The sequence below is a fragment of the Cryptomeria japonica genome, chromosome 7 (genome assembly GCF_030272615.1).
Source record: "Cryptomeria japonica chromosome 7, Sugi_1.0, whole genome shotgun sequence".
NCBI classification, from domain to species: domain Eukaryota; kingdom Viridiplantae; phylum Streptophyta; class Pinopsida; order Cupressales; family Cupressaceae; genus Cryptomeria; species Cryptomeria japonica.
Genome location: NC_081411.1, coordinates 761703106 through 761775194, shown reverse-complemented (window position 1 = coordinate 761775194; position 72089 = coordinate 761703106).

The window sequence follows — 72089 nt, the reverse complement described above, 5'->3', positions numbered from 1 at the left end:
TATTTGGGGATTCCTTTCTTCTTAAGGAAAGCCAAAAAGGACTTCTGGCTCAAAGTATCGTCTATAATTTCTCACAAAATCAACTTTTGGAAAGGTAAATGGATAACCATGGAAGGTAAACTCACTCTCTTGAAATCATTTTTGAATGCTATTCAAATATAATGATGTCAATGCTAAGAATTTCAAAAAATGTCTTATTCAAATGATATGCACAAAGTTTTTAAATATTTCATATGGTTAGGTAATCTCCATAACAAGAATAAACTTCCACTTATTTCTTGGGAGAATATTTGTCAAATTAAGGCTCAAGATGTTGTATGTATTCAAAATTTGGAAGCAATTTTTTTTACTTTAGGTGTCAAAGTAGTATGGAGAACATATAAAAAGCCAGACAACAAACGGTGTAAATTAAACAGAGAAAAATACCTTGATTTCGAGGACTCAAAGAGAATTTTCACTATAGCAAACCCTCCAAGAGGCTCTAAAATGCGGAATTTCCTAATTTCATCCAAAGATCTTATTTTCCCGCACCTAACATGAATAATCTATGATGGAAGAAAAAACCTTGTTATGGGAGGAATCTTGGAATGGTTTTGAACCTTTACAAAACTTTTTGGATCTTCTAAATATTAAAGCAATCTTAATCGAAGTTTGGGGAGTTAAAGTAGCTGATTGATTTAGCATTGACAATACACATAATATGCATAAAGTTGTATGGAAATAAATTGATGCTTTTGAATTCCCCCAAGATCAAAAGGACAGGTTTCTCTTTGAATTATCAAAAAGATGGATCAAATACTTGGACTCTTCTAATATGTTGTTACAAATTACCTCTAAATCTAGAGAATATAATGTTAATGACAAGTACAAAATCCTTACTACTAGTCACAATAAAGATACATGGCATCCTTGTTTGTGTTGGGATTTGGCTTGCCTCCCAAAAGCTAGTGCCTTCTCCTAGTTGGCTTTAAATTACAAGATTGTTATTGCTTTCAAACTAGACATGTTAGGAAACACTCTCCCGTTCTATTGTGTCCTATGTGGTGAGGCCTATGAAGATACATATTATTTGTTGGTAACTTGCAAATTGCCTTACTCTACTAGAAATGGTTGTAGGAAAGATTGAGGTTGTATGGTCTCCTCCCTTTTAAGATCTCTCAACTATTTTCTTATTGGCCTCTTATGTTTCAAAACTCAACCTATGTCATGTAATGGGAAATCCACCCTTTAATCTTAATCTAGAATATATGACCTTAGAAAGGAACAATAAAATCTTTAGAAAAATGTTTTGTAATCCAAAAGCAGTCTTCTACAAGATAGAAAGCTCCATATTAGAAAATGTCATGAATCATCTCCTCAATTATATGCCTCGCCACCAATCCTTTACCTGTTGGGATGATATTATTCTCAAATCTTGGCACCAGATCAAATCTTTGCCTTCTCACAGTGCATATTCTCATATCCCAAAGATTAATAGAAAGCTTATTGCAATTAATAAATTTAAAATAAATCTTGATGGGGCCTGGAAAGGTGATTGGGCAGTCCTATTTCAAAAATTAATATAGTTGAAACAAACAGTTTGCTTCCAAGACTAGAACTAGTGTCTAAAAAAATATTTATGATTTAGAAATTGAAGGGGATCTTATGCTTCTAATTAATCTTAGATCAAGAAAATGCTTAGCCAATTAGAAAATCAAATATTTATCATCATCCATTTTCTAATATCTCATTAATCTCAATAGTTATGAAGTAATGCTAAGAGAAGAAAATTAATTTGCAGATAGCCTAGCTAATTTGGCTACTAGATATAAACAACAATATTTTGAGGTCAATGATAAAATCTCAATAGTTATGAAGTAATGCTAAGAGAAGAAAATTAATTTGCAGATAGCCTAGCTAATTTGGCTACTAGATATAAACAACAATATTTTCAGGTTAATGATAAGTTTCTCAACAACTCCTTCTCAAGAAAAGAGTAGTCTCTCTTCTTTGGTGGATGACATGTTGGGGCTTATGAAAGACACTCTTTGGAGTTTTTACTACCTCTGTGTTTCTATCTTGATCAATGATGGAAGTATTCAATCTTTTGAGGCTTGTGTCAGGATGCCACGTCTCCTCAACATTACACAAAAGAAATCCAACCTCATGTTGGTTAGAGATTTCCTGCCACTGTGAAACATGCTACTCGTCCAATTTCTTAGAATTTTTTCTCAAGAAAATAGTAGTCACTTCTATCACTCTGGCAGTTGATGAGAAGGGGCTTTTTGAAAGATGCCCTTTGAATTTTTTTTTATTTTTTATGAATAGACCTTCTATATTAATTTAAAATATTAAAGTACATATTCACAAAAAAAAGCCAAAGGATACAAGAACACCCCACGAGAGTCACACTTTCTTCGATACCACTTTCTTCATTTGTGTTGAATGCTTTCAATTTATTGGGGCTTCCAACTAGATACCATGTGTGCCTTTTGCGCAACACAAAAAAAATCCAAACTCCCCTTGATTTGAGATTGCCCACCCTCGTGAATGTGTCCCTCTCTTTCTGTTAAATTGGTATTCATTATCATGCTATGTGACTCAATGGCGCAATGCAAAAGAAATCAAATCTCCTTTTGACTATATTTTGTGTGCAAATGTGACATGCATCCCACTCCCGCCACCAATTTAGAGTTGATATCTTTTCAATCATCTGTATGAGCATTGATCTATCTATATTGGAAGATCCTTATTTTTCTCTCTTATTAATTATTGTGCGCAGGATTTATATAGTTGTTCTCTGCTGTGATGATTGCCTACTCATCTTCACTCATGTTTTCAATACTTCCTACTGTACTAGCATGCTATCCTTGGTGGAAAATTGGCAGCAAATCTCCCAATTTATTGCAAGATTTAATCACCAAACGTGTGTCATCAAGTTCATGATTAAATCATCTGGCTATTTAATCTATAATCTTAGTTCTCTACCATGCTTTTTTCTATTGGTTACTTCTTCACTCCCATCTTTCTTCTACTTGCGGGTGTCCAGTGCCTTCTTAAAAAATGATCAACTATAGGCCTCACCTTTTGGGGAACAATGGTGACAAGGCCCACCATTGTATCTCCTCCATTCTCTGCATTGAAGTTGCACCACTTTGTTGATATGTGCGGGGTCCATAATAATGCCCTTGTTGCCGCTACTTCTCCAGACCTCTCTTCTTCTTTAGCTGACAATGGCCAAGACAACAAATAATATGCTTTTTCCAGCTTTGTGGGCCTTGCACCGTTTTATCGTCTCCCTTTCTATGCAATTTTTTGTTCTTTTGGATCTTTTGCCAGCAAAATAGCACTGTATTATCATGGCTGGTTGGGACATTGGGACCTTTTTTTCTATAGTTTCCAGTATTTCAATGCAAAGGAATCGATGCAAAGAAAAACTACGATATAAACACTCCTAACATAACCCAAATTCAATGTAAAGGCATGAATTTGTTTTACCCCAAGTGACTATTTCAGATAATATAATGACTATTTTAACTTGCAAATTTAGTGTTCTTTTTCATTCATAATTAAATTGTCAATTTGTTAAGTATAAATTTCTTTTTTGAGATGTTCATGTAAGAAAGTAGTTTTAACATCCATTTGTTATATTTCAAAATAAAAAATAGCATCAATACATAATAGAAACACAATAGAATTCAACTTAACAACGGGAGAAAAAACTTTACTGAAAGCAACTCCCTCTCTCAAGGAGTAGCCCCTTGCCACCAATCTTCCTTATATTGCTCTAACCAACCATTTGCACCAAATTTATTCATAAATACCCACTTGCAATTAATGGGCTTTCTTACACTAGTACATTTGGGTCAAAATTTTGACGGCAAATCGTCATAATTCCGACACAATTTCATCGCACTACCGACAACAAAAGCCATCGAAAACTTTGTGTCGGAAGTTCCAACTATCCTTGTGGTCGTCGCAATTTCAACATCACCTCCAACCTTTCCGATGGCCGCCATGGATGCTCATACCCCGAAAGAATACCGTCGCAATCTCGGCCTATCGTCGGAATTCCGACTCCAAAGGATAAAATTTTGACAGAGGAGTGTCGTCGGATGCACAACATCCTCGTCGGAACTCTCCTAGAGGCCGTCGTAACCGTCGGATGCACAGCATCCTCGTCGGAACTCTCCTGGAGGCTATCGTAAGAGAGTTCCGACGAGGATGCTATGCATCCAACGACACTCCTCTGTCGGAATTTTATCCTTTGGACTCGGAATTCCGACGATAGGCCGATTTTTCGGAAATTTTTTTTTTATAGAAAAAGATTGACATTGGTATCTCTCTTCTATCTCTCTTCTCTATCCCTCTCTACTATCTCTCTTCTCTCTCCCCTCTCTAGGTCTCTTTCTCCATCCCTCTCTTCTTCTCTCCCTCTCTACTTCTCTTTCTCTACCCTCTCCAGGTCATTATCTCTTCCTCCCACCCTCTCTCTCTCTCTCACCTCTATAGCTCTCACCTTCCATTCCTCCATCATTACCCATGTTGTCAAGTTGCAAGATATTTCCCAAAGTACTTGGTTGCTAGGGTTGATTTGTTTAAGTGTTGGAGTCGGAGTTAGATGAGACCTGCATGATTAAGCTGTATTAAGTGATCAAGTCACCAAGATCTCAATTGTAAACATGACTAGGTTCTAGGGTTTTAGGGTATAGCATAGGTCAAGATTGAGGTATGGTGGTCAAGAATTACCTTCCAATGACAAAAGACATCCAAATGATGAAGAATGAAGGCGATGAACTCATAGAAGTTTGGAGGAGATAATTTGACTAAGTTAAAATTTTGTTTAAGTCATGGTCATGATACTAGCTTTCTCATCAAGAGCAATTTGTGCGAATGAACCCTAGAAATGTGCCCATGCTAGAGAAGCAAGAATTCCAATAAAACCTAAGGCAATGCTACTAAGGGGTCAAAATTAAAGAATTAGGGTACAAAAAACAAAATTTGGCTAAGTTGAGATGTTGCTCAAGGATGACCTAAATCATGGAGTGTAAATCAATCATGAAACATGAGAATGGATAGGTCTTGACCCAAGCAACATAAGTCCCCCTTGTGATTCCAGCAGATATCACATCACAATCATTGAGTCTATCTGCAATATAAAGTCAAGACCTGACTATTGGAATCTTGGAGTCATCCCATTTGATCACGTAGTTTAGCACTTGGGAGGATTTTGTTCAAGAGAGGATAGAATACTTAGTATTTTATTTTGTGTTGCATAGTGCATAAAAAACACATCAACAAAAACCATTGAAAGGTTTGGTTAAAGCCTTCGAATCACAATCTCTACGAGAAGCTATCAAGACTGCCCAGAATTTGGAAACTTTAGTATCCAAGATCATAATTCATAAGGCACCACTTTTAGAGCAACCAAAGAAGCCTATCAATGTAATATTTTATTTACCTTGGATATGTTTTATCCTAAGTGTCATATTCCACTATTAAAAAGCTTAATTAGGTAATATTTTTACTTAGGTAGAATAAGATAATGAGTTGCACATTCTCCTTCTTTGATTGAGATTCTACTTTTTCCTTGTCACAAATTTGGAAACTTGGATAAGCAATTTCTTTTTTTGGTTTTCTACCTCTTCATGATCCTCATGGATTTTGAATCTTGGAAGCTATATATTGTAGGTTTTTCCTCGATTAACATATCAAATGAAACTATTGTGAGCTTTCATATCTTAACATACCAAGAGCTTAAGTTTGGGGATGACAGGGGGATGACGAAGGGGGCGGGGTGGGATGCAAATAAATATACAACTTTAAAAATTAATTATAAAAGGATGTGTATAGAATAAGTATAACAACTGTAAATAAAACTTTTCCACACTATGTAAATTTTACAATAAACATTAAAAATATGTCAATGATTGCAGAAAGAAGGTTTTGTAGAAAAGTGGCTAATAATTAAAGCCTGATGAAAGCATAAATCCATTATTGTACATTATGAAATGTCATCATGCAAACAAACTGTTATTTGATCTGAGACAACGAGTTAATTTTGCATATAGTGTATATGATAGAAAGAAAGCTAATACAAGTGCAATGCTTATGCTGTACAAAAACCAGTTGAAGAAATTTGATATCAGCTTTCTCTCTTTTCCATCATTCTCATCGAATTGTTCTACCCCATGAATAGGCAAAGAGCCCTTAATGCCTCCAACACCAAGAGCCATGACATACAAACCAATGTAGAGTATTATAGTTTGTCCACCTTCCATCTGCTTGCAAATCCCAGCTTTGTATGCACTTCCCATGTCACATGCCGGAGGCTTTAGTGAAGGAAAATGTGCTTGTACTGTTAATAACACCCAACCCTACATATTTCATGAACATCAGAATCTAAACAAGTCAGGAAGAATTTTTGTAAACTTTGGAAATAACGGTATTGCAAGTTGAATTCCACTGTCATTTCTGAGCATAAAACAATAGGTTCTATGTTATCACATTCTTTTATTTGTTCAGGGCTGATTAATTACAACAAAAACATAGGTTCTATATGATCCTAGTTTTCTATTGTACATAACAGATTGCTTATAGTTGTTTATTTTCCTAGTCCTTAGAGCTTAGCTTACATATTTGCATGCTAGCGGGAAAGGTTTAAACATGAGATGTCAAACGGCTGTTCGCTCAAATTATTGAAATTATTCATCTTATAAGTGAAATCCAGTGTTTGCTTTTGGATAGTTCTGTAATGACGTTATTAAATTATTTGATTTCTTTGAAGGGTTCCTCTGGAGACGAGGAGTTCCGCTGGTTTGTTTGCCAACTTTGCCTATTCATAACAATGTGCAAAAGTTATGTCTGTGCTTAGCACTGATACTATTCTAATATTATATAACCTCCTGCTGGTCACTCCCTTCTTTTGCATTCCTTTGATCACAAGGAGTGGGCGTTCTTCTATCTCTAGTCCCCTAATGCCAAAGTGGAGGGTTAAAGCTTAATAATGCGAAGGGCTTTACATTCACTATCCATAATGAGTCCTCCACTTCCTGCAATACCTGGGTTGTCCTTTGGAGAAATCTCAAAATTGAATTTGAATCTACCTTTCTGTTGTGGAACACATTTTCTATAGGCTTCTACCATGGATCCATTTATTAGGGGAATTAATGATCTCGGGATTTGAATGTCTATCCTATGATTTGGACAGGATTTAAAACTTTTAACTATCGAATGCTTGGCAAGAGGTCAAGGCATTTTAGTTACAGTGTTTCTCATGCTTCTCTGCAGAGAGTTTTACCTTACATGTTTGTGTGCTTTTGTTAAGATATCAGTGGTAGTAAGTAGCGTAGTATAAGAATTTGTAGGTCAATGAGGTTTCTTGAGATAAGAAAGAATTGACCTCGTAAGAACACACTAACATAGAAGGACAAGCAAATGTCTACATCTAATCTTTGTTATTAAAAAGGCATAATAGAAACTATCATTAAACTTGACTAAAAGATTGAATCAAACTAAAATGAATTAAAATGGAAAAGGTGGGGTAAGATAATAATCTGAAGAGAACAGTATGCATAGTTAAGGCTTTGACCATGTCAATGTTAAAAAAAAAATTCATAAAATTCATAATAATGGTTTCAACTAAAAAAACAACCATGAACCATAATCATCTTCAGTATGTCTCTGTTTTTTGTTGACAATCAGACATAACAGACAAAGTCACAAAAGTAAAACCGAGCTTCTTCTATTTGCAAGGAACTTCGTTGTCTGCAACCATTCTTTATTTAAAGAACATTAAAAGGTAAGTATAATAACACACAGTACTAAAAATAAGTTTTTGAGTCTATTTTGAAGATGTCAACCAAATTGAGAAACATGTAAATTATAGATCACAAATTCAATGTTTTTCTGAATGCTTACAGAGAACAAAAGCTGCAGCAAGGATTCCGCCATGTTTGGATTTATCCACAGGTTTCTTTCTTCAATCCACATATTCCTCTAGCTGGTGTGCTTCACCTCGTTCAGATTTTTATCAATAAAACATTTTCATCAAGATAAAACCTGCAATCATGTTAAACAAGTATTGAAAGTATAATTCATAGAGCAACCATTTCAACTAGGTTTAGATAGCATATATTCATAACTATTTCAATTTTATGTGAACTACATAATATCTATAATGCATAATTGGAGTTAAACCATAATAGGGCTTGGATGAGAAACATGATAGGGCACCCGAAGCTATCCACATGCTAAGCCCAAGAGCGGATATACCATCCCTCTTGGCCTCATGTGGCAGTCCGCCATCCATATGAGCTGGTGTGCTTAGTGGGTAAACTTGTACCTACCCTCCCTATCCATGCTACCTTATCCACCCTTCTATGATTGAGACCCCTTTAATCACAATGGTAGAGGTTGAAGGGGAAACCACAATAGGGTGTCCTAAGCATCCCTCCCTTCTAAGCCCAAGGGCAGGATACAAATTTTTCCCCCTTGGCCCACAAGTGGCAGACACATCAGTCATCCACCATGGGGTAGTGTACTTAGAAGAGGACCTCGTCACAGTTTCCCCTCCTTCTATTCCCCTATTAACCTCCTCATGATTGATTGCAGCAATTTAAGAATCAGATATTCAATATTATTTCTCATATCCAATGTAGGGGAGGTTATGTATCAAGTATAATATTGCATTGCATATTATTATCTATGTCTATATGAGAATAATTAATCATAAGAGTACTATTATGCTGCATACCACAAATGGAGTAAGATTACTATTGCCTGTAGTAAACAATAATTTCATATCTGATCTGTTTGCCTGATTGCTGATATATATATATATATATATATATATATATATATATATATATATATATATATATATATATATATATATATATATATATATATATATATATATATATATATATATATATATATATTAGGAGTTGATCTGCTCTTATGAGTGCTGATGCTGATTGAACTACTTTCCTTGATGCAGATGTAATTATCCTTGATGTCCTGTCTATTAATGCATGATAGCTTCGGTAAGATAAAACTTATTATAAGAAAGAATAGATAATCAACTTATTGATAAGAAAGAATAAGTGAGTCAACCTCAGCACTATGAAGTTTATTTCCGTGACATGTTATGAATATATAAACATTTCCAGTACCTTGCCTGAAGTCTGTACAATGTAAACTTTTATGAGCATCAATCTTGTGCAATCATGTTGCACAGTAGTGCTTTAAATACAAAATTTAATCTCAGAAATTAAGAAACAAAACATCAAAGTTTAAAAAAGTGCAGCGATTGTGTTACCTCAAATGTTGATAAAATCCTGGAGTTTGAGGGAATTCTTAACTTAATAGTAAAGATAACCTGTGAACATTGAAACCATAATATTTGTTAGTTACAAATTCAATTTTCTATCTTAAAACAAAATAAAATACCAAGAGATTTTCCAACTGGAACAGAGTTTTCAAGCTCGAGTTGGAAGATTCGCAAAGATAATAATGTTGTGAAATCTTCAAACCATAGAAATCAATTTTACAAAGCACTCACAAAAAAATTAAAAAACCGAGCAACATAGACGAAAAGATCAGAGCTGAAAGCTGGAACATGGGGACAAAGTATCTTTAAGAACACCATTAAAGTAGATGAGTACGGTGCTTAACATGGGCAATCCTCCCACATGAATAGTCAGAATGTGCAGATGATTTAACTTTTAACTTTTCCACAAAAAGATACATTGTTTTGTTTATATAACAGTAACCTAGATTTAACCCAAATCATGGATTTATATTTTCCTCCATCTAACCTATTCTTTTTCTTTTTTTCTCTAAATTGAAGAAAGCTGAGAAAAAATAAATGTCAAAGACATAATAGTTGCCCAGGAAGACATAAATAAAATCGTAGAACCAATGGCTTTATGTAATAGATGAAAACACAAGAAAAGTTGTGGATCCCAGTGATCTCAGCTATATTCCTTTATGCTTAAATGAATGTCCATTCCCTGTTCCAAAGGTTCCCATTTTGGCACAGGTGGGGAGGATGCTGGCAAAGGTTGTAAAAATTTTCAACAAGTCCAAATTTTGCATATCCAATGACCATCGCAGTCCATGAGACACATTTCTTGGAGGAATTTTGTCAAATAGTTCACGTACCCTGTCTCTGCTTCCACATGTTGCATACATGTCTACCCATTGAAATTTGAACATTAACAATGGTGGTAGAGTTTTGGAACTTTGGGAACAACCTAAGAATAAGTATAAGAATTGCAAATGAAACTTTGGCATACTAAGTGTTTAAACTAGTCAACATAAAAAAAATGGAAACGATTGCATTAACAATAAGAATGGTGGGTAGAGGTTTGGGGTCAATGGGTAGTGCCCCTTGTGGGGGGTTTGGGGCAGAGCCCCCATCAAGGTTAGGGGGCATTGCCAAACCTTTAATACGGATGACATTTTCACAATAATTTCACCATTTTTGTTTAGAATTGGAGTTTCTAATTGGGGGCCATGGGAGACTCATAGGCATCCTCAAGATGGTCAAGAGACTCCTTGGAGTCCCTAGGACATCCCTAAGTCGTGCGGCAAGGGGATGTTTCCCCTAAGTATTGCATCCAGAAAAAATAGGGATTTTGGAGGGGGGGAAGGGGTCCCCATGTTTCAATGGTTTCAAAAGATTCTAATTTTTTTTTTAATCTTGTCATAACAAAATATACTCCTCTTGCATCCTTGGATGATTTGAAAATTGAAAACAATTTGACAAGAAAAAACTAACTTCTAAAGTTTAGACTTAGTTTTCTTTTTTTATCCAAGTCACTACAACATTTCAATGATCAAAGTAGCTTTTTTTTGGTGGTTACGAAGCATCCAAAAGGCTTGAGAAATTCAATATTATCTTTCATTCCACCAAAATTGGAGATCAAGAAGCATGCTCACAAACAAGGATTTGTTTGTAACTTAAGGCAATCGACTACTTGTTTGGGCATTTTCAGGTCTAAAGAACCTACCATTGTGTCAAAAAGGCCCATAAGACCCCATTTTCATCTAAAACTTGTCTCTTTTGGTCGTAGAAGCATTTAAGGAAAAAAAAATCACACAACCAATGATATGCCTATACCATAAATATTTGAGTTAAAATAAAAATAAAAAATTCACAAGGTTTGGAGACCATTGAACAATTTGGGAGATTGCTAATACATACACTCAATTTATAAAGTCTCAATTTGATGTACTTAATCTTCGAGAGGCCTATACAAAAGCATTTTGTAATTGCGAACTAAGATAAATTTCCATTTTTGGCAGTTTTCATCATGTATTATGGTATTAAATTCCAACATTCTATTGTCAAGATAAATTCTGAGAACCATTTGTACTTGAAACAAGGGATAGTGAAAAATTACATTATGTAGGATCTCCTACCCTATCTCATTGAATTCATTCCTACACCAAGTGACTATGAACAAAAGCGTAGGTATTTAACAACAATGACATGGTCCATGGACTAGTGATCCTCCTCTTGATACTCCATCTACAAATGAGAACATCTCTTATACACATTGCTACTTCAGAATTAAAAGTTGCTTCTTCTAGAACTTTCCATGATTCTTTGCAATAGGATTATATGTCTTCTAGATTCACCCCACTAGGACACATTCATATCAAGCATCTTTACTTTTTTGAAAAGTAGACCACATTTAAGATCTAGATGACACCATAATGACTTTGATTTCCTCTTGCAAGATATTCCTCCATCATGTATTGCTTCATCGAAGTTCAAATTTGCTTCTTCAAGGGCTCTTAATGATTCTCTATATAGGATTCTTCGTGTCTATGAGATCCACTTCATTGGGGGGCCTACTTAAACATTTCACATCTGTTTGTGGACTCTCACCTTTCAAATATGTTATGAAATCAACTATGTTATTCTATTTTGATTTTATTATCATTTATATTTAACAATTTTAAAAATGTTATCACTTACATTAATTTCTAGGTTAATATTTATTTTGTAGATTCTAACATAATTGAATACCATACCCAAACAATATCTAGTATGAACTAGTTAGTTACAGGCTAGGTTCCAAGTGTACTTGGTAACACAATTTTTGAGCTTGTGTTTGTTTATGATTTAACGATTGATGCATCTAGCTTTGCTACGCATCTACTTTGAATACAATGAGAGGGTGATTTTGTCTAAGCCAAGAGACCCTTCTATCTAATATCACCCAAGAAAGATACTAATATTTTACCTTGGAAATATAAGCCTTTTGTAAGTATAATTCAATGAATTGTGATAATAACTTAAAACGAAGTGAATTAAAATTTGATTGAGTTCCCCATTGTATTTTAACAAATCACCTAGGAAGATGTTCGTTCCTAACAATTTCGAATTCTCTTTCCAAAAGGATGAAAAAGAAGAGAAAGGAACTAATTAATGTTGGGACAGAATTTAGAAGACCTATGTTTTGTGTCTGAAAGCTACTAGCCTAGAGAGCATGGAAACAATCTGAAGTCATGGGAGAGAGTTTCAGTTCTATCTATAGAAATTATGTCCAGTACTCTTGTATTGAATTTTTAAATCCTTCTAAGTTTAAATGTTCACGAGGAAACTCTAAAATTTTAATAAAATACATAAATGAAAACCAATTTTGTTTTCGTCGGAATACTTTTAAAAATCACATCACCTCAGTAATTGAACTGTAACAATAAGATTGCATACAAAGTGTAGGTTTGCTATGAAACATGTTAAAAGGGTTAAACTGTTTCAATTAATACAAACACTGGAACTATTAAACAACAATAGCTTGTTGGTAATCAAGATTTTGGACTATACCCACATTTTACACCTTTTCATACAGTTACAAAGAACATAGAAAACATGTACGTGGAATTACAGATTCCAACATATGTAAAAATACAACAATCTAAATAAGAATGGGAAGCATGTGGAGAATGGTTAAGACATGCATAAATAAAAGGAAAACAAAAATCTCTCAATGTGTATCACAAACAAATCAAGGAAAAAAGCTTTTAGGTAGGGGACCGATATGATCATAAAAATTTCAAAACTTCCAAAGTATAGAGCATTTGAGATTTTACAGAGAATGCGCTAATTCAGCTTTATTCATGATGAGGCATGTTCACAACTTTTGCAGTCGCACCATGGTGTTGTTCGTGTTGGCTCTGTTGGACCCTACAATTAAGATTCAATATATGTACATTATTCAATAAGATTAACCGTGCAACATAATGAAATATTGAAAAGTGTGTTATCTTATTGAGCTTCGCTTTGTTTCGAGAATAGTTTAATATTCTCTACTTAACAAGGCCAACCACGTGAAGGTGGAAGCTCATTTGGCCCCTCCCCCCCCCCCTAACATCACTCTAAATTCCCCGTTAACATCTAACATTCATTCATTCTTTCATCCATTATTAAAATATAACATTCATTCATTATCACATAACGTTCATTAACACATAAAATTCATTAACTTTCATTAAAACACAACATTCATCAATAATCATCAACACATATCATTCATGAACATTCATTAGCACATAATTACATTCATTAACACATAAAAATCAGTCATTATCAAATAAGGTAGATTACAATCTTTTCTTTCTTTGTTTTTTCTTTGAAGCTATGAAAAGACTAAGTGGAACATCGGTTTCTTCATCATTTCCCCCATCTTCGGATGTTCTGCCCTCTTGTCATGCTCTTGATGTATGCCTAGTCCTATACAAAGGACGAGGATGTTGAACCAAAGGGGGGTCCTCTGCAATAACAAAGAATTGGGTTAAATTCAAAACATTTTTTTATTATTGTTACAAGTATTTCATTAATTTAAAGAACACAACCGTTACACTTTTTACCTGATGGGGCCACATCATCTTCCACATCATTTTGTCTAGCCTCAACCTCGACATGTTGAACACCCTCTAGATCCTCTGGAGTTGAAATACGAAACGTTACATTAATCAATACACCAATTGCAATTAAATTTGTTTAAGGAATAACAGTGGTCCTCTTTACCTGATTGGGGAACATCACGTTCCTGATGTTGTCTACGCAGATCATGCTCCACTTGGTCACCACCGACTACATGCTCTAAAATATTAACAATAAAGGTTACATTAATTACTACACTAATTTTCAATTTAAGATGTTTAATTGTATTAATAATTACATAAAAAAATTTGAATAGCAAATGAATACCTCCACTACTAGGATGCACATCCGGACCTTCATGTACAGGTTCTGTTCCATGATTATCATGATGCATTCCAATGTCACGCGCAGTGTTATCATTGCTTGCTTATTTAAAAAAAATGTAGTCACTTTATGTTGAAACTTAACATCAAATAGATTATTGGTTAAGTATTCAATTTGAAATAATTTTCATTTAGCTTAATTACCGTTGTGACAGATGCATCAAAATCTCGTGTTTGCCCACTCAATTCTCATAGTCATTCAGCCATGGCTATATAGCCTTGTTGGTAGCCAATTCTCTTGTCATCTTCTGTGGGCGCTCTATTGAATTCAGAGCCCTGCATTTTCGCTTAGTATTGTGAATTTTGCTTGTATTGTTTGATCAAAAAAAAATTGTTTACAATTTATAAATATTTTGATGTGATACTTAATTTACTGATTCTTACAATTCATGCGGCAAGTTTCATATAACCACCAGAGCCGAGTTTGTGTTGCCCATGCTTTTCTTGTCTTACCTTGGTTGCCTTTGACGTGTCACTCAATCTATGAAAATTTTGAAATATGTTAGATTATATAAATATAATGAATAATTAGTACATATTCACATTCTTAGTAGTATCACATACCTTCTTCTGGCGTCTGGTGGTGTATTTCCTTTTTTCCTTTCAATTCTCTCCTTTGCATCCAAAATCAGGTCCTTCCACTCCCTCTCTGGAATCATGGGGGGACGCTCATACTTTACGTTCTTCTCTAAATGTGTCCTGTATTGGTCCCTCACATACTTTAGATATGTGCTAGCTTTTTCCAGGAGCTTAGTCTTGTCGAATGTGTCATTTCCAAACAACCCTACCATATGGTTTGTGAGTTCATCTTTTAACTTTTTTTCTTGGTCATTCCACCTTTAAAGCAAAAACAAACCTGTTAGATTTAGGAAGAAACTGAAGCTACCTTTGATATAGTTCAAGAAATGGATAAAAGGAAAACTATTCTAGCAATGATATGAAATCAAAATAGTGGATAAGGGTTAGTTCACATATGATGTTCGACCTTTTACGTATGGTGGGCCCAAATATCTGCAATGTAATGTCATTAAGATTTTTATAAAAAATATCATTTCCTACCAAAAAAGCATGGGATCATTAGTCTAAAATGAGTGATCAGTAAGTAAATTACAATTAGACTATATATAATAATAATTTTAAAGTACCTGGAACCTTTTGTATCTTCAAGGGAATCAATTCTTCGTCGCTCACCACCAATGTGGCTTGCAATGTTCCCATACTAGCAATACGGGAAGATCCAGGAAATGATGGTATGTTATCACCAGTAGTTGCCTTTGGCGCATCCTCATGTGCATCTCCTGCCATAGTAAATGAATCCACTATGAAATGCCTCCAAGAAAGAACACTTCAAGGGTAATAAACACATAACGAAAGAGAGAGAAAAAGAGGGATCTACCACCAATGGGTGGGTCAACACGAGCCAGTGCAACAAATGATGTCTGCATGATACGTGTTGTCGACATTACAGTCGGCAATACAGTTGGGGTTGACCTCAGACCCATGTCAGCACCTGAAGAGTAATACATTAAATATGTAAAACATTAAAAAAGCAAGTTCACAAGTCCAAAGGAGTGGTTTTAATATATAGAACATGGTCATCACCTGAACTACCCACAATACCCTGATCATCACCACCAGGATGATGAGGCCTTATAAATTTTTGTAAAAACAACAAATACATATTTTAGTTAATGACATAAAAGAGAAAAAAATATAAACCATTATTGAACTTTTGTTATGATTAAAGCTTTCATTACTGCTTACTTGCAAGTTTTCCACTATCTGCAACAATAGTTGCACCCTCTCTGTTATCTCATCAGTCTGAGGGCTTATGGTTGCCAAATAAACAATCTCTTGGCCAATTTTTCTAATATTCTTTTGTACCAATTGTATAGGGTTTGCGCTAAGTGTGATGTCGTCAGCGCATAACACTGTCGAATGCCCCACATCCCTATGGAGGTGCTGAGGTACTGCAGGTTCCTTTCCCTTATCCTGAACATCTGTCTGTGAAAAGAATATAATTAACACTATCAAAATTACTTCAAAACACTCAAGAAAAGATCATAATGTAATAGTTTTCTTCTATCTAATTTGTACAATTACAATGAGGTTTACCTGCTCCATAGAAGTGTCGGGACTTACACCCCTATCTGTGCTATGTGGTGGATCCATGTGGCCCTGTGACAAGAAAAAATATAAAAATGTTAGCGAAATGAAACCAATAGACTTAGCAAAAAAACTTAATAATACAATGGTTTATTGGATTCATTAATTGGAAGTTGGCTTAAATGGTATATATATAGTACGTACCATCCCCATAATAGTAACTTTGTTTGTATCTATACAATTCAAATTGTAATCGATTAGCAGCTCTTCCCCTGCACTTATTGATTTTATCGCACATACAAACACACAATTTCCCTCACGTGCCTCAAATATGCAATTGGGTTGCTTATTAGTTGACCCAGGTCGTGTACTATTTATAAAACCTGCAATATTCCCTGTTGCTTTTGGCCTTCCATCAATGTATACAGCCACTCGTTTACTTTGATCATTATCTTTTTGTTGTATATAATTGGCTGACAGTGCATACCTACGCATACTTTTTTTATATCGAACAATCTGATCCAATCATTATAATTGTAACAAGGTCCAACAAACTCCATCAATTCAGCAACTTTGTTGTAAGAGACCTTTATGCTGTCCATGGAAAATAGGCCCAAACCATGTAACGATGAAGGTGCTATGCGATATATCCTCTCATTAACACAAAAATCAGTGTTTATTGGAGGAAGTTCCTTGGGTACACATTGTTTCAGTAGATGTTTGTACCTCAAGGGCACCTCAATGTTGCCTTTGGTCTCATCATCATAAGAACATGACCCCCCTTGAGCAAGAAAAAATTCCATGCGTTTATTGAATTTTCTTCTAATCTTTTGACCTCTAGTTGATCTCCCTATTTGAGATCTACTACATGTCTCACTTTCCTCTTCTATTCTTGCATTTCCCTCACTCGAGGAAGACACATCTGACAAATACCTATTTGGTGATACCTGTGCACCATCAAATGAGAGAGTTAGTTGGTAATGAGAGAGATATTTTGCAAATGAGGGTAATATTGATGAAGAAGTTGGCCATAAAGTTGATGTTGAGATTAAAATTTGAGTAAGTCCAATTGGGGCCTCAAGTGTTGATAACTGTATTAGATTTGCTGCTAATGTTGAGGTTTGAAAAACTGAGGAAGTTTGTTTTTCTTGTAATTTTAAAAAAATATATTATTTCTATAAGGTGTATTGACTTATACCTGTCGATCCATGAGACTGTGTAGGATCCTTGTCAAAGGGGTTCAGGTTCCTGCACCAACAATTGAGCATCATAAGCATTACATTTGTAATTTGATAAACAATAAATACTGCAGTATCATAAGCATCATAAGCATCACATATGTAGCATCATATATGTAATTGAGCATCATAAGAATCATATATGTATCATCATAAACATGTAATCCATCACATATGTATCATAAATCACCATCCATCACATAGCTAATAAGTAGTCCACATTCCATAAATAAACACAAAGTTCAAAAAATGTCACATGTATCATCATAAGCATGTAATCCATCACATATGTATTTTAAATCACCATCTATCACATAGCTAGAGTTGCATCATGAATTAATTAAGTAATGGCATCAGAATTCAAAACATATGAATTATTTATGTAACCATATAAGTCAAATCAATTTCTATCAAGATATAAATATTAAATAGATAATATAATAATCGCATCTCATACATTTCATTCATGTCATTGATCTTCTTCTTCATCCAACTCATCATCATGACCATCATCATCATCATCATGACCATCATCATCATCATCATCATCATCATCATCATCATCATCATCATCATCATTGTCGTCGTCGTCGTCGTCGTCATCGTCATCGTCGTTGTCGTCGTCATCGTTGTCGACGTCGTCGTCATCGTCGTCGTCATCATCATTGTGTTCATCATCGTCATCGTCATCACCATCACCATCACCTTCACCATCACCATCACCATCACCATCATCATCAGCAGCAGCAACATCATCATCATCAGCTTCTTCTTCGTGTACATTTCCGTCGGGAACATCATCGACTAACTGTCGATCATGATCATCATCTATATAATCTTCTACTTCTTCAGTATCTTCTTCTTCCATCACATTATACATTATCGGCCTTCCTCTTGGATCATGTCTAACAACAAATGACCAACCCGGTTTATGTGGAACCTCCGAGTAAAATACCTGCTCACATTGACTTGGAAGAACATAGGGCTCATCCCCAACTCATTCAAATGACCTTGTATTAACCATTGTAAATCCATTATCATGTTCGATAACAGTTCTATCAAGATCATTTTTATTCAGTCGTAGCCTATACCATTTGACGACGAACAGAACTAATTTGACTGAATTAAAGTCACACTCAAGTATATCATCCAAAATGCCATAGTATCGATTTTGACACTCTTGAGGATGTATGTCGTTTCTAGATGAAATATTGGTCACCTCAAAGACTGCAGTTATCCCAGAATCATAAGTTTTCTTCGTGTCATCCAACAGTTTGATGCAAAATTTATGACCATTGCAGCACATAGCCTTGTGGTGTTTGACCTGCAATATGTCTAACATATTAAAATTATTGCATCATGAGTTGATAAACATACGAGTGATTAATAAAATTATACGTACCTGTTGATCTCTTAAACCATATGCTAAATCAATTTCCTTTTGTTTAACATTGGAATCTCCATTACGATGAGCTTCTTTAACCAATGAAGCGACACCATCCCATGTTAATGTGCGACCAGAATGTTGACATCGTTCAATCCACACCGTCATCCAATCAAGATTGTTTGCAATATACAAATGTAGCGCATCCCACTCCCGACCAACTGTACAAATAATTAATAGACCACTTACAATTGATTTATTTAGAAGATGAAGAATTAATTTACTACAATAAAATCTTATAATTACCTCTCACTTTCTTCAATCTACCTTTCCCCATCAAGTGCTCCCCTTCAAATTTATTAATGGGGTTGGGATCCCAAATGCGATCTACATGGATTTTTGCTGCAAACTTAGGAAGATATTCAGTAATGTACACCATAGTTTGGTATACCATATATCCCTCCACCATAGAACCCTCAGGATGTGCTCTTTGTCGAACCAAAGCCTTCAAAAATTTCAAGTGCCTCTCAACCATCCACATTGACCTAGTGTGTATAGGTCCACACAATTCGATCTCCTCAACTTGGTGTATGAGGTAGTGTTCTTGTGCATTGAAAAAAGTTGAAGGTAGACACTTTTGCATTTCACACATTAGATGAGGGATTTTTCTCTTCCAATATTTTATATCTTCCTTGTGGATTTCTTTAGATTACAACCACCTAAAAGAGATTGAAGACGCAAAAATATATAAACGAGACTTTACAAAATAATATACAATATATTGCATAACAAGTAAAACAAATGGCAAATATAATATCTATACAACAAATTGAACAAATATCACTACTTACCTCATGTATTTTCCAAGATCATATATGACTTGCTCGATATTATTGTCGAAGTGGTTTGGGAGAGATAGAGGTAGAACGTACTGCAACAATTATAAAATGATCTTTTCATTGTTTTCTAACATAATACAATGAAAAGTACATGTGCAGTATACAAATATATAGTAAATACACAAGAATGTGAATTACCTTAATGAAGGTATGCCAATCATGCGTTTTCATCCCTGGCCCAAATTCACTCTTCTTTGATATGAGATTGTTTATGTTTGTAGCAAATCCTGTGGGAAATCAAATTTTTCGTATGACTTCTTTTATAGAATTGCTTTGCTTCTCCGTTAATAACCAAGGAAGGGCACTTATATTAATCTGATCTCCATTGCTATTTGATTGAATGACATTTTTCATTGCATGATTGGATTCCACAATGTCACTTCAAATTTTGACAATTTTTTCTTTGTCGTGCCTTCCATCCAATATTTTCCATAATGTCTCTGTTATATTCTTTCCAATATGCATTATATCAAACAAATGCACAATTTGTAGCTGCTCGTAGTAAGGCAACCTACTGAATTGTCTGGGATAACTTTTTATTCCCTTTGGAAGGTGGCCATCCATGCCTTGATGACCTTCAGTATCATCAATTACATCATCAGTAAACAAAACACGATAGAAAAATTCAAATTCCAAACATAAACCATTAGATGGAATGACATTACCTTGATGATTAATTCTATTATATTCCAACTTCCATAAGTGAGGAGTCATTCTTCGTGGCTTTGATGTAGTCTCTTCTTTCCCATTGAAAAGATGTTTTTCAGTATTCCGGTACTTATGATTTTTGTGAAGGAAGTGCCTATACTCATCAAACACCTGCCTTCCTAAACTTTTTGAATGACGGGATTTCATCTTTGGACCACAAACTAGACATGCAAATTTTCCCTTTGTTTGAAGACCTACAAGATAATGTATAATTCTATTAAATCTGTTAATTTTTATAATTATAATTATCATGCGCAACTTGAACACTATAACGTACCACAAAAATGTGTTAACCCTGGGGCATCATGTATTGTCCATACAAGCATTGTATGGAATTGAAATTGTCTTTGTCCTATTGGTCTAGAGATGTCATACATGGTCACACCATTCCATAACTCCAACAACTCGTCGATAAGAGGCTCAATATATACATTCATATCTTTAACTTGGTACTTGCCTAGTGGAATGAACAAAAACATTACATAATTATTATGACCGTTTTACTGCAATATTTATAATTAAATGTAGATGACTATTAAATGATAAAATACCTGGAACAATCATTGCCAACATTATGTGCTCCCTCTTTATTGACATCCATGGAGGAATATTATTGTTGATAACAAAAATAGGCCACACCGAGTAAACAGATCTCAACTCTCCAAATGGATTGACACCATCTGCTGCCAATGAAAGCCTAAGATTACGAGGTTCTTCTTTAAAGTGTGGCCACTTTTCCTCTATGTCCATAAATGTTGAACCATCCGTAGGCATTCGAATAATGTCATCTTGACTTCTATTGCATGCATGGTAATCCATAAATTGTGCCAAGCTAGTGCACTTGAATAATCGTTGCATATGTGGAATAATGGGAATATAACGAAGAACCTTGCAAGGCACCTTTTTGTTATTTGATCTATTCGATATCTACTAATATGACATTCAGGGCATTTTGTTCCAAATTCATGTTGTTTATGATATATAATATGATCATTGGGACAAGCATCTATTGTTTGATACTCCATTCCAATATCTTTCATAATGGCAGATAATTCTCAGTATGAACGAGGTAGAATATTTGATGGTGGTAAGAAAAACTCACCTATCAATCTACAGAAGAAAAAAAAAGTTTGAGGTGTTAATATAAAGAATATTAATGGTACATGATTCACCATTTATTAACTTTAATGAAATGTATGACACACCTTAACATACGTGAGATTGTTATGTTGGATAAACCATTCATAACCTTCAAGTTCACCAACAACAATACAACAGAGAGAAGATTTGTTTGGGAGCCTTTGTAAAGGGGCTCATAGGCCTTCTCAAGAAGAGGTAAATCATGAACATCAAGGTCATCCTGATCTTCATGATCAGCTGTGCCAGTACTAAATGTGTCATGGATCAATGTATTTGTACCATCATCTTCAATTGTGTTTTCTGGTGCATGATCGTCATCTTCCATGGGATCATTATCTTCACCTTCGATATTCACACCTCCATGTTCCTCCACTTCAAAAACCATATTCTCAGGGTTTTGTTGATCCATACCATGTGCTCCGGGGTGCTCCACCTATATAAAATTGATATACATAAATAAACCGTGATCATGATCCCATTATCAAGTGATTTCTTATGTATATAAATTGTTAAAACGATATAATGAACAACTTACCAGTGGATGATAATCATGTCCCCCTTCAATGTGACCATGCTGCCTACAATGTTTCTTAGTTGTTTTGATTAGAAGTCTTCTAGTCTTTAAGCCCTTACAAATTTTGCACGGACAATAACATTTCCCATCACCTTTTCTTTTCAAGTTAGACTATAATCTAGCAATTGTCTCCTTATTTTGTTCTTCGCTGATATTATCTGACATGGTCTTTCTTCACAGGCAAAAAAATTAGGCTATGGAAACTTCAGTGCAAAAGCTTCACAAAAATTGCAAATCAAACCAAAACCATTTAAGTCTTCTTTTTCATCTTAAAACATTGAACTTAATAGAGAACATATTTAATGTAGCTGATTGTGTGAATTTCTGAGCATTGTGTCTGCAAATTCTTACTAAAAGTTTGCCTGTTGCAGACTTTCTGAGAGACATTTTTGAGTATTCTAAGCAAAGCATTTATTTTAACATACACTTATTCATCCACATTGCAGGGATAACAATACAAGGCTCACATATTGGTCTAAGAGGATGCCATGGTCTCACAAAGTAACCAAGAACCATATGAAATGATGGTCTTGAATCCACACACAACTAGGGAGGATCCATACGATTATGTATGACTTCCCCCTTGTTTGTTTAATGGGATTAGCCTCCAAGACATAGCCGTCAATAATCACTAAGAATGTACAAGTGGATCGTAGCTACCCATACAACAAACACTTACCCCTATCCTCAAATTTTCCCAATGTTTGATTCCTTATATACACTCATCCAAGGTTATCTACGTCGATCTTGGTGAGGAACCACATCACAACAAAGAAGGCAACATTTAAAAATAGCAAGAGTTTCACTAAACTACCAAAGATCATAAATATTGAAAGAAAGAAAAAATAGTAGCAATTACAAGTCAAATAAATGTGTTCAATTCCAATAGCAAATCAAACATAGCCACAATAACTACACAATAGAGAAAACTCACAATAGTGATTAAACTAATTCAAACAAGATAAAATAAAATTGTTGGCCCATGCAACAAAGATGAGAGATCATCAATAATTGAAGGACACTTCACAATCCTTAAAAGTGCACATTACATAACTATACGACTAGAAATTGTGGCTAAATAGGGTGAAGATTCATCATGACTCCAATAATAGTCCCTCATGTGTGCATTTGTGGCATGAACACAAAAACTCCCACATGGCATGGCCATTTACCTAATGGAGAAGACATGCCTAGGCTACATGCCCAAAAAACATGACTATAATAATAGTCCCTCATGCATGCATTTGTGGCCTGCACGCTACAAATCCTAACATATCGTGGCAATACACCTCATAGAGAAGACACACCTAGGGCCACATTGTACATAGCAACGTGCCTCACAAAGAAGACATGCATAGGGAACATGCCACATAGCAATGTGTCTTATGGAAAAATGTGCATGCATGTCACACACCAAAGCTATATGTATACATCATGAGGCACATTCATATGTTATCAAACACAACCTATTGTATCTAACATGAGTTCCTCTCTACATGTGTGCAAATATTCCAACACTAATCGTCACTAAGAAGGAATAATATAAAATGCATCTTCAAATATTTGTGTGTGTGTGTGGAATTGTGTCTTTGAACCCAAATTGCTACCATCAACAACATGTAACCATCACCTACACTATATCAAAACATAAGTATGGTGTGACATCATATCTATTTGCATAATGTCAAAACACATGCAAACATGAAAATCATCATAGCATGACAAAAATCAATCTCCACATGTTGGAACAAAGATATAAATAAGATAATAGGGTAAGAGGAACCCCGTACCAAGAACCACATACCAACTATCGGCAATGCCATCAAGATAAATGTAGGATAGGATACCACTATGAGCCATCCAATGGTCCATTCTATGAGGAGAACTAGGGGATACTATCTTTGAAAGGTGTGGTCAATAGAGATAATCCCTACTAATGCCACAATATGTCACCATAGCTTCTTGAGTTTTCCATTCTTCTACTTAACACCACATTTATTGAATTCCTCAACAGCGAGGTTGGTTCTCAATAGGATGCACAAACATGTAAACACACAAGCATGGTTTCATCATACTTGTACAACAATACAAATTCATTTTTCTAGTTAATTAATTAGTGTAAAAATAACTCCATTACATAACATAGGGCAATAATCACCATTAGTTTTCAAATAAACTGCCCAAACATCAATTGGAGTTACCCTTTCTAAGGTACAAACATAATTTATTTATAACTTCAAAATTAAAATAATCACAATACATCCAAATAAGTTCAATAGTGCATGGAAATAGACAACATGATCCATAATTAAACCCATAAATTACCCTAATTGGATATGCTAATAAAATGGTGTCTCAAATAATAGAGATTATGTTGGACCTATAATAGAGATCTGGACTTTGTTTCATCATACACAAGCATGGTTTCATCATACTTGTATCCAAATACACCATCCATAGATAGGTACTTAGTACCACAATCTCATGGGTACCCTTTTAGCTGAATTTACCCTATATTTAGGTGAATCTACCCTTGTATCATTCCTTGATCTAGTATGTCATTCCACCAATCAATAATTTTTCCATATTCTTGGGAGAATACACTATCCCTTAGGTGAATATGCCATATCCTTAAATGAGTCCTCCTTGTCATCATCCTAAGTCCTCTTTTTGTTAAGTCTTATCCCTTCATCTTTAGGAAAATCCACCTATCCTTATGTGAATCTACTTTCTCTAAGTCCTCTTTTTGTTCAAGAAGACACACTCAAGCTTTCATAACATTCCATAAAAAGAAAATCATTATTCCATATAATTGGAAGGAAATGATATATTGCAAAGATTACTATGAAGGTCTAAAATAGTAAAGAGATGAGACTAATCTTTTATTTCTACTTACAATAGTGAATTGGTTGAGATATACTCATAGACAAAGTGAATGACATGTATGAGAACAACCTCAATAAAGGTAAAAAGGACAATAAATAGTAGTGATAGATGACAATGCATTGAATGTGCCAAGAAAAAGACAGTGGAAGCCATGGATAAATCACTATCAAAACAAAGCCATTAAATAAAACTATGTTGGTGCAGCTTGAGAAGCACAGTAGAACAATGAAAAAAGAACACTACTTGGTCCTTGAAAAGCATGTAGTCACAATGATTGAAAACCACAATGACAACATATAGGGCATGAATGTTTGGAGTATTTCCATTCTTAAGAATCTCATGATAGTCCATTATTAGGATAGGTAAAGTGCACTATGAAAGTGTCTTAAAAAGCTAATATATCCATAAGTGATAGTGCCAATGCTTTGAGTTCAAATCCTCATGAAATACAGTCATGTTTATCTCAATGTCGGCCCTGAGACCCAAATTTCAACCACAAAATTGCATCTATAAACCAGATCGGGATTTTTATTGTTGATAATGCAACATTCTCAGTTAAGTTAAGTTATCCATATTATTTGATGTTACCAAATTTGTCCCTTCAACTTTGAAGATCCAATGTATACATGGTTTGTGGTCTCAACATATTGTGATAAACAAACGAGAGGAGGTATCATCCAGACACAAAATTTCTAAGCATTTCTCAAATGCATGTGAATTTTCTATTGAAGAAATAATAGTTTGTCTTGATCCAGTTTCGAATCCCCAATTGTGCTCATTCAAATATTCTAGGGCTCTTTCACCACCTGTACCAAATGCTATTATCAAGACTTACCCCCTTCACAATTTTTCTAGGATTACTAAATAGTCACACATTTCAAGATGGGGTATAGTCTTTGATTTTAGTGTGATGGATTTCTTTTTTCCTTAGTTGGTTGTTTTCCACCCTCATCTTTGTAAAACTTTCCTAAGGGTGTGGAGAGCTTCATTTCCAATATATCTATGTCATCAATGGCATCCATTTCCTAAAAATCTCTTTTTTGGGTTGACTATTCATTCTTGCCCCCTTTCCTTTCCTATTGCTACTATCAATTTGAAACGTTGGAGCTCATTCTCCCCTTTGGTGGAGGTATATCATTTGAAGCAACCATGGTTGGAAGGTAAGCTAAACATTATGATAGGGGAAGTCCTTTACCAGGTTTGTTCAGTAATGGCTAAGGAGATTGGAGATCAGGTGTTGGTAGAGCTAGAGACGTCCCTTTTCCAACACTCTTCATCCACCATTTGACAAACACCTCTTGCTATAACGAAGAGCCCAATTATGAGGACTAAATGGAAAGTTGGAGCACCACCTAAGAGAAAGAAAACCCTTGAAGATATAAAAAATGGTCTTCAAACTACATTCAATGACAAAATGTAGTCTTAGAGAATTTTCTACTCTCATAAGTATCATGAAAATAATATCCTGGAACATTAGGGACTTAAATGCCCCTAACAGGAGTCAACTTATTATATCTCAAATTGAGTCTGGTGGGCCTGACATTATTCTCCTATAAGAAACAAAAAATTTAGAGCTAGAAAAGGAACACCCATTCACTAAATGAAATCATTGGAGCTTCTAGACGTTTAGCTATTCTATGGAATAAGAAAAGAGTTCAAATTACTGAAGTTTCCTCTTCAACAAATTGGATTCATGTTCTTGTATCTCTCTTTTTTATTAATTTTGAACTATCTAACATTGATGCTCCCAATTCTATAGTGGGGGGAAAATATCATGGGATGTTATTTTAGTTATATTAGCACTTCACAATAACGAAGGTGTTGACCCTTGTCATAAGATTTTGTCATTGGTGTCAGAAAGGTAGTTTGCATTTGGCATTGGATGCTTTTCAAGTATCCATGTGGTATTTGACTTGATACATGAATAGAGCGTGTTTGTTCTATACATGATGATGACTTGATACATGACCATAGCATGTTTGGTCTCAATATGATAGTGCATTTGATTGTTTTTGGTGGGTTTTAGTGATCATGTGGAAATATGAACAGGATTCACATTATAGTGACATCAGTGAACAATCATCTCTTAGCATGTATCTTCATTGACTTTGGTTGCTATAGAAAAATATAGTGATCATATGCAAATACAATTACATGGTTTGAAAAAGGATACATTACCATATGATATAGGCTGACAAAGATAAAATTTAATATGTACTTGGAAAAGGGTCTTATTAGTAAGACTCATCATTCATATGTTTACTCCAGTCTATGTTTATATTGCATAGAATATCAAATTTGGTGATACTATTTGAATATGTGAGCATATGTTATATGGTTTTGATCATTGGCTAAGAGAATTGTTGCCTAGTAGTTTTCTAACGGCATTGAATATAGTGTCTAAAAGACTTTGGGCTTGAAACACTTTCTAAAGGCATTAAAAGAATGGGTCACTTTATGTCACTAGAAAATGGGAATATATTATATTTAACTTTTTTTTATCATCCCATCGAAATACATTTACAATATCTCGAGCTCTGGCTATGACACACACGATAGTTAGGGTTCTTGCTTCTTGGATGAGGAAGAAATTTGGACATTCCATGATAGTTTGGTAAGGAATTCAATGACTCATTGAATAGTGAATGAAAGGCATTGGTTTCAGTTACAATGGATATTTATGTGTATCTTTTCATTATTCTCATTTTGTTTCAAGGTTTGAAAAGTAAAAGTTTGTTACCCTGTTTCCCATTGATTGTTATATTTTCAACTATGTAACTGGTAGCCCGTGTCTGATAAATATACAAACTGGTATGTATATTTATTGTATGATTAAGGGTTGTTTTTGTAAAAATCCTCATTACTGTCGTGTCTAAATATTGTTAAGCATTTGGTTCAAAAACATTTTATTAACTCATTTCGAGCTTTGCATGTGTAGTGTCTATTGGGTCAAGGTTTTCATGATCCATAACTGTTGTATTTTGTTAATAAAGTTTCTCTGCAACGTTTGTCAGCATCCTCCCTGTGTGTGCCAAAATAGGAGCTTTGGAACAAGGTATGGACATCCATCAAAGCATAATCGAAGGGGGTTTTTTGTCAGAAATTAGTTGCAAATGCTCCAATTACATAAATCGCAAAATGGGGTAGCATACACACGGCATGTGATTAATTCGCAAAATGGATTAATTCACAAAAAAAAACCAGTCTCAATATGATTGCGGAAAAAAATTAGTTGCCCTTACCTTGCTTGTGCAGAGATCGCTCTGGCAGGGGGGGCAGGGAGGCAAGACAGTCGCCGCTTGCTTCGAATTGCTTTCAAAATGAAAATGCATTATGTTTTTTTTTTTTAATAAAATGCCCAATGTCATCGGAATTCCGACGAACACAGGCATTTTTTTTAAAAAAATCAATTTTTCACATAATGCTCCTTGTCCGTCGGAAACCTCCATCGAAATTTGACCCCAAATGTATTAGTGTTACTTTGGGAAAACTAACGAGATCCAAAATGTCAGAGCTATCAAAGTCTATCATCTCCTCCTACACGACCTGCATCCAAGACTCACTTTCCTCAAAAGAGAGAGCCTCCCTAAAAGATCTAGGTTCATTGTCAATACTTAATAAAGTAAATACATAATGAAAATATGATGAGATATACTTGTCAACAATATTTTGTTGTCATGTCCTCCTTAAGGTAGGAGTTATGGGCTCTACCTGTTATTCTTCTTCTTTGTGCTCATCTTGCACATCCTTTGAACTCTTTGAACCCTCTTCATTATCCGTAGATCCATTTGATTGTTCTTCCACACGTGTATCTTCCCACTTATCTATCTTTATCTTGAAGTGTATTGTTTTTTTCTTATCTTTCTCCTTTGGTTGTTCTTCATTTGAGTAAGATCTAAACTCACTAAAAAGCACATCTATAGAAAAAAAAATAACATTTTATAGGATAGAGGATTCCAAAGCTTATAGCATTTTACATTTTCACTGTAACAAATGAAGATGCATTTTTGTGTTTTTGGATCTAGTTTAGATTGCTTCTCTTGAGGCACATGAACAAAATCCTCATAACCAAATATGCTTAAGGAAAAATAAGATAATTTCTACCTATCAACACTTCATAAGGAATTCTATCAACAAGAACTAAACAAGGAGATCTATTAATTAAATACCAAGCGATAGTTAGAGCTTCAACCCAAAAGCATATAATAGTCTTACCATCACTCAACACGATCCTAGATCTTTCCATAAAGGTTTGGGTCATTCTTTTTGCTACCCCCATTTTTGGGGAGTGTAAGGAGTACCCTTCTTCTAAAAAATACCTACATGCATATAAAACTCAACAAATTATCTAGAATGATATTCACCCCCATCGTTAGATCTCAACACTCTTATATTGTAATTTTTATTGTTTCTCAACTTAGGTTTTAAATTCCTTAAACTTGAATTTGAATTTGAGAGCTTATGAATTTGACTGTGTATGTGTTTTTCTATCAACATTTCAAATCATGCTCTATGATTCATCATCAGAATGGTGAGCTAGAGAAGATAAAATAAGTGAATTACAAACCAAAACTCACCAAATGTATTGGAGGGAATGGGAAGGGAAACACATGAGAACCAAGACAAATAGAGAGAAACAAAAAATTGAGAAAAAAGAAAAATAAAGACCAAGAGTCAAAGAAAGAAAGAAAGAAAGAGATACGAATTATAAAAAATAAGAAAGAGAATATATATATATATATATATTTCATTTCACAAAACTATCTTTTGCTGAAACACTTCATGAAAATTATATACAAAATGCTTGAAAACCATTACGCATCTGCTATGTGGAAAATTTGCATTCACACTTTACCTTTAGATTTTCTGCAAATCTCTTCCTCTTGGACCTTAGTGGCATCATTTTAAATCCTCAATCTTCTTCTTTTTACCATCCATCACTACAACAACAATTGGTGGGAAACAAAAAATTAGAACATCAATATGCTTTTCCCAAAGGGTTGCAACCTTCCTTGGCAGTTTACAACAACACAAGCAAATTCCTTTTATTTGGGTTCAACCATCTTATGACCTTTTGTAGGAACAAATTTAATTGCAAACATTCTAGTGAACTAAATATATCCCCCTTTGACAGCAACATGATCTTCTTTGAAAGCGACGACTTCAACAATACATATTGAAAAGGATGATATGTGACTTACACCTTTGTCTTTTGGTCGCAACAAACAATCTTTGAGAGCCATTTCCTTTGCAATGACTTGATCTCCTCTTATGACAACTTTCTTTCAAACCTACGATCTATTCAAACTTTTCACTTTCTTTGAAATCTAAATTTACCTTATTTCAGCTTTTACAAATTTACCCATATCCATTCACTTACGCTTTGATACCAAAGAAAAGAATATGAAAATAATAATAAAATGGAAAAATTATATAATGTACAAAATCTCCAACCACCTATAAACCAATGACTACATATATTAATCAATGTTTATTATCTTTCAATTTTTACCATAATATAGTTTCTATAGCACTCTATCTTTTCAATACATTAACTATACAACTTTACTTTGACATAATAGATATCAAGATCAAAATCATAGAACAATTCCATTTATCATTGTTGATGGGAAATTCAACTTTTCTAGTTAAATATGTAAACCAAACAATGATGATCTATTTTTAATTAACACCTTTTTCCCAAAAGATAATGGCTCCATAATTTGAAAGCATGCATGATCTGGAACAAGTCTAATTAATGGGTAACACAGTTTTTCTCGTGATCACAAAATCCAACATATCTTGGAAAAGTCAAATAGAACAAGTCTAATTAATGGGTAACACAGATTTTATGATGAAAAAACCTGACAGCATGGGAAGGATGTTATCTCTGCGAAAGAGTCCGTCCGATCACCTCAATTCTAGGAAATCTACAGCCTCTTCAATGCCACTTGGAACGGACTTCACTTCCGCCCTCCGCTCAATACAACAGCCCATTCGAGGCAAACTCTTTCATGCAATTGCTCTGATCTTTTTCATACACCATCAAAAATATAACCGAGAATAACTTATTTTTTTCTGTGTTATATTGTTGCAGATTATGACTTCTCTTCAAACCCTTTCTATCAGATAATTTTCCATCCTGTAAAAGGGCTGTGTGTGGAATGAAACAAATTAGGTCATGCAACAGTTTCGATAGCAGATAAAGCTACGATGGCACAGTGAAATGTCACGTTGGCCTTGTTCAAACACCTTCCTGCATAACCACTCAAGGAAATGGGTTGCCTGCAATATTGACACAAAATTACATTGCCCCCCATTATACTAATGGAGATGATGACAAGTTGGTGTGCTTAGATGGGAACTCTAGCCATTCCATTGTAGTGAATGATTACAGTTGTGTCAAGGACTCTGAGTGCTTATCCAGCGGCAATTTAGAGAATAAAATAGAATAGAAGACATTTGATGTTCATGAGGTCAAAGAAAGTCTACAAGACAATAGAGTTTTATTTTAGTATTGTGAAATGTTGGTCTTCTTTAATTTAGTTTGATAATGAGCTCTTTCAATCTTTCCATCCATTCTACATTGAATAGATCTTGAAAAGAAGCCACTACCAATTCACTTAAGTAGCTGTCTCTGATGTTATTGTATGCATTGCAATCTAAAATAAAGTGCTCTTCAATTTTCAGTTGTCGTTGTATGCAAGCCTTACTTTCTGAATTGCTTTGACCTTTTCCACCACCCTTTTTCACAATGATAACGATGTGAATCGGTCTTCAATTGAACAATGAGAATCTTTGACCTTCAAGAGATATTGGCCTCTATATAGAGCTTTTGTTGATGGTCCATGTTGGGGTTAAAATCTTCAAAGTAATACTTTTTTCTCTCAATCACCTTTGTCCACATAACCTTGGGAAATCTATCAACCATATAAGTCTTTATTTCTTTACTATTTTTAGGACAATAATTTAGGCGAGTGTGTCACTTGTTCATCCCCTTATTACTTAGTTGCATCCATGTCTTATTTATTTCACCCTAGACATCTTTAAGAACTAATAGAAAGCCAATAGTTCAAATTCATAATTACTAATAGACAAACCTAGATCAGATGAGTTGCGAGGATATATGTTTTAAGAGAACTCTCTATTTTGTTGTAAAGACTCAATAAGTAAGAAAGGCGGGAAGCCAACCTCTTTCACTTATGCAGTTGGACTAAGAGCAACAATCCAAAATAGATAGTTGTTAGTACTACTAATCAGTTGTACAATGCATAATATGGATTTCCAGATTAATAGATATCACTATCCAAAGATAGGTGACAAGGTCGGCCTCTTCCACTTATGTAGTGGGACTAAGAGTAATCGAGAGAATTACTATTAGTACTACTAACCAGCATTACAAGATTCATTCAATAGATATTCAAGTGCTAATAACCAGACTAATAGTTGCAACTAATTACCAAAACCTTTCTCACCTCACCAATGAACTTACACACCTAAAAAACAACTCCAACCTCGAAAACTAGATTCTTATAAACCCCCACAAACACTTCTATCTCGCTCAAATCTCACCCAAACAACCTCTAAACACACTCAAAAGTACCCAAGGTAGAACTGAGAAAATAGCACTAACAATGCACAGCCACATAACACGCAATCCAAAGCACCTCCCAGCATAGGGCGTTTACAGTAGAAAGTTCAATTTGCAAGATAAAACCCATTACTCCAAAATAATCATTAAAAACTTACATGAGGAATCACTCAAGGCATAGGAAAAGGACAAGCAAGTATTGAGAACCATCAGGAAACCACATAGAAACTTATGAGCAACATACACCTTTAGCTACACTGAAAAACAACCACCTGGAAACACACTATCATCACACCCAAAATCAGAAAACCAAAAAAATCTTCATGTTTGTTGAGCTCAATCTTCTCCTCTGGATGAGAAACAGTCACAAGTTCAGCTAGGCACTATCTCTCAAACACGAAATTGAATCCCTAGGAGGTATGCATCCCTTGAAATAAGAGTCTAATAATATTTCGACATCACTTTGTTATCATAGAAAATGGATGATCCAAATGAGATCCCATGGTCTCTATTTATAACTTTTCGCCAGCCAAATCAAATTCAAATTCCACTCAAACGACACCCAAATTCCATTCCATTTCATTTCACCTCCTTAGGCATTACATTTTGTATTATTCCCTTAGCATATGACATAAAAAACATAACCACCTTAAGTCGAATTTTGGAATAACTTAAAGTTTATAAAACAATATTAGTGAATTTACACTTTGGCATCCACAAAGAAGGTGAAATAATTTGCCCAAGCAGACTTAGGATAAAAAATAATATTTTCTCCCTTCCTAAGTCGTCCAAACATAAAATAATCAAATATTAAAACCTCATGTCTAAGGTAATAATATATTAAAAATACCTTCTTTTCAAATACTGATTATTGCCAAATTCAGCTAGAAACTGAACACCTGGAAATCACCAAAACTAAATTGAGTGGAGCTCTAGATTGAACTACTAAAAATAGTACTGCTAGATATATTACTTACTAAAAATAGTAAGTCTTGAAAACATCACCAAAAAGATTTCTCTTTGAACCCCGTGGGTGAACTCAGAAAACCCCAAAAAACCCAAAAATCCTGACAGCTGCCTCCAACTTACTAAAAATAGTAAGTTCAAAAAACTTCTCTGAACCGAATGCATGTCACACCCCTATGAAGCTCTTTGAAAACCCAGAAGGAATCAACAGTCTGAATTATAAAATTCTAATTCGTTAATCATCAAACAACTCCTACAAACCTCGACAAAAGTTGGAAATCCTAACTTATGCTTCCAGTTAGCCTACGAGTCTCCGGAATACGCTAATGGCCAACTAAGCTTCTCACCACTGAGAAGGGGACATTACATAATAGAGTTTTATTTTAGTATTGTGAAATTTTGGTCTTCTATAATTTAGTTTCATAATGAGCTCTCTCAATCTCTCCACTCATTCTACATTGAATAGATCTTAAAAAGAAGTCACTGCTAATTCACTTAAGTAGTTGTCTCTAATGTCATTATATGTTTTGCAATCTAAAATAAAATTCTTTTCAATTTTCACAATCCTCATTGTACACAATCCTTTCTTCTTGAATTGCTTTGACCCTTTTTACCACCATGTTTCACAATGAAAACTATGTGAATTGGTCCACAATTGAGCAATGTGAATCTTTGACCTTCAAGTGATATTGGCCTCTATATAGAACTTTTATTGATGGTCCATGTTGGGGTTAAAATATTCAAAGTAATACTTTTTTCTCTCAATCACCTTTGTCCACATAACCTTGTGAAATCTATCAACCATATAAGTCTTTATTTGTTTACTATTTTTAGGACAATAATTTAGGTGAGTGTGTCACTTGTTCATTCCCTTATAATTTAGTTGCATCCATGTCTTCTTTATTTCACCCGAGACAACTTTAAGAACTAATAGAAAGTCAATAGTTATGTTAGAGTAATTGGGTTTTTACTTGATTAATTAGACAATATTTGTTTAATTATTTAAGTTTTCTATTATCTTTTTACACTTAAGCTAACATTAGGTGCATAATAATTAATTATTTTATTAATTATTGTGTGCAAGTCTAGGGTTTCCCTTTTTAGGGTTTCTTGACCTATTAAAGGTTAATTTTCTTTTCATTGTATCATTATCACAATACATTTTTGGTGAATATTGAGCTCTCATCTTTTGAGCATATTTTCCTGTGTTTTTTTCTTCTTCAAATTATTTTGCTTCCTTACACTTCTCCTTGTAACAGATTATTCAGCTTGCAGAAAATCTTTAGGCTCTTGTGGGGTTGTATTTCTCAACTCTCACATGGTATCAGAGCTCAGATTTGTAGCTATCTATTCTTGTTTTTTTGAGAAATTTTGCATTAGAAGCAGATTTGGGGTTTCAGGAATTTTTTGGTGTACTTAGGGATAGGCCTCTTTTTCTGAGCACTTTGGGCCTAAACGGACCTCACCATCGTGCTCAGAAGGCTCAAAAATCCCTATAGTCATATAAAACTTGCCTAGTTTTGACTCATGAGCATCTGGGGGGTGATTTTTTCTCCAAAGACAAGTCGTACGACCCTGGCATGCAAATCGAGAAAAAAATTTCAAATTTTTTTTTTTTTTTTGCCTTTTTACGGTATGCAAGCCGAATTTTTGATTTTTTTTTTTGAAATCTTCAAAAATTCAAAAAGTCAAAAAAAAGGGTGAAATAGGCATGGGGATTTGTTTGCGCAGGGTATCATAGCCCTGACAGTCCGATCGTCGTACGACGACCGACCCTGTCAGTCTCGCCCCCCCTGCCGGCCCCCGGCGACACACCCTCTGGCTCTTGCCAGCCCTCTGACCTCCCGCCGGCCCTCCGGTCACTGTCGCCCGACAATCTCCACCACCGCCCGACAATCTGGACCGCTGCCCGACCCAACAACCTCCACCGTTGTCCGACCACCACCGCCACCGCCGCCGTCGCCCGACCGCCTCCTCCTAGCTCCTCCACCAGACCACCACCCTCTTCCCTTTTTTGAGGGGGGGTTCATTTTTTGGTCATATCTTGAGCATTCAGAGTCAGTTTTTGAAAAACAAATAGGTGTTGGAAAGATGATTCCAAGCCAGACCTCGTGGTGTCTTAGGAAGAGGACAGAGATCCCAAGTATGATTCCTCATCAAAGAAGAAAACTCCTCCTCCATAGCACAATCCCACTCAGGGTGTCTTGTAGCCTCTGAAAGCTTTTGAGGATCATCTGAAATAGCATGAATCAAAAGAATAGAACCCACAGTATGAGAACGGGTGCGACAAGTATCTGAAGGATCACCGGCCATAGAACCTGCTGCCTCAACAGTAAGGCGAGCCCACTTGGGCATCTGAGGTGGAGCATGTGGAGGTGGGGATGGTGGATCATCATCACCATCATCAAAATCATCCTCAAAAAGATCCTGAAGAGATGCAGTGGTCAGAGTAGGCAAAGGAGCAGACACTGGAGTCGGGGTATTCACTGTGGGAAGGCACTCATCAAACTGAACATCCCGTCAAAACAAGACCTCTCTAGAATCAAGATCAAACAACTTGTACACCTTAACATCCTCACAGTAGCCAACAAAAATGAGAGGTCGGCTCTTCCGCTCCATGGCTTTCCTCTATGCATCAGGGATAAACGTCCATGCCTCACTGCCAAATACTCGGAAAAAAGAAACATCAGGCTTGTCTTGAGACCAAGCCTCCTCAGGATTCATATGTCGAATAGCCTTGTGAGGCATCTGATTCTTAATATAGTTGGCACAATTGACTGCCTCGACCCAAAAAGATGAATCCATGGACCTGGACCGAATCATACAATTCGCCATCTCCTGTAAAGTTTTGTTCTTGCGTTCAGCGACACCATTCTGCTGAGGGGTTTAGGGAACAGTAAACTGATGTTGCAAACCATGCTCAGTGCAAAAATCTATGAAATCCTGATTCACATACTCCCCCCCATTATCTATATGTATCTGCTGAATAGAATAGCCAGACTGCTTCTCTATAAATGTCTTGAAGATTCGAAATGAATCAAAGACATCAGACTTGTACTTAAGAAAGTACACCCATGTGCGTCTGGAGAATTCATCAATAAAAGTGAGTACATACTTGGCCCCAGAAAAAGAAGGAGGGTGAAATGACATGAGATCACTGTGAATCAACTCCAAGGGTGCCAAAGCACGAGAGACTCTTCCCTTCAGAAAGGGATCTCTGTGATGCTTGCCAAGCACACAACCATGACAAACACAGATTGAGGTAGATTTGGTTTCCTTGTCACCTGATTCCTTTCCCACCATTGATGATTTTTTGAACAAGTTCAGGACTACCAAATCTGTTCTTTAGGGATGCGGCAAGATCAAGACAAACACAGAGTGTATTCACTTGATTCTTTTGAAGCTTCGGGGTCGTTTTTCAGTTTTTTGCCTTTGCTTTCTACTCCACCATGGATGGCTTGGGTGCTCGTTTCAACATGCCTACCTTTGATGTCTTTTGTGAGTGTTTGTCTCATGAGCAGTCTCATCTTTCTCAGCTGGATAAGCTCTCAGGCTCCAAGAACAAAGCATCGGTTGCTCTCCGACTAATCCTCCACTATGTTTCTCCTTTATCAGATTCTCCCTCACAGAACTCGTAGGTTTGCACTGTAACTATATTCCTATGAATAACATCCCATCTTGAATGAAGTAATCGAACCACTTGATTCTATCTACCGTAACCGATTCTCTACATGCTCTCCAAGGTTCTGCAAAATTTGGGTCATCATCATACAAGGTCTTCAATTCCTCAAATCCTAATACTGTTACTCTCATCTTAGTAAGAAAATTCCTTCTCCTACTCAATGCATCAACAATTTTTTTAGATTTCCCAATTCTATGCTTCAACATAAAGGTGTAACTCTGCAAAAATTCTACCCATCTCATATGTCTCTTATTCAACTTACTCTGACTGTTCAAATACTGCAAAGCTTGATGATCTGTATACAACACAAACTCCTTAGGCAATAGGTAATGTCTCCACTTCTTCAAGGCTTGAGCTATGGCATAAAATTCTTGATCATACACCGAATATCTCCTCCGAGCATTATTCAATTTCTCACTGAAATAAGCTACTACTCTCCCTTCCTGACTCAAGATTGCTCCTATTGTTGTTCCACTTTCATCACAATCCACTTGAAATACTTTATTGAAATCCGGTAAAGCTAACACAAGCTACTCAGTCACTTTCTATTTCAATAGTTCAAAACTTTTTTTTGCTCTGGTGGTCCACTTGAATTCCTTCCGATCTCCCCTCATTGTCTCAGTCATAGGGTTACAAAATGAACTAGAATTTCTAATGAACTTCCGATAGAAACTAGCCAATCCATGAAATGATCTTACCTCTCCAATTCTTTCCAGTGCAGGCCACTCAACAATTGCTTTTACTTTCTCAGAGTCCATTTTCAAACCATCCTCAGATATCACAAATCTCAAATAGACTAATTCTTCCTTCATGAAAGTACACTTCTTAAGATTTATTAGCAACTTTTCTTCCCTCAACCTCTACAAAACTTGTCTCAAATGCAACAAATGCTCCTCTTTTGTCTTATTGAAAATCAGAATGTCATCCAAATATACAATAACAAACTTACCCAATAATTTCTTCAATACCTCATTCATCAGCCTCATGAAAGTAATCGATGCATTAGTTAACCCAAAAGGAATCACCTACCATTCATGCAGTCCTTCATTTGTCTTGAATGTTGTCTTCCACTCATCTCCTTCTTTGATCTTGATCTGATGATATCCACTCTTCAAGTCTATCTTTGTAAATTATTTGGCTCCACTCAAACAATCCATTATTTCATCCATCCTAGGCAAAGGAAACCGGTATTTCACTATTATCTTGTTTATTGCTTTGGAATCAGTACACATCCCCCATTCTCCATTCTTCTTAGGTGCTAATACTACTAGTACTGCACAAGGGCTCAGACTTTCCCTGATCAAACCTTTCTTCAACAACTCCTGCACTTGTCTATTCAACTCTTCATTCTCTGTCAGTGTCATCTGGTGTGCAACTTTGTTAGGCAAACTAGCTTAGGGAACCAGGTCCATGCAATGATTGATATTTCTCACAGGTGGTAATCCATCAGGCACATTACCTAAAATGATGTCTTCATACTCTATCAGCAAATCTTTTATCTCTTCTGGTTGTTCTTCTTCATGCTTTGGATTCTCAGTCTTCTTAGGGACTAAGGAAAAACACACATTTTCATGTCTCAATCCATCCAGGAATTTCCTTCCATCCATCAAACAAATTCTAGCATTTGTACAAACTTCACTCTTCAAAGGTTCCTCCAATGGCAACTAGGTTTGCTTCATCCCATTGGCCACAATATTGTATGTATTTTTCCTCCCATCATGTATTGCATGTCTATCAAACTGCCAAGGTCTACCCAACAAAAGGTGACAAATATCCATAGGTATAATATCACACAAGACTTCATCATGATAATTCCCAATTTTCAATTTCACCAAACATTGCTCAGTTACTAACAACTTAGGATCATCCTGAATCCATTCTATCTGATAAGGCTTAGGGTGTTTCAATCTTTCCAAATTCAACTTATTCACCATCTCTTCTAAAACAAGATTATTTGAACTACCACTATCAATGACAAATTTACAACACTTACCAGATACCTTACATCTGGTCTTGAACAAATTCTTCCTTTGTAAGGGCTCTTGATTTCTCCTGGTATGACACAAAGCTCTCCTCATCATCAACAGTTCTCCATCTTCCTGTTTATTAGTTGATCCAGTGGGGTTTTGTTTGACTACTGTTGTTCTTCCAGTATTCTTTGTCTTCTTACACTCGAAAGCACGATGTCCTTCTCCTTCACACTTATAGAAATTTCCTTTAAACACTCTCTTGTCTTGTCTTCTGTCATCTTTTCCAAATTCTCATTTCGGTAGCCATCCGGTTCTCTCCTCCGGTAGAAATTTCTATCATCGTTTTGGTATGAATTACCTTCTTTGCTCACTTCTTTGTCATTGTTCTGATCCGTACAAGTTCCTCTACCTTCGGTTTATCCTCTTCCTCCTTGAAATCCTCCTCCGGAAAACCTTCCACCTCTGCCTCTCTACCTTTGCTCATGTCTTTTGTTTAGCTTCTCTTATGCTTTCAGGGCATACTGGTAAGCTTCTTCAAAACTCTGCAATTTGATCAAACTGAGTTCATCTTTTATAGACAACCCCAATCCACTCAAATATCTTGCAACTTGTTCAACTTCATCATCAACATGTCTGGATATGATATTCAACTTGTAAAATGCTTCAGTGTACTCCTTCACACTAGATTCCTTCTGTCTAAAATTCTGCAACTTCCAAAACAAATTTACTTGATAATCAACTGGCATAAATTTTGATTTCAACTTAGCAACCATCTGATCCCATGTCTTGATCTTCTCTTTACCCCTTCTTTGTCTATCAACCTACAAATTCTCCCACCAAAGAGATGCATGACCTTTCAACCGGGTACAGGCATATTTCACCTTTCTTTCTTCTGTAGTGTTTTCAAAATCAAAATATTTCTCCATCTTCGAGATCCAATCCATCAATTCATCTGAATCCAATTTTCCATCATATTTCACTGGGGTAAAATGAGGTTTAGTATTCGCCCTACTCAAAACCCTCAAAAACCTTTCCTCATCTAGATCAACCACCGATGTGTTTACTTGTTCTATCGGGGCTTCTTCTCCTTCATCTTCACACAACTTCCAACCGAGCTGCAATTCCTCTCAACATTTCTATCACAATAGGGTTTGCATTCCCACGGGCTCCACCATTCCTATTTCCACTTCACACCATCTTTACACCAGTCCTCTGCAACTGCAAGTCGGATCCATAGTCTGCCACCCTACAACAAAAATTTCTCAGGACAACACAATCTCCGAAATGAAAGCTCGCTCTGATACCACTTGAAGAAGTCACCAGTTAGAAGGGACCTCAAAGAGATCAGTCTAGACCGGTAAGCAAGAGTAAACACAATGGAAACACAAGGACATGATGGAGAAATGCAGAACAGATTGAATTATATCATGAAAACTGATTACAACCAACCGGTAACAACCAAGTTACAGTAACCGGTTCACGGGCCTGCTAAAACATGCTCAAAATACATAACAGGTCACAATCAGGACCTCAAATCTTAAGATATATCTTCTATACTCTATCTAACTCCTTCGATTACATTCTAATGCTCTATTACAATGATTTATACGATCCAAGGGGATCCGATCAACCCAGAAAGGGATCAAAACCCGAAGAACAAGACCTAACATGTAAAACCAACAAGGTCAGCCTCCACCAAAGAAATTCCTCCGAAAAAATCCAAAGGATGAAGTGTAGATCATGGGGAAAGGTCGGCAACACGCCAAGGAACATCGAAATCAACGCTCAGGGCTCTGCAAGCTACGAAAAGGATTCGGTAGATCACCAATGCAAATAGGTCCAAGCAATCAGTAACAGAAAACTGTCTCGAAAATTGATAGCGATAACTTCCCGGAAAATGATCCAAATGCTCCACGGTTTGGGAATAAGGAAGATGATCAAGTCTTCAAGAAAAATCCAACTCCACAAGTTCCGGTGAGCCAAATTCGGTAAACACAAAAAGAAATGTTGAAACTACAAACATAAAGCAAAACAGAAAGGAAATATTTTTGGTTGATGCAAGATTGCCATGAACCGGGGATGCTCCTGCATCATATTGGCATAATGTGAAGATTAATTTGTGGTGATGTTGTTGTTCCTAGCAAAGTTCAAACCCCACTAGGATATTATTGTTGAGTGTTTATGTTTGGGATGAGGTCCCCTATTTGTGGCTTCAATGGTTCATAACTCTCAATTAAAAGTGTATATTCTGAAACATAGATAATAAAAAAATACAAACAATCAATAGCAAATAGAGGCAAAGAATAAATTCATATTGTGTTAACATACACCAATATTGTATTCATTCAACTTGAAAATGCCATGCCTCAATAGAGGTATTCCTCAAAATTCTACGTTCTCATTTCAATTTTACTTTCTAAATAGCCAAGAGAACTCTTTATAGAGATCATATTCCTTAAAAATAGATAGTATATTGGATTGTTTTTCCTCTGTGCATTTAGTACACAAAACTAAAATGCATGCATCTAAGAATAAAATTCATGTAAACTTTATCTACAAGACTATCTTAAAATAATATTATGCATGACAACCAAAGTGAATTGCATGGCAGTGAGAGTCATGTATCACTTATCAACATACTCCCTTTTTATGTTGAGTGAACTCACAAGATGATCTCAAAGTTTTGTAAACTAAAACTTTGAAACTCACTATGCAACATTACCATCATTGTAGTCTTACACACCCACTTAGTCCACTTCTTGTAGAGGTAAGTAATCATTTACTCATTTCTATCCTTCATAAGAGATCATAATTTTTTCCTTTCTTTTCCAAACATAGAAAAGACTTGTATTCTTTCAAATTACATGACACCTTTCAACATGTCAATCATAACAAGCAATCATCATCCACTTGACTTAAACATTCAAACCTTGTTTGACCACTATTTCGTTTTACATGCAAACATTTAGGTTTATACAACTTTTTGAACATATTTGTAAACTTTTTCCAACCGGATCCCATCAATCCATTCATAATTAATCTGCATACAATCTTTCATAGTTTACCAATTCCACTCTTTATTCTAACATATTTTTTCAATCCACAAATAGAACAAGGATGAAGATCCCAACACATTTTATGTCCTTCCTTGTGACAATTAGAACACTACATGCACTCCATTTTTAAAATTGATTTGTTTAGATCTATAACACTTGTAATATCATTTCTATCTTTTTTACCATATCCAAGGCCTTCATTCTTTGACCTAAGAGTTCGCTAAATTGTATCTCTAATTCCTTTCTTATATTTTCCAAACCTTTTCCATTATAACTGATTTTCTTTATGATCTTCAAACCATCATTTGTTTTTAACATCACAACTTGCAAGATATGTAGATTCAACAACATTCTTACCTTCAACCTTACACTCTTTACCTGAAGGATATTTAGCTACATCACCCCATATCACACAATTCATCAAATAAAGAACGCAAATGACTTGTATCACATGAAATATCACACACTAAAAACTTTTAACCTTAGACTCTCATTTTTTTTCCAACATCTTCCAAGCAATTTATTTGACTCTTTGTTCTATCATTTTTATATTTCACCTTTTTAAAACTATTTTCTTTTGATTTCTTCCAATTATTCATTTTTCATTCAAATTTTTATAGGCTCGCCTTTTAAACAATCCTTCTCTCACCTTTTCACCAATCTTTTCCGTTGAAACAAATAGCTTAAATTTACCTTAATTTGGTAATTGATAGGTGGCTTCACAATCTTCCTTGACCTCACAAACTTTTTCACGCTTGTCTGACTTCAGAAACATTGTGATTTTCCTTCTGACTGCAACAACATTCAATCTTCTAAGGTTTTCAAACTTGGTTCAATCTCCTTTGGATTTTGAATGGGCAGATAACTTGGACTTCTATTTTGGGTCAGCTTTGACTACCGTAGTCTTGTACCTCTTTTCATGGAAACTTGTTTTTGAGACATGGACAACTTGTACGAATTAGCTCCTTGTCCAAATGCTACGATCTCCTTTGATAGCCACACTTGGCTAGAATTCCTTTCCCTGTCTGGTCTACGGTAATCTCCTAATCTCTTCAACCTTCCTTTTCTGACGTTCCACCCTCTCAAAATTGTTCTGATACCAAATGTATATTCTAAATCACTAATGATAAACATATGTAAAGAGGCAAACAATAAACTGAAATTATTTTTAACAAATATCAATAATTTATTCATTCATAGAGGTCTTCCTCAAATTTCTTCATTCTCATTATAAGGTTACTTTCTAAAAATCGAGGGAACTCTTTATAGAGAGCATATCCACTAAAAATAGATAGTATATTGGATTGTTTTCTTCTCTATGCCAAGTCGAATTAAATACATGCATCTAAGAATAAAATTCATGCAAACTTTATACATTAAACTAAACATAATAGTCAAGGTGAATTGTAGGGTGGTGAGACTCATACACCATTTATCAACGTACTCTCTTTGATGTTAAGTGAACTCACAAGATGATCTCAAAGTTTTGTAAACTGGACGTTTTGAAACTCACTGTACAACATTACCATGCCTCTAGTCTTATAGACCCATGTAATACACTTTTTTTATAGAAATCAATTAATCATTTTGCTCATTTCTCTACTTCGTGAAAGGTCACAAAGTTTTCCCTTCTTTTCTCTAAAATAGAGAAGACTCGTAGTCTTTCAAATTACATGACACCTTTCAATGTGCTAATCATAACAAGCAATCATCATCTTATATTCAAATTCTAGATGGTCCGGTTGTAGTTCAATATATGATACCAAAACTAAGGTAGGAGCTCCAAACACCTAATGTTGCATGAGGGAGAGTGTTAGTAATAAGCCAAACTCAGACCAAAGATGAATTGATCCTACAACCTGGACCAGTAGCTCAATAGATAGAAAACTTCAGAAATAAATAAAAGATCTTAGATTTAAATCCTAACTGATCTATATAAGCATGGTAAAATAACCCAGATTTGATTCAAATTATGTTTATGGATTTCCTAATGCTAAGAATCTATTCTTCCAATGTTAAGGAAAGAATAAGCAATTTAAGATTTTTAGAGTAGACCATTTGAAACCTCTAATTTACTTGTAAGCTGAGATGCTCTGTATTGTAATAGGAAGATGTCCTTATGGAGGTTATAATTAATGAGCTTATATAGTAAAACAAGGGCTGCGCAGTTACAGTCCCTGCCAAAAGCTGAAAGTTTGGAGCAAAAGTTACATAGAGAAGAGACTTTGTATACAGTAGCTGAGAATCTACTTTGAGTGCAATTGAGGGCCATTAAAATGCATCCTAGCCCTTATAAGAATCAATCATAGACCAACCTCCATGATTAAGAGATACATGATAAAAAATTTGTGGTCAGATTTCAATACATATTACTACTGTCCTTTCTTCAAAACCTAAGAAATCCATACCATTGAGGGACAAAAAAATTGAGGCTCGGAAATGCTAAAGGCAGTCAGGCTAGGAAAAAAAGCAATGCAACAAAAAATTAACAAATAGTTTGATGGACTGTGACAAGTTTAATTAATTTACATGTTTAAAATATGTTATTTTATACATTTTATACATTGGGTTATGGTCTGCAATTTTACACATTTTCTTCTCCTGTATCTCTCTCATTCTGATGATGAATCACAGATGTGATTCGAAATGTTGATGCAAAAACTTCTACATGGCTGAATCCAGAAGCATATTTGAATGTTTAAAATAATTTTTGTTGAAAAATAAGTTAGATTTGAATCGAAAATGGATGGTATATTAAGAGGGTCAGTAGTTTGGTATAGCATTCAGATGCAAATGGTTTGATTCCTAACCGATTTATGAAAAGTTTATAATAAAGTATTAGAATTCAAGTTAAGATCATCAAACCATCATTTCTTATGTATGAGCAAGTGGCAAGTGGCAAGTGTGCATGCACAAGGTGTCTCCATCAATTGAATTACAAGAATTTTTTTAGAAAACTTAAATATCAGAAAATTGTTGAAATATTTCAATTTCATAGCATTCAAAGAAAGATAATATGAACAATGAAAACATAATCCCCCTATCGTATAAGTAGGACCAAAGAGTTCTCTACCCTATATGGATAGAGACTAACTATATGGTTTATCTACTAAATTCATTATAAGGTTTTGTTCATCCTTAAAAAAAATTCACTCTTTCTATGTTTTTTTCATGTAGCTAAATATTGTCATTTGATCATGTAGGTGATATTTTTTCATATGCTACATATGTAACACTTGAGTAGACCACAATTTTAGAGGCTTCTATCAAGCAATTTCCCACCTTACCATAGTATTCACACATTTGACATGACCATTTGATATAGCTATAGCATTTCTTTTAACTTGCAAGGGTAAAATACATCAAAGCAAAGAAGCAAAAAAACAATACATGATACATTTTAAACAAAAAAAATTGTGCCTAGGTCCAAGCTTTAGAATAGAGAATGGACATTTATCAAATCATAAAGAGCTATAATTTTTGTGGGTTTTTAAAAAAACATTTGAAAATACAAATCTTGCATAGAAGAAAGCATGCAATATTTGTGATAAATTTAGCTTGGTTACAAAAATCCAACAAAGAAAAATATTCTTCTTCACTAAAATCTATCATATATTGTTAGTGTAAACAAGGTTATTATCAAACAAGTTAAGACTAGGTTTGACCTTTTCACACTTAGTTTAAGTTTACTTAGGCTAGTTGAGTTTGTTGTCTCACCTCATGTGGTGTAGACACGTGTCCTCCCTTGTGGAGACACCTTGTGCATGCACACTTGCCACTTGCTCATACACTTGTCAAGTGAGCTACAAGTGTTGCATGATTGTGGGTTAGTCAGTGGTTATGTCCAACCATCTCACCTCCTTCTCCTTGCCTACTTATGTAAGGATTTGTTCTCATGATCATTGAGAAATCTTAATACACTAGATTGACTTTATTCACTTATCCTTGTTGTTTATTTTTTAGATTCTGAAAATCATTTCATATATAATAGTCACCATGTCCTATGAGTTGCACAAGGTAGCAAGAAGCAACACATAACCTATAAAAGTTAAAGAAAGTATGAATCGTATTTCAAAAGAACAACTTGACATGCCACTAAAGACCAAAAACATATAATTATACACAAGTAACTTGATTTACTAAAGTACATGTCTATTGGAAAGAAAAAGATGCAATAACAAAAATGTGTAATAAAATTAGGCTAATGCAATAAAGCCAGAAGAGGAGAATGTGTTTACTAAAATCTATTGTCCATATAATAAATAACATATCTTGTAGGCTTTACAAGATAGTAGGAAGTAACACATACCTTGCATAACACCTAAGTGGTAGTTTATTTCAACAAGATGCGTTGTGTTATATGTTCTATGTTATGTGTACCAATATTTTCAAGTTTGTGTTGTCTGATCGTCTCCAAACCTAATTGAACCTCCATCATATTTTTCAAGTTTTATGAACTTACTAATATCACCGGTCATATGATTTGAACATCCACTGTCAATCAACCATTCATTCTTATCTCTTCTAGAATGAAATGCATTAGCAACAGTCTTAGATATATCAAACTTAGGAACATCCTTTTCAACCAAAAACAAGCAATCACCATCCTCATGGTCTGATTCATCATTTGAGATGCCAGCATCATCTTTAACATAATAAGCTTTCTTATTGAATTTTTCCTTGTTTTCCTTAAACTTTTGTCTATCTCACTTTTTCGAACATCTAGTTGCAATATGACCAATCTTTCCACATCTAAAATATTTAAAAGGTAACATACCTTAGTACTTGCTAGTGCCTTTCTTCAATTTTCTCACAAAGTTTTCTTCCACCTCATCCAAGATTTCTTCATCATCTAGACTATCTCAAATGCCTTGAATGTGGTCTCTGACGTGTCTTTGTCCTTTCCAAACTTTCTTACTTTTATTGCAATCAGGGTACCAAAAAGCTGCTCTTTGGTGAACTTCTTCAGATCATAAGTTTCTTCAATTGTTTAGTTCTTATCAATGTAGCTTACCGGTAATGTCATTAGGATTTTTTCAATCACATCTTCATCATTCAAGGTACCTTCGAGTTCTATAATTTCATTCACTATGGTGTCAACCTTCTCAAAATAGCATGCAATGTCTTCTCCTTCTATTTTCAGGTTTTCATATCTTCTATTAGTTGTTAACCTCTTTGTCAACTTGACTCTCTCATTTCCTTCATAGATGTCTTGTTGCTTATGAAAGGTGAATAGGATAACCATGAAAACACAATGAATACTCAAAATTACACCTCAAATATCTAAACACTCTCTTAAAATCATCCCAATGCACCTTATGGTAAAACAAGGGCTATGCAGTTACAGTCCCTGCCAAAAGCTGAAAGTTTGGAGCAAAAGTTACATAGAGAAGAGACTTTGTATATAGTAGCTGAGAATCTACTTTGAGTGCAATTGAGGGCCATAAAATGCATCCTAGCCCTTATAAGAATCAATCATAGACCAATCTCCATGATTTAGAGATACATGATAAAAAAATTTGTGGTCAGATTTCAATACATATCACTACTGTCCTTTCTTCAATGCCTAAGAAATCCATACCATTGAGGGACAAAAAAATTGAGGCTCAGAAATGCTAAAGGAAGCCAGGCTAGGAAAAACAAAAAATTAACAAATAGTTTGATGGACTGTGAAAAGTTTAATTAATTTACATGTTTAAAATATGTAATTTTAAACCTATTTTAACATTTCCCTCTAATTTATCCACTAATTTGGGATCCTTTTTTTGTGCTTAACTTGTCATAATTGAGAAGCTATTTTCTCTCCAATTTGTCATCAATTAATGAGCAATAATTGAGGCTAATTTGTCATAATTTGGAAGCATAAATCACTCTCAATTTTTAATTCCTTTTCCATAGCAACTTGTCATTAATTTGACATACAATTTGTCATAATTTGTCTCCCCAATCATGCCAATTTTTTAAGTAATTGCTCTTCTCAATTTTGGAGACTTTTGTCATATAAATTGAGCTCTCTTTTCAATGATTTTCAACCATGCTTCTAGTATCCTTACGCTGTCAATTTCACTATCATCTTGCCATCCAAATTGCTTTGAATTGAATTTGCACTTATAGGTGAGGTCCACATACACATAATTTGAAGGAGAAAGAAGAACAATGGAGGTGCAATGAAGGATATATTTGCACCTTTGTTTGTGTTTCCTTTTGATATTTCATCTTCATTCCTTTATTGAATGTGTTAGGATTATATTTTATAGCATTTAGCTTTGTGGTTGGCTTAATTTATGTTATGATGCTTATGCCTAATTCCTACCTCACACTTCCAAATGCTAAATTTAACAAGAGATATGGTGCAAAAATTTCTTACAAACTCTTAACTGCTACAAATTAGATACACATACAATATCAAATTTAAACAAATAAACTCACAACAACAGAATACTTGGGAAAACCCTTTTGAGAAAAGAACCTACATTCCAAAAGCTAGACTCAATTTTATTATAAGTAACAACCAACAGTTATAGTACAATGCCTAGAGCCAATGCTCTTTAGGAGTAAATACAACAATAGATAATTATAGATATCCGGCACATAGAAACTTCTTAGAAGATATCCAACCTATCATACTATAAAAAACACTAAGAATCCACATATTTATAGAGCTCAACACAAGTGGAAAGCACCCATAATTTCCAAAACCAACTCCAACGCTAAAGAGGATTGTGGTGTCATAAACAGCAACTTGCTAAACCCATGACACCTTGCACATAGCAACTTTCTAAGCAATAAATCATAACTTATCCATAATATTCACCTTTTCATATGCACCACCTACCTCACACCACTTGTCAAATGTGAACTCCATAAATTCCAACTATCAAATAATAACTCTCCATGACTCTTCCACCGAACTAGTAACCATCATAGTAAATAAAAGAAATTGTTGTAGTTCCAACGTCGCAACCTATGATACGAGTCTCCTTGTTCTAGGACTTCCAAAGTGGGTGTTATAAAATAAATAAATAAAATATAATAAACATGTTTGGACTCTAAGGTTGAGACACCTTAATCCCAACATTCTCCCACTTGTCAAAGACCTATATAGAGTCAAACTATGTTATTTTCTCAAGGCCTCAAGGGCCATAGAACCAACACATCATATAAACTTCTTAGTGCTCACTGGCTTCGTTAGTGCATCTATGACATTCACCAAAGTATCAAATTTCTCCATCTTCCACCATATCACGAATAAAATGAAATTGTACATCAATATGCTTTGTTCTAGCATGGAAAAAAGGATTCTCCACTAAACAAATTGTACTCTAGCTATCACAACAAATATTAATCCGTCTTGCAAAAAAACCAATATCCAAACACAATCTCTTAATCCAAATGGCTTCCTTACAAGGATGAGTATTTTTCATGTACTCTTCTTCTATAGTGGACAAAGTGACTACAACTTGTCGCTTACTCATCCAACTAATAACACCACCAAACATCAAGGTATATGCAGGATCATGGTGTACCAAAACAAGCCCTTAAGTGGCAATGAAATTTCAAAAAATCAGAGTTATGCAACTTGACATGAAAATTTGAATAAGCTATGAACAATAGTTTTAAAATATGTAAGAAGAGAATCTATATAAAATTGAATGTAGTTTCTAAGATACTAGTTTTTTTTTGGAAGAAAAAACCCTATTTGATGAAAATTTCAAATTTCAATGCAGTGGTACTAAAATTTCAGGAAAAAGATACAAAGTAGGCGTATGTATGACCACCCTAATCACAATAAAATCATAATATTTTTTTATAAGATTTATAATATAATTATTAGACTCATGTCCGGATGTGACACATATTTTTTAATATTTTTTTATAAAGTAAATAATTATTTATGAATTTTTTACTACAACTTTTCAGAAATTTAGAAACTTCTACGTCTGACCACCTTAACTTGGTCAAACCTTATGAAATTCAATTTTTTTTTTAGTTTCTCCCTATAGTAGACAAAGCATAGGATGTGACGCATGTTTCGGATTCAAAAAATGTTATACAGTTTGAAAGTTATGAGTGTTTTTTAGTCAGTCTATCAATCAGGACTTTTGTCAAAATTCAATTAGAAAATAAATAATTATTATTTATTAAAATCGAAATAAGACAAGCCTTATATTGTTGGAAAGCTGAGAACATCCTTAAAAAACCCTTTTCATTTTATCAATTTTGGCTATAAAAAAAGTCGTCAGCCACCAGTGTAAAGTCTGGAAAATCAAGGAATACTGAAAAACACATTTTTTCAGTTGACTTTCTAGGCTTGTCACTTCCAAGCCAAATCCCAAAGCAAACCTGAGCCAAATTTGAAATTTGTACAATAGAAATTGGATATCCAGTAGAATCGGATATTCGATTTTAATAAGTAAATTCAATAACGAAATCTGCACATAATTAATCTATTGTTTATTAATATATAATATATTAATATACAATATATTAATTTATAAATATAGTAGTACATGATATTAAGGAGAGAGAGAGAGAGAGAGAGAGAGAGAGAGGGAGAGGGAGAGGGAGAGGGAGAGGGAGAGGGAGAGGGAGGGGGAAGGGGTCATATGTTGTCAAATTTTTGTAAACAGTATTGGCACTGTTTTTTTATATTGTAATAATGGTTCATCTTGCCACTTTATGACACACTATGACCCATTAGGACACCATATGGTGTCTTTAGGGGTCATATGGTGTCCTAAGGGGTCATGGGATACCATATTACCCCTAAGGACAACATATGACACCATATTGGGTCGTTATGGGTCCTATGGTGTCCTAAGGGGTCATATTATGTCTTATAACCCCTTAGAACACCATGTGACCCCTTACGACACCAAATTGTGTCGTTATGGGTCATATTGTGTCATATGACCCCTTAGGACACAATATGACCCTTTACAACACTATACGGTGTCGCTATGAGTCATATTGTGTCCTACGAAGTCATATTGGGTCCTATGTCCCCTTAAGACAACATATGACCCCTTACAACAACAAATTGTGTCGTTATGGGTCACATTGTGTCCTAAGGGGTCATATTATGTCATATGACCCCTTATGACACCATATTGGGTTGTTATGGGTCCTAAGGGGCCATTTGACCCCTCTCCCCTAATCTCTCTCTCCTCCTCTCCCCTAATCTCTCTCTCCCTATCCCCTAGTCTCTCTCTCTTCCTCTCCCCTAATCTCTCTCTCTCTGCCCCCAATCTCTCTCTCTCTCTCTCTCTCTCTCTCTCTCTCTCTCTCTCTCTCTCTCTCTCTCTCTCTCTCTCTCCCTCTCCCCCTCTCCCTTAAAATTTTTCTCTCTATCTATCTCTCCCTTTCCCCTAATCTCTCTCTCCCTCTCCCCTAATCTCTCTCCCCCTCCCCCCTCTCTCCCCTATTCTCTCTCTCTCCCCCTCTCCCCTAATCTTTCTCTCTCTCCCCCTCCCCCCCCCCCCTCTCTCTCTCTCTCTCTCTCTCTCTCTCTCTCTCTCTCTCTCTAAAATATGAGTACTCAAATCGGATATCCAATTTCTGCCACTTCCATTAATGTGGCAACGGTAAAACAAGGCAGCAACGAGAATTATTTTTGGGACCCCAAATTTATGCATTAAAATCGGATATCCGATTTCTGTAAATAAAAAAGAGCCTTGTGGGCCATTTTGTGGATTCCAATGGCCCGCATTCTGGTTCATGTCGACAATCATTGGTTTTCAAACAGGTTGAGACAAATTTGTGCTTTTGAGAGATTCTTAAAGTCAAATCTTACATTGTCAATCATTTACGAACATCTTTGTGGAGGTAAATGGGGAATAGTAGTCATCGGAAGTCTAAACGCAAAAGAAAGCTTTCAAATGACCAAATTGAAGTGTATAGAGAAAGAGATAGAGAAGGTCATAGGAGGAGAAGACAAGGTATGTTAAATATTGCTAATGTTACTTCAAGTGAAGAGGAAATTGAATTTGAAAATGTTGAACAAGTTAATGAAAATGAAAATGCTCAACATGATGTGAGAATGGAAAATGAAAATTTTGGAGTTGACAATTGAAGGTGGAATTTTTCAACCAAGTGAACAATATGTAACACCTAATTAATTCAGAAATGAATACCCTCTCATGGATGAAAGACAAATTCCAAATCCAAGACCTTCAAGAACCCCAAAATGGTTACTTGAAATTGATGAAAACATTATTGTGAATCTTGAAGGAAAGAGGTCAACAAGAACTGTTCGATTGTGGGCTACACAACTTTTTGACCAAAATTTTAGCAATAAGACATTGACCGAGCAATGGCAACTTTTTTTTCAATTGCTAAAGATGATAAAGATGAGACCATTGCTAAACAAATTGAAGATTCGTATGAACAAGAAGATGAAGAGAAATTCTATTATTGTCAAAAATATATTTAATGCTCTCAATTCTATTGGAAAGAATACCAAGGAAAGAGATAAGATAGCCACTCGAAGAGTGATTTCAACCTCCTTAGTAAGCCATCAATTGAGGAAGGCTCGTCAAATGAGACAAACTTGTGTTGATTTGAACATAAACCATAAAACTTTGGATAGAGCACTTGCACGAAGACAAAGACTTGATGATCCACTTCAACATGATACATTGGCTTTTGGTGGGAGGCTTCCACGTGTTGATAGAAAGTTGACTGACAATGTGAAGGAGGAAATTCAACAATTTTGGCACTCTAATTCTAGAGTATCACCCAATATAAAGGATGTTTTGGAATTAAGAATCGGCAACCGAGACCGCACACTGCATCCCAAACATTTCTTGGAATCAAGCCAAATAATGTTGTACAAAAAATTTAGTTGAAGTACATCCAACTTTGCAAATATCACAAAGGGCCTTTGAATATTTGAAGCCATTTTATTGTGTACCTCTTAAGATTCGTAATACTTGTTGTTACAAGTACCATGTGGAGTTTTCAATGTACCATGAAATTTTATGCCATATTCGTTCTACGATGCATACTAATGAGATGTTACAGGAGTGTGGTGCAATGCTATTTCTGAGATCATCAAGAGACTTGCAAGATCTATTTTTATGCCCTAGAGATGATGGCTGCTATTTCTATAGAAATGATTGTTTGAATGAGAAGTTCACATAATGTGGTGGGTTGTCAAAGTTTGTTTCATGTTTTCATGAGGGCAGCGAACACAAGTTTGGAAAGAATTATGTTGAGAAAGAAAGATATGAGACAGTGAAATATACTTTGAAGAGTGGAGGTGAAGGTTCTAGATGCGAATTAGTCTCAAGAGAAGTGAGTGTTGCTGATTTTATTTTGGATTTTAAGGAAAATCTTTTCTACAAGTATGCAAGGCACACCCATAGGTCTCAGTGGTTGGATCAATAGTTTAGGATGTGTAAGAACTCTTTCCCAATTGGCACTATTGTATCGGTGGTTGATTTTGCAGAGAAGAATACATTGCAACCACAGAATGAGGTACAATCTTAGTACTACAATTTAATCCTGATTGTTATTTTTGTTCACATTACATATAGACATGCTCCTAATAGTACAAAAGCAGACAGGAAGATAATCAGGGAGTATCATTTTTATATGAGTGATGATAGATCACACTCCTCCGAGTATGTGCAACATTATTTCGAGAATTTTTTTGAGTTCTTGCATGAGAAAGATATTGCAATTGATCAGCATCTCATATGGTCAGATAATTGTACGGGTCAATTCAAGAATGCCTGTATGTTTTATTGGTTGAGTAGAATGTATGTAGAGAGATGTTTACCTCATATTTGGTGTTCTTTTTAGGCAAGGCATGGGAAGGGGGAGCACCATGGAGCAGGTGCATGTTTGAAGAGAGCTCTAGTTAAGAAGCAATTGAGGATTTCAGGTGCAAATTTCTATGATGCACGTTCTATTGTTGATTGGTGTAGTTAAAATTGTCACATGGAGGTACTCTTGATTCAACAGTGACCAAATTATTTTGGTTGGTTGAGGAGGGCACAGTGGGAGACAGATTGGATTGCCAAACAATTAAAGATTCTTCAAATATGCATTCATTTCTTAATTCAGATGCAAGTACATGGACCATTTGGACACGAGCTTTGGCTTGTTTTTGTCAGAGTTGTGTTTGGTGTGATTGGGATCAGTGTCAATCAAGTGAGTGGGTTGATACATGGGTTTTACAATATCTAACTCCTTTATCTCAAAAAATATCCTTGTTAAATGATGAAATGGAAAGTTCACTTGAGTATGACCATCTATCAGATCTTGTACAACCGGGACATGTTTTTGCAGTTGTTGCACCACAAGGGAATGAAGAGAGATCAGAATATTGGTTGGCATGATGTGTACATGGAAAACAGAAGCTAACACAACTAGTGATAGATGATGATGGGTTCACATATCCTAAAGGTTCAGTTGTTGTTGTGGGAAGTTGGTTGCGAACATACATGATTAGAAAGAATGGCATTCCTGCATTTGAAGAATAAGAGAGACACAAAACCATTCTCATGTATTCACACCTTATTATAGCTACAAATGTGAAGTTATTGAAGCATCAAGCAAACCCGAAGACCAAAGAGCTATGGACAGTGACTACTGTTGATCATGAAGCCATATTGGATACTCTTAAGCAAAGAGATGACCCTTCAGGCACACATGAGTAAGAGGTCTTTAATGGTGTCTTATTTTTTTTATCATGCATTTCATTTCAAACAATGATCATAAAACCTTAATGTTCAAGTTTGTTGCGTGTGTATTAAGGACGTGTTCAAAATGTAGGTCTATTGATGAACATTTTTTTTTTGCAACACGGTTTTTGCATGCACATAGCGGATACACTTGATATAATTCAAAGGGACATATTTTTCAACACGACTTATTATCATGCATTTGATGAGAATTACAATTTTTTATGATAGACTACACTATTTAACAATTTTTGATGATATAATTATCGCCAAACCTTTATGCTCATGCAGGTATTTTTGATGATATACAACACTATCGCAATATGATTTTTGTGTCAACATAGTGGGTTCACTCGATATAATTTGAGGGGACGTATTTTTACAGTATATAATCCCACCTTTTCATTTATTATCATGCATTTCAATTGAAGTGATTATCATAAAGCCTTTATGTTCATGCATGCAATTTATGTGTAGACTAACAGTTCTTAAAAATACAGGTTCATGCTAGATCATTCGCCGTTGACTAGTTTACTCTTGGTGATGGTACATATTCCTTGGGGTTATCAATACTTAGCTACTTTTTAAGTTTTCTTTTCAAGAACTGCAAAAATTTACAGCCAAACAGAGCACTGTATGCTCTGTGTGCATTAATGAGATTAAATTTTGTGTGTAAACACTAAGTCCCTCACTTTGTCAATGTGATTAAATTTTATAAACTTTCACACACCATGTCAAGTGAATGTGTTTCCATTAAGAAATGACAATATCTACCATCATCTTCAACCATGCAAAGAATGCAGAGAGAAATATCTTGAGAAGGGCTTTATTCAACATGCGTCTTTCTTCAAAGTTATGCTTGTAGACTTTGCAGAGAAAGTGGTAAGTTTCCTAATTATACAATCTTGTACGTCTTATAAATGTTTCAAATGATCTATTTATTATTTGACAAAATAATTTATATTAAATGTTATAATTTATTTCTTGTAGCACATTCATTTCGCATAAAAAGGTTTCTCATTTTGGTCTTTATTTATATGCAGGCATTGCTCTACATAAGCTTTTCTCTTAGGACATGAGGATGTCTAATGCAGATGAAGTGGGATGTTGTATTTGTATATATATGTGAATTGATTTAACTTTATTATGATGATATACGATGTCCATGAGTAAACTGGTTTAGTTATATTGATGATATACAATGTATCTGTACATGAGTACATTGGTGTAGTTGTATTGATAATGATGAAAAATCATGTTTGCATATCCGTTCATGGATGTCACATGCAAGTGTAATGGTAATTATGTGTATACAATACATGGAAATTGACGATCATTATGTGTCTACAGTGTAATGCTTGTTTATCTATATTTTTTCATTGAATGAGTTTGACGATTTTTTCATCTACTAAAAAAATATTGCCCTAATAAAATCGTAGGGAATATTGAAAAATCGACATAGGCTTTTGTAGGGACCTCTCTCATGGCCCTGTAGGTTCAAATAGATCTTTCACAGGTTCCACGGATTTTGATTCAGGGCCTGTCAAAGTTTGACAATTTTTAGCACTTAGGACGCTCAAGGAACAACATCGGTAGGGTATGACCCCGAGAGTTCGTCCGAGTGGGGGGGGGAATGGGAGATGCATAGCGTAAGAATGTCTAGCTAGACATGTTGAAACTAACGGTTCATGATCACGACGAGCAAAATGAGAAATTGGCCATGCGACAACATTTGATTGAATGAGACTGACGATTTTTTCACCAACTGAAAAAATGATGCCCTAATAAAACCGTAGGGAATATTGAAAAACCAAGATAGGCTTTTGTAGGTACCCCTCTCATGGCCTTGTAGGTTCAAATGGCTTGTTCTCAGGTGCCATGGATTCTAAGCTAGGGCTCGTCAAAGTTTGACAATTTTTAGCACTTAGGGCACTTAAGGGACGACGTCGGTAGGGTATGACCTTGAGCATTCGACCGAATGGGGAGGGGGAATAGGAGCATGCATAGGGTAAGAATTCCTAACTTGACATGTTAGAAATGACGGTTCGTGATCAAGACGAGAAAAATGAGAAATTGGGCATGAAACAACATTTGATTGAATGAGACTGATGATTTTTTCACCAACTGAAAAAATGTTGCCCTAATAAAACCGTAGGGAATCTTGAAAAGCCAAGATATGATTTTGTAGGTACCCCTCTCATGGCCCCATAGGTTCAAATAGATTGTTCGAAGGTGCCACAGATTTCGAGTTAAGGCTCATCAAAGTTTGACAATTTTTAGCACTTAGGGCGCTCAAGGGACGACGTCGATAGGGTATGACCCAAGTGTTCGACCGAGTGGGGAGAAAAATAGGAGCATGCATAGGGTAATAATGCCTAACTGCACATGTCAAAATCGATGGTTCATGATCACGACAAGAAGAACAAGAAATTGGCCACACGACAACATTTGATTGAATGAGACTGACGATTTTTTCGCCAACTAAAAAAATGCTGCCCTAGTAAAACAATAGGGAATATTGAAAAATTGAGATGAATCATTTCAAGACATGAATACCCCATTGACAACTTTTTACAACTTTTGAGCAATCTTGAGCAATTTTGCCAATATGAGTAACCTATGACTAGACATAACAAATATTGGTCTAGATGACCTTATTACATAAAAAATGATTATATTTCACCTTATTTACATTGAGAATCCATCAAAACACTTGTCTTCCAAATTTGACCTCGTGGAGGCCTGATGAGCAAGGAGGTCATTAAATTTGGTGAAGTTGCCAAAGGCAACCAAATTTAACACTTACAATTTAGATGAAATAAATTATATATAATCTGAAGATTATACAAACAACACTTACGATGAAATGAAATGAATTGTATTGTTCATTAAATAACCATTATTAACCATTGTTAATTATTGGATTGAAGATTAAAGTTTAAAATGATAACACCATGCACACATGAGCAACAATTTATATGATCAAATATCAACTTCTGTATATATGAAAATGTCAAATGATTCCAAGTGTATGTCCATACACAAATATGGCATAAACGCCAACTCAAACAAAATGTATGTCTATATACATGAATGTATGTCCATATACAAAATATACATGCCAACTAGACGTGTAAGCATCCCAAAACTACCTATAATATCCTAAGCTACTGATAAATCATCAAAATTGATCCTCTTTGCCGCACTGCTCGGCTCTAAAGGATCCTGCACAAGAAAAAACAAACCACAATTAAGATTAGTTATATTATATAACTTACATTCGAAAAGTTAACATAAAAATGAACTATAATTGAACTATTCTTGTTTACCTCATCTCCACGTTTTCTCTTCGGCTTTGGAGGAATCTTGATGTATGTCTTCGGTAGAGGATGTATGTTTTCAATATTTTCATACACAAGCTACATATGTTCACAAACATGACATTGATACAAGTTAGCATATAATTGTCACTGATAATAACGAATTATATCTACTATACACAAAATAAAATAAAAATATGTACCCGAGGCATCTCTTCTTCTTCTTCTTCTTCTTCTTCAGGTATAGTGGGTGTAGTCAACAAGGATGTGAAGTCAAGAATTTTATGTACATATACACAACAAGTATGTGAAACTATCAATCTATGTCTAGACGTGTATAATCATTATAAGCTAGTCATTCAATCATATTTGCATTCAATTACCTTTCCCTTGTCTCTAGCTGCACTACTAGATCTTGAATCACACAGCCCCGCACTTGCGTTACTTGTGCCCTACAAGAGTAAAATAAGATATACATGCAAGTTACCACATAATCTGATTAATGCCAATATAAATGATGAGCATTTATGTACAATAAAATACAAACGATTAGGTACAATAATATATGTACCGTAAAGCTATCAAGGCCAAATGAAATGGTCGCCAAGGTGCCCTCTTGGATCTGTGTCAACTCCTCCTTTGTCATCAACTGTTAAATAGACCATGTAAATAAACATTAATACTTAATATTATCTAGATTATAAATATTCATTTAAAATATAGAATGAACTATGAAAATACAAATCTTACCACTACATCATCAACGTATGATGAAGGTGCCTCCCTCGCCTCTAGCATGTGGGGACTCTCCAGGGTAACCTCCAGTCCTTGTCATAACATCTAGTGCATTGTGCATCTCATGCACCTCATAATCTACAGTGTGCACAGGAGGATCAACAGGTTGTCCAACTGGACCCAAGCATAGGTGCCCACACATGACACAACTATGGGGCATGCAAATGTGTGGAGCTAAGGAGGACGTGTCAATGCCACCGAATGCGCCGCTACCATCAAAAGAAGGTTGAGCTACTGCCCCAGCCTGAGAAACCAAAAGGCTACTCAAAGAGTGAATAGCCGATATGGTCTGTGATGCCGCACTTGAGGTGGGGGATCAACAGGAGGAGGGGGGACATATGGGCCCTAGACTACTCTGACTACCCCAGGTCTATCTTGGGGCATACCTAAACCCACACCCTGGAAAGGTTGGATGTCAAAGTAGTTCACATGTTTTCCTAAAAAAACTCAGCATACAATTTTTTGATGAAGTAGAAGGGGACATCAAGATTGTTGTTGGGTGGTTTATCAAAACCCATCCACCAACGCTCCCAAATGTTTTTCACAATATCATCATGTGTTCACAATTTAATAGAAAGTTTTGTTTTTTGGGGGGTCTACGGGTTGACCAATGCGGGGATTCACAAACAATGCGGTGATATCGGCTTTGGATATCTCAAGATCCTTGATCATAGAATCTGCATATTTTTCCCTCATAGAATCTCATTGATCATGTACTAATTAATCATCTAATTAATTATTTAATTATTTAATTATTTAATTAAGTTAATTATTTAATTAAGTTAATTAATCTTATTCTTCTAATTTAATATTTCCTCACCATCTTACTAATTATTCCAATTTCAATTCTATCATCAATTAATCATTAACCCCTTTTCTAATGTTAATTAGATATTTATTATTTGATCAATTGTGATTTTTAACCCCTCAATTTAAAATAATCTGTATTATTTAAATAAATTCATTTTTAATTTCTATCTCTATATGAATTTATCATTTAACCCTTTTCTAAATATTAATTAGATATTTATTATTTAATTAATTATGATTTTAATCCTTTAATGCAAATAATCTTTATTATTTAATTAAATTCAATTTCTAAATAATTAAATTATTTATTTAAATTATTTAATTAACTAATTAATTCTTCTAATTCAAATTCCAAATCCCCAAATTCTAATTTTATTTAATTTCATTAATTCTTCTAATTCAAATTCAAATTCATATTCTTCCAATTTCTTCCAAATTCAAATACATGTGCATGATTTCAAAAATCAAATTGAAAATCAAAGTCAAAGCTCTAAATATATTCAAATAACAAATTGAATTTAAAATAAATTCAATATTTGAATTAAATCTCATGCAAAGATTAAATTGAAAATCTAAGTCGAAGTGTAAGCACGTGCTAAATTAATTAATTAAATCATTATCTTTTCAATCTCTATTTCTATCTTCCACTTTGCTTTTTTCCAAAAAGCTTTCAATTAGTTAACTATTTCAGTTTCTTTAATTCTCTCCAATCATTCTTTTTCTATCTTATAGTTAGCTTTTTCTAAATAAAGTTTTCTTTGTCATCAATTAATTATCCTCCAATCATTCTTTTTCATATTTCAATCAACTTTTTTCTCAATCAGTTCACTCAATTATCTATTCAATCTATTATGTTCCACCTCCAAATCAGCAGTTCAACTATCAATCAGCATGTGAGCTCACCCGAATTCCACCTCGCAATCAATCCTCTCCAATAATCTATAAATTGATCATTCAATCTCCATTTTCAACAATCATGATGAATCACAAACTTTGAATCTTGTTGTCATTTGCTGGTTGCCAGCGTGATATCTGAGAGCCATCATACCACAAAGAGGAGAAGAACAATGGAAGCTATATGCAGTCATGGAATAGGGAGAATTAATTGTTTTATTTTACATTCGTATTTTCTTGTTTGCATTATTTCATTGGTTTTGTTTAAAATTCTTTGATTAGATAGGGATTCATGATTTCCCTTTATTTCTGATTGATTTAATGATGAATTTTAGCATACACTTATATTATTATATATTATATAATATATAATGTATTATAATATATATAATATATTAAAAAAAATTAATTTAATATTACCTACACAAATTGAATATCCGATATTATATCGGATATCCGATCTGCCCAGGTGTTTACCATGCCAAGGTGTACTGACACCCAGCCCAAGCAAAAAGTCAACACGGATTTTCGCATTTTTAGGCGAGTGGAAAAGACTATTTTTTTTACATCGCCACTTTTTGGCCCCCCATGTTCCTGCACTAGCCCATCATGAAAACATATCCACTGATGGACCTTATGCTATTAATGTCACCTACCCAATGTGAATCTACATATCCATAAATGAAAATTGAATATCAAGGTCCAAAAGGATAACCACGAAAACATAATGAATACTCAAAAGTACCCCTCAAATATCTAAACACTCTCTTAAATGCATCCCAATGCACCTTACTAGTATTAGCCACATATCAACTAACCCCCACTACTTGGGAAATGTTTGGCCTCATACAAACCATAGCATACATCAAGCTACTAATAACACTCGCATAAGGCACTCTAGACATGACCTCCATCTCACTAGAAGATTTTGGACAATTTTCCACAAAAATCTTCATCCATTGTAACACTAAAACAACTAACTACCTGCAAGTTGACATGTTGAGTCTGTCCAACACAAAGTTAACCTACTTATCCTGGCCCATACAAAACTTTCTACTAGCTCTATCTTTAATTATCTCAATCCCAAGAATATATCTTGTTTCACCTAGACCTTTCATCTCAAGCTATGCTACTAATTGAGACTTCAAATCTGAAATCATTCTTCTAATATTCTCAATAAACAAGATATCATCCACATACCAGACTATGATAAGAATGTGACCATTTTTAAATTTATAATACACATAATGGTTAGATTTAGATCTTAGAAATCCAAAAGATAACACATAGGTGTCAAAAAAAAATTACCACATTCTAGGAGACTATTTTAAACCATATAGAGATTTCTTCAACTTACAAACAAAGTTCTCTTTACATTTTTCAACAAAAATGCTATGGCTGTGACATGTAAATTTCCTCCTCAAAATCACCATAAAGGAATGTTGCATTGAACTGCTCAACTTGTAAGTTACTACCTACTATAAGTGATAACAAGAATTGAATGGATGTCGACTTATCTACAAGAGAGAATATTTCACCATAATCAATTCCCTCCTCTTGAGAATACCACTTTGAGACCAACTATTCTTTATACTTCTCAAGATTGCCATCTAGACCCAATTTCTTCTTGAACACCCATTTACATCCAATGAGTGTTTGTTCGTAAAGAAAAGGTACCAAATCCCATGTAGCATTCTTGTTTAATGTAGTTATTTCTTCATTCATGGATTTCATCCAAGAATCTGCATCACACATACCCATAGCCTCTCCAATAGTCATAGGCTCATTAATGTTAGAAATGAAAGAAAATATGCAATTGGAATCCAACAAAGAATATACAAACCTTTCTGGTGAATAACCATATCTATCAGATCATTGTCTATCATGGGTAGACCTTCTTAACTGTTGAGGTTGAGTTTATTGCTCTTCCTCAAAAATTTCAGAACTACTTGAGCTTTCCTCATTATCAGGTCCAAAAATAGTGATAGTTCATTTCTTATTGTTGGTTAACAAACTTTGTTCTCTCCAAAATGTAACAATATTGACCCTTAGCCCAAACAAGAGAACAAACTATTAAAAACAATTGGAGAAGTTGCAATTGTTTTTGCAAATTTCCTTTGAATTTTGCGAGGTACCACTCCCTCTTATGATATAATTTTAGGTTTTTGTGGGTATACTTTTAACCAGAAAGAGGGAAAGGTAAGACTTTTAACCGAAAATCCTTAAAGGAAAAGAAAAAGAGGAAGACATAACATACAAAAAATAGAAGAATTTATTCAATTAATCATCAACAAACATCACCGTTATTCAATATTTATTCAAAGATAAACACTATTCAACAATGAACAATAGAGGAGCCACAAAATCTTTTAACAACTCAAAGTACAAAAATCCAAAGAGAAAGCACCTGCATAAGAAGAATGCAAATTTATCAATTGTAGCACAAAGTCTAGTCACATTAGATAAATTGTTCAAAAAATTACTTGAGATCAAATTGACTAAATCAAATTTTTTAAGAAAACAACACAAAGTCTACCTTTCCATCATTTCTTCTTCAATCAACACCCAAAAAACCACTACAAATTCTTCTTCATCATGTATCTATTCTCGAGCAAAATCAGTCAGACTAAAAAGGATGTCCTCTTGCATGTCTTCAATATCAATTTATATCATTGGATCCTTCCCTTTTAGCACCATATTCCTTTGTCATCTGAAGGCTTAATTACCAGGGTTTCTTCTCACAATTATTTCTTCTTGTAATCATTGTTCATGATTTTCAGCTCACTCCACAATTTAACCTAATAAGGCAATTGTCTTTCTCTATCTTGCAAAATCAGTCTGTTGTTTCCATGCAAGGGCAGGCAACCCATGGATAATATTCCCTTGCTTGCTTTCCAGCCAATTTAGGTCAGGATCAACAATTGGCAACTGATTATCACAAGGCAAAACCATTCTGACAAAATAAACTCATGATAGCTTGTGCTACTTAGGCTAGCTTCAAAGAATGGTTTATTAAATTTCATCTGCAAAAGGTGACAATAGAAAATTCTAAGAGTCATATCGCCACCTTTACCTGCCTTCAGTCATTTATTCAACCACTAGTGAGGGCACCTACAAATCTTCATTTGTTTTGTCCCTTGAGAATTGTGAAACATATGATAACCGATTGACCTAGGAGCTTATGGAGCATGAAACAAGGGATTTTAAATTCCTCGATACCTGACATCGATTTGAAAGGAAGTATCGGCCATTGGGAAGAAATAGGAATTTCGAACGGTGTTGATTTTATTGCCACTCGATCGCCCAATAGCTTCCTTTGGAATCGCGGTATTGGATCAAACTAGAACTCGAGGATTTTGAAACTGGTTTTGAGGTATTAAGGTTTTACCGATCAAGTTGCAACCAATAAAAATAAAGGAGGGCATTTAAAAATTTTAAAAAAGAAAGGGTGCTAACACTTATCAAAGTAGATGGTCCTTGAACTACCTTCCTTTTTTGTTTCTATTCCTTCTCTTGCTGCAAATCAATTGTGGAAGGTTTCATCTTGTAGAATATTAAATGTCTACTGTAGAGAACCTTGTCTATAGTTGACCGGATCCCAAAGCTTGTAACCTTTGACATAGACACCATGGCTAATGAAGATATACTTAATTGGATTGTTCCCCAATTTTGACATTTTCCCACTTAGCACTTATGCATATGCCTCACAACTAAAGACTCTGAGATGTCTCAATGAGGGCTTCTTACCAGACCATTCCTCCATGGTGTCTTTTCAACTAGCACCAAAGCAACAAATCTATTAATCGGATAATATGCAGTAGCTATAGCTTCATCCTAGAACTTCTATCCAATCCCAACATGACTCAACATACTCCTAGCCCTCTACATCAGTGTTTTTTAATCCTCTCTGCAAATCCATTTTGTTGTGGGGTGTATGGATTTTTCTTATGTCTCTCAATCCCATGGTCCTTACAGAACCTATCAAATTTTTCTGAACAAAATTCATCGTCATTATCAATTCTCAAAAACTTAATTTTTCTACTAGTTTGGTTTTCAACCAAGGATTTGAATTCCTTAAACCAAGTAAAAACTTTAAATTTATTTTTGAGCAAATACACAAATTTCTTTCTACCGTAGTCATCAATGAAAGAGACAAAATACACAGATCAAGATATGAAAGAAACATTAACAAGACCAAACACATTTGAATGAAGATAATCTAAAACCCTAGAAGACTTAGGAGAATTACAATAAAAAGAAAATTGTTGTTTTTTACCATAAACACAATGTTTGCAAAATTCAAACCTGATATTACAGTCATCAAGGCCTTCAACAAGGTTCTTGTTTTTTGGGTCTCTAAGTCCCTTCTCGCCAATGTAATCAAGTCTCTAGTGCTGTAACATTGTCTCCTTCACTGGGCTCTTCATCTCCAAATCATTTGCACTCTTAGGTACCCAAAAAACACAACCATTAGACGTAAAAACAATAATATTCTTTTCTACTTGATTTGATGGTATGAAGAATCCAAAGCCCTTTTCTTAGAATTCACAAAAGCACTATTACACTAAACTATGCATGCATCCATCTTATACAAGGTTCCAATACACACACCTTTAGCAAACACCATAGAGCCTCTTATCATCTTACATCCACTACTCTAGAAAACAACTTGTACACCCACATCACTCAACTTGCTAAATAAAAATAGGTTCCTTGCCAAACCAAAGATATTCAAGACACTATCAATCCCCTTCACTCTTTCATCAGGGAATCGGATCTTAACTCATCCATTGCCAACAACCTTTAGGTGAGATTCATCACCCAGATACACCTTCCCACCATCAAAATCTTTGTACTTCAAAAACCATCCTCTATGGGAGGTCATGTAGAAAGAGGCACCTGAATCTATCAACCACGCATATTTTGATGAATGTGTTGCCAAGGTTGTGACAAAAGCATTTATTTCATCATGAGAGGAATTATCAAAGTTGAAATCAAAGAAATCCTTTTTGCCTTTCTTTTTCTTCTCCTCCTTGCACTCTTTTTTGAAATGAATAGATTTGTCGTAGTTCCAAAATTTTTCCTTGGAATTTTTAATAGGAGAATTAAATCTTCTTAGAGACTTGGATTTACCCTTCATTTCCTTCTTCTTGCCTTTCTTCATCATTCTACCACAAGTAAACTAGGCCTCCTTAGCCATCTCAGAATATTTCCTTTGCACCTCTTTAGATAACAACAAAGAAACCACATCCTCCATCTTGAAAGTTGTTGTTATGCCTCCAATAGTCATCACAACATGATCCCATGAGTCTGGAATAGAACATAACAGAATAATACATTTCCCTTGATCATCAATCTTAACACCGAAAAATTTCAGTTGAGCAGCTAGCATGTTGAATGCATTCATATGATCTGCAATAGATCCTCTTTCCTCCATCCTTGGAGAATACATCTTCTTTCTTAGGAATAAATTATTTACCAAGGATTTCCTATGATAAATATCACCAAGCTTCTTCCAAAGCTTAGCTACAGTCTTCTCTTCATGAACATTTAGGAGCACCAAATCAACAAAACAGAGTCTTATCAAATCCTTGACTTTTTGATCCATTTTATCCCCTAAATCCTACATTGTAGTTTAAGGTTTTATTGAATAAATCACAACCCATAGATCTCTATCCATGATCATGTCCTCCATTTTGAGTTTCCACAACTCAAAATTTTTGTCATTAATCTTCTCCATCTCTATTTTGTTGGATGTTCTTGTCATATCAAACCTACAACAAGGTTATGAAATATTCCTCTAAAAAACTCCCATTGAAACTAGATCTGCACAAAAAACCTATAAACCCAACAATAATAACAAATTTATTCAGGCTCTGATACCAATTGAAAGGAATCCAAGTTTCAAATAAATGCTTCCAAATTCTAGAGCTAATAGGAGATATGATGCAAAAAAATATTGCAAACCCTTAACTTCTACAAATTAGATAAACACATACAAAATCTTATTTAAACAAATAAAATTACAATGCTAGATATATGTGGGAATAAATTTCAAGAAAAAAACCCACACTCCAAAAGCCAAACTCAATTGTATTATCAACAACAACCAACAATTATAATGCAATGCCTAGAGCCAATTCTCTTCAAGAGTAGATATAGCACCAAAGAACTCTAGAGAATTCCTAGCGCATAAAATATTCTTAGAAGATATCTAACATATCATACTATAAAATAAACTAAGAATCCACATATTTATAGAGCTCAACACTAGCAAAAAATGCCCATGGTTTCCAAAACCAACTCCAATGCCAAAGAGGCATGTGGTGTCATAAACAACAACTTGCTAAACCCATGACACATTGCACATAGCAACTTCCAAGTCAACAAATCACAATTCATCCATAACGGTCACTTGTCCATATGCAACACCTACCTTACACCACTTGTCAAAAGTGAACTCCACCATAAATGCCAACTACCAAAAAATAACTCTTCGTGACTCTTCTACTGAACTAGTAACTATCATAGTAAATAAAATAAATTGTCAAAGTTTAAATATAGCAACCTATGACACTAGTCCCCTCTTCTTAAGACTTCCAAAGTGAGTGTAATAAAATAAATAAATAAAATAAAATAAACAGGATTTGACTCTAAGGTTGAGACACGTTAATCTCAACAAATGGTGATTCTATTAAATAAGTTGTTTTAAAGCATTTTTGGGAAGATATATGTGTAGTTGTGTTTTCTAACAACTATCATCAGGCAACTGGTATTCTAAGGTTTTACTCTAACACATTCTTCAAGTGGCTTTCTTATTCTCAAATCCAAGATTTATGCAAGAAAAATAATCAAGTCATGGACCAACTTCAACAAATCAAGGAGCAAGTTTTGAAGTACCAGCTTGATCACAAACTTTGTCAATCTTTTAAGTATTATACACCTTTGTGATGAGGTTGTTTGTTGCTTCAACATTGTATGTAATTGGCTAGAGTTCTATGGTTGATCCTTTGTAATGGTACATCTATGTGTTGAGGTTTATTTTGCTAAACAATGATATTTGCTATTGTTTATAGCCTAAAATTATTTTTCTATGTTTTTTGGTTATGTAATGGTTTTGGGTTGTTAGACTTCCTGTGGTTTTCTATTTTTTTGTAGCCTTTTAGTTGCCTAATTTATGTAATTTTTCTACACTGATTCAATTTTTTTTAAATATCTAATTAAAGAAAAACTTGATTATGAACATGTCAATTTGTGAATAAATCTACCTATCCTATGACCATCAAAAATAAATAAAAATAAAAATAAAAAATTATAAAATTGACATATCCCATTTTTAATAATACTAGACAACTAATAACAAGAGCCCCACAATATGACCACATAAAATGGACTTTCGACAGTACAAATATACCAACACAGTTTTTATTATACCAACACACTTTTTATTGTGTCTTAAAATAAAACATCATAAAGTTGGGTGAAAGAAATACCATTATTTATTATTTTAGATTCTATGCAACAACAAGAAACAAAGTATCATAATTTTGAATTTAATAATTTTGTACATGATATAAAAATAATTGGTTTAGTGGTGGAATCTAATTATTAAGAAAATATCTTTGGAGATGAATTAATAATATATTAATCTAATAGAAATTATACCAAAAAAGGTAGAACCCACCATTTTAGCAAAATTCAAGCCTATATTGATAAAGTCTTTACAAAAGCCATAGCAATTAGATTAACAAATATTAACCCTAAGTTTATAGCAGAAGATCAAGGGGGGTTTGTTCTAGGAAAAGAGACAACACAATGTGCATTAATAGTCCATGAAACACTTCATTCTATCACCCAACATAAGTTTGAAGATATGCTAATTAAATTGGATATGATGAAAGCATATGATTGAGTTAATTAGAAATTTTTAGAGCATGTCCTCCTAAAGTTTGACTTTGCCAATAAGTTGTGTAAATGGATTATATATTATATATCATGGGCAAAATTCTCAATCGTCATCAATGGAAGCCAATGTGGCTTATTTTCCTCATCTCAAGGGGTCGGATAGGGAGGTCTATATCTCCATACCTCTTCATCACATTAGCATAAGCACTTAATAGAACAATCTCATCCCAACACGAGCTTAACTTATGGAAAGGTGTTCAGATTCCTCATTCAGAATTTGAAATAACTCATATTCTCTTTGCAGATGATGCCCTACTATTTGGAGAGACAACAATGCATGAGGCAAAAGTAATTAAGAAAGTGCTTGACAAATATTGTGGCATTTCAAGGCACAAGGTCAATGCATCCAAGTCCAAAATCTTCTTTCTTAATTGTTCCAATACTATTACTAAAAGATTATTAGATTTTATTGGCTTCAAACATGACACTCTTGTAAATATCTAGAGATCCCATTGTTCATGGGCAAAAATAAAGGCTCCTTTTAGTCTACAGTTTCATCATCAATTCAAAACAGAATAACTTCATGGAAAAACACTTGGCTTTAGTTGGTTGGAAGAATGTTAATAATCAAGAAAGTTCTCTCCATAATTCCAAACTACATCATGTTAGTTTTACGCATTCTAAAAGGCATTGTCTCAAGCATTGAAACTACTCTTAAAAGACTCTTGTGGAATGGTAATAAAGAAGATAAAGAAAAAATACATCTTATGGCTTGGGATAAGGTATGCGTACCGAAGTCGATGGGTGGTTTAGGTATTCATAATATAAACCTTAGGAATGAAGCTTTAGGAGCTAAACTAGTCTAGAAGATTCATTCAAATTCCAAGTCTAAAAGGGCTTCAATAATTAAGAACAAATATCTTATCTTAGAGGAACTATAAAGGATATTCGCTGCCCTCGACCTTCCTCAAGGGTCTCAGATGTGGAACTTCTTGGTTCAATATCCTAAGGTTTTTCTTCCTCATCTCTCTTGGGTAATACAATATGGGAAGAAAGCTCTTTTTTGGGAAGATACGTGGAATAGATTTCCCCTATTAAACACACTAGATAATATGGAGGAGGCAACGCATTCTATCAAAGAAAGTTGGGGGATTAAAGTAGTAGACTATTTCAAAATGCTCTTCTAAGAAGGCTTTAAAATTGTGGTGTGGAAGGATTTATCAGAGCTTCCTATTCCCCAGGACCAAGTAGACATATTACAAAATGAACTTAATCAGAGATCTATACATTCCAAGGATGCACAAAATTACCTTGTTTGGACTGCCTCCTCTATAGGTAAGTATTTTGTAAATTAGGCCTTCAAAATGCTACAAGACAATATACCTCTCTGAAATTCAAGAGCATTTGATTTTTGTTGGACAGATGTTGGGCTACAAAAAGCATGCACCTTTGCTTGGTTAGCAATTAGAGGTAAAATTTTGACTAATGATAGACTAGTTTCTTTGGGAATCTCTCCAGGATTTAAATGTGTACTCTATGGAAATGAAGTTGAAACAAGGAGTCGTCTATTATTGAATTTTCCTTTTGCTTATGACTGCTAATCTTGGCTCCTTAATAAACTAAATTGTAGCACCCCTCTTTAGGCATCTTTTCCCTTGGTTTTGAAGCATGGCCAAAATTATACAAGGAATCTTTCTTTTTCAATTCTCTGTGAGGTGGCTCCTAGAATTATTATATCGAATATTTGGTGGGAAAGGAATAGAAGAATTTTTAGAAATGAAAATAATAAAATATAATTAGCCCTTAGTAGTATTGAAAAGTCCATCTCAGAATTTGTAAGATCATATACAATCAAGAGCAAGAAAATAGATGCATGCTTCTCCTCTTGGGATGAATTTGTCCTACCAATTTGGAAACATATCACCCTTAGAATCATTAGACTCATATTTTATTATTGTTTACTTTCAATGGATACATTACCATGATGTGTTATTCAGACTTATATGACATTATTTCATGCTTTATCTAGATATGAGATGCATAATTTATTTGCAGTGTTTCGGTACTTGTTGATAGTTCTGATACTTAATATAAGTACAGATCCAATAGCCAACAAGATGAGAGGGGGGGGGTGAATCATACAAACTTATTCATCCATAAAAACATCAAATTCAACCTCGGTAACATATATATCAATAATATAACCAAAACTGTTAAACATGCAAACTCAAAAGCATATGAACAATATAAACCTCATAACACCATATTTAACGTGGAAACCCAATTAGGGAAAAACCACTGTGGGATTTCGGACCCACTAAGAAATATACTCTTCTAGAGTATGCTCGGTTAAAAGCAAATCCTGTTAAAGATTACAAACACATTGCTAGATGTGACCCGGTTAAGGGATTTCCCTCATATCTGTTAGGATCTTCACTTTGTTAGAAGTGACCTTGTTAAAGGATTTCAAACACTCAATCAGAATGTCACCTTGCTAGAGGGTTTACATATAAGACTATTAAGTCCACTCGGTTAAGAGATTTTCTGTCACTTTCACAAAATAACAGTAATAAAAATCTATCTGCAACTTCACATCTAAAATGCTAAAGCAGATTCCTATTTGTTCAATACAATATAGACATAGAACTAATCTTGTCTATCTGTTGGGCTTCTATACTCTGTTATTCTAACAAGTCTTCAAGCTTTTGTGCTCGGTAATCACTATGTAGCATCCCTGTGCATACACTTGCCCGCATGCATTGTTTATCAACAGTTTCCTATTTATAAACAATTAGGTAACTGCTTAATCTCCTTGATCACATTTCCCATGATCAATCATAGCCATCAGATCTTCAATCTTGTCCAAGTTCAATGCATCTTTCGATCTGAAAACATTTTACCCCGCCTTGGAACTTGCATAATAGTCTTGGAACTTGTGCCAGGGTATTGCGGTTCAATCTGAGTTGTAGATCTTCATGCCGACTTTCCATTGCCTTAGATTCATTAACAAACTTCTTCCACGGCTTACCAATCATTTAATCTGCTCCAGCTCATCAGCTTCCTTCATTAAATATCGCATGTAAACATTTAATGCATTCTGTTATAGCTCGGTTACAACTCGGTGAATACTAAACTCCACTCGGTAGACATTCCGCCTTCATTAACTGATAGCGATAACCTTAGGGTTTACCGACTAGGTTCTTTGCTTGAT